This window comes from Centruroides vittatus, unplaced genomic scaffold (assembly GCF_030686945.1).
Source record: "Centruroides vittatus isolate TY-2023 unplaced genomic scaffold, ASM3068694v2 contig_355, whole genome shotgun sequence".
NCBI lineage: Eukaryota > Metazoa > Arthropoda > Arachnida > Scorpiones > Buthidae > Centruroides > Centruroides vittatus.
In genome coordinates this window covers 1,627,119-1,679,009 of record NW_027122178.1, presented here as the reverse complement: position 1 = coordinate 1,679,009, position 51,891 = coordinate 1,627,119, and the positions used below count along the sequence as shown (strand labels likewise).

Below are 51,891 nucleotides of genomic sequence, written 5' to 3'. Positions count from 1 at the left end.
TCCCTATTTTTGTTTGCAATTTATTTAGAAACTGTAATTTAACTAATGGCGGAATGTTTTCCATAAAATGCAAATAAAGTTTTTCTTAATTAAAAATTAGTTTCGAAAATCACCGCCAGAAGGAAATTTGGCATTATGAATGACAGAGATCAATTTATCGTTATTAATTTAAATGGATGCAATGCAAGACAAATAAGCTTATATTTCTGTTGGCCAACATACAAAGAATAGATAAAGAAAATCATGAACAGAAAGATGATAGAAAGAAAATATGCTTGGTAAGCAACGCGGGAATGATGGAGGCATTTGTTAGATTGAATCATCCTTCACGGCTACAAATGAAGAATATTATTAGAACAGACATTGGCTTTCAGTAGCCTATAACTAAAAATTGCTAGACAACAGATATTTCTGTTGAGAATAAACCTAACCTGCCAAAACATAATGCTATATTTCTCTGGTAGTGATGAGATCTTATCTGGAAATTCAATCGTGCATATTCATATATTTACAAAAGTTATAATTGATATTAAATATTACGTCCCATTATAACATTTTTATGTGACATTACTCTAATAATGCTATATTATATTATATATAAAGTTATTAAGTTATATGAGACGTATAGTTTCGAAAATGGCCGTTTTTCTGGATTGAAACATAATGTGCCCGATTTTCATCCACCCTTTCATCCTCTCTTTCGGTTTTGTGGCTAGTTTAAAAAGTTTATAACAATTATCATTGAAAAGAGCATAAAAATACATTTAATTAGCTAATTTAAAAAAAAAAATGGACAACCGTTTTGAAACTACATACCTCATATATAGAAAATTTATAATGCCATTCACTCTGAGTCACAGCAAGTAGTTCACTCATAATAGTAAATTGCTTGCTATGGTCCTATTAGTGAATGACATTTGCAAACAATGAATGATAACTGTGGCAAGTAATTCATTCTTATGAGTGAAATTGAGATTTAATTTAAAGCGTAATTAAGATGTGATGTTTGTTTATATAGGCTTAGTATTTTGGTAACTCATTATTTTAATTTATGAAAAACCAAAGCAAGATTTTAAGGTGAGGAATCTATCTTTCATATTCCTGCATTATAATTAACTATATAATACAAGAGTGTGAAATAATGTCTTTAATTATAAAAATTTGCAGCTAGCTACGCCTGAAATTGCATCCCCATAAAAACGATACATAATATGCTGTTATATATTATAAAATTACTGATATTAAAATCACTTCATAAAAACAATAATTTAATAATTTTTTTGATAAGTTGTATTCTATTCCGGGAACGTTCCTGCATACTAACTTCCGGTCTAGACAGAAAGTCACGTAATTTCAATTCAAAAATTTCTCCCTGAACGGAGTTACATAGATCAACATTCTTCAACCTTTTCACATCAGCGAACCGGCAAAAATAGGAATAATATTTCGCAGACCGACAGGAAATTTCTTCTGACTGGTAACTGTCCGCGGATCCTTGAAAAACACTGACATAGATGATCGGCATGACTCTGTAGTTATCAGGAAAAGTATGATGTACAGGACAAGACACTACTAATTTCAGATCGAGAGCATAAGATATATTTTAAATTAAATAAATTAAACATATGATTAAAACTTGCAGCCCGGCGTTGTGACGTTGTCACAACAACTTTTGCTCGTGAATTTCTGCACTTATTTATATTTATAAAGTTTTGGGACGGGAATCGAATCTCCTAAAGCATCATTGCAATGCATTGACTTTGGTTTATCCTCAAAGTTGTGGCCTTCTATCTTAATTAGAAGCGAAGAAATTTGAACTGCAAGATTTGAAGACACGATACAAAGCAAGTTAAATAAAAGTGTTTAAAAAGAAAATAAAACCTGAAAAAATAGCTTACACCAAAAAATGGGAAAAGATTGAACTTGTCATCAGTTGATTGTGAGAAAATTATCGAATACCCAATAGAGGACTGACATTTTTAGAATGTCATTTAGGATTTTCTTTAGACACAATAATCTAAAAGCGTATTGTAATGTACTCACCAGAGAGACCAGGCACTCCAATCGCCTTTATTTTTATAACTGGCAATAAACTTTACTGTTTACAGTATATATTGTGACTCCAAGAATATATATACTATGTAATTTGATGTTTTATTATTATTACAGTAGAACCCTAGTTTTATGCTTTTAATTATTTCCTAGAAAAGTTTTCGTTAAGCGTGTCTATCGTAAATTGAGTTTATGTTTTCAAAAATATAGTTTTAATTTACTTAGAAACACGTAAAATGCGACATGCCATGTAATCCTAACAGAAAATTTCGTTGTAAAGCAACCCGCTTTACAACGAAATTTTCTGTTAGGATTACATGTTGGAAACCGGAAGTTTATTGTAACTTATTGTTTCAACAATCATAAAATGTTCACCGAAATTGGATATTTTATTAAGAAAATAAGATTAAAAAAATAATAATAAAATTGTTCTTTATAAATATATAAGATAAAAGCGGTGAATTTTCAAATCCATATTATACAGACTTCCATCTGTTGATGATGATGAATTACATATTTCTATATATCTTGATTTAATGCAATATAGAATAATCATTATGTGAAAATCTAAAGAAATTCATATTTTGTATTAAAAAAAATCTAAACTTTATTTTTATTAACTAATGAATTTGTTTAATAAAAAAATATTTGCAAGAAAATATGTTGAACTTGTACGCGATTCTTAAGAAAAGATCTGGTTATGGGGAAGCCTCTCTGGGTGACTCTTTATGAGAAGCTGGTTCATATTTAGGTATTAGACACGTGAAAACACCCGGTCAGGCGCGACCCACGACCAGTATTTAGTGGCCACTGGTGGATATGTGATCTACAAGGATTTCTTCTTATTCACCGCGAAGCGGGTGCAAACATTGTTTCTTTCCGATCTCTTCCATTTTGCATAATTTTCAGCGTTTCTCTTTTTCTTTTATAGTAATTTTCATTCTCTTTAAGATCAAGCTATAGCATTTTCTTTTCTCTTCTATATTTATCTCTATTTTAACTTTTAATAATTTCCTCTCGAAGTAAGCCCAATAACATTCTAATTTCTTTTCTCAATGCCTTTTAAAAGACATCTTTCTTCATTCACTTTTCTTAATACTTCTTTCAATTTAGCTCATTCTCTCCATTTTCTTTCATAACTACATTTGAAAAATTTTCAAATATTTTTCTCTCTTATCTTTTTAAAGTCCTGGTTTCTGTATTCTTATAATATTGTACTTCAGATAATTCTGTTCTTCAGATTTGCATCCATTTAACTTTTAATGATTTCCTTTCGTACTTTCAAAAGGATCTAAGAAAACTTAAAAATTTAAAAATGCAGTATAGCATCGATTAACCGACTTATCGGTTAACCGACCGCGTTCTAGTCGGCAAATTCAAATGTCCGCTAGTGATGTGGCGCTACAATATTTGGTTATATTTTGGCTACTTTAATATTATTTTTGTTAAATTTTTGCATGTTTTAGCTGGCAGCACTGGCTCGACCGTGAAAGGGAGGCTAGTATTTAAACCAGGCCTAATACACTATGCTAATAATATATTTTTTTATACTTTTCGGTTATCCGACTTTTCAGTTATCCGACCAACTCCAGTCCCCAATTAAGTCGGATAATCGATGCTCTACTGTATACATAAAAATTAAAATTAAAAATTTCATATTAAGCTGAGCTAAATAGACTAAATATTCTGAAAATTTTAAATTAAAAAGCATAAATTAATTTTTCCATAAAAATCTATATCTAAAAATATTTATATCCTGTGGCGTACTTACTTATGGGTGGTGGCGTGGGTGTTGGACCGCCTGAAAGGTTTAGGAATAAAATTTGAACTAAAAATAAAGTTCAAACAAGTCTAAAATTACATTTAATTAATTAAAAATTCAATATCAATCAAGTATTTCATTTATTATTACAATAAAAAAGAAAAAAAAGCTTTTTACATCATCCTAGCAGATCACCCTGGGAGCAAACTCTTAGTTACTACACTGCTTTACTTGCATATTTAAATAGAAGTACGTACTTGCGATCATTCGGTACTATAATAATCTTTTTTTCGCCTCTTTCGGCTGTTTTGACTTTCTGAATAAGAAATTTTTTTGGTCTAAATCTTATTTAAATTGGATATTATATATATATATACATATTGAATATTTCATAGAAATTTATTACTCCGTGTACTATTCATGAAATCACGAAATTAACGCTATATTATTTATACCACTGTTGCTAACTTGGGGGTTTCTCCTAGATAAAGTCACTAGTGAAGTAAGATTATGTGCAATATTATCATTTTTTTAAAAAAATTGTTTGTAAAACTATTTAAACCTTTTACAGTTTTTTTTATAATTATTATTATTAAAACAGGGTTAAGAAATGATGTGTTAATTACGAGTATTACTTAATGTATCAATAGCGAGGTTACGACCGACGTTTTCAACGCGAAAACGTGAACGTCGGACATTTAGCGCCGCTTTCCTCTAAGTCTAGAAGTTTGACAATGGCGTTTGGAAATGGCTCGACGTTCCAAACGCCATTGTCAAACTTCTAGACTTAGAGGAAGGCGGCGCTGAATGTCCGACGTTCACGTTTTCGCGTTGAAAACGTCGGCCGCAACCTCGCTATTAATTAAAATATCAAGAAAGAAAAGATAGGTAATCGTAAATCAAAACAGTTTTTATTTTTTGTTCTTATAAAAATTTAAAACGCAACAAAAAAGTAATTTTGGGATGATTTTAGGGGATTTTGGGTGGTAATTCGAGGAATATGATATACAGGATGACTCACTGATGGCGTTCAGTAGTTTTTCTCAAAAAAACGTTGGAGATAGGAATATGGAACTAATTACCAAGTTTATAGAGCAGACAGGAGGACAATTTTGATGACCTCGGATGACCTTGAAAATCAGCCGATTTTGAGAGTACTCGATAGGTTTTATTTTTTTAATTGTAAAGGGTGCTTTTGAGTCATTATATGGATTACAGGCGACTAAATAAACACCTTTCGTAATATGTCACATTTTCTTAAACCTAGCAGATATCTGCTAGTTTCTGCTAAAAATCGGATTTTTCTTCTTCCTGAAAGTTTCTATGTTGGGAAAGAAGTTTATCAGTTTTCATTCTTCATATCATCGTATCAGATAATTGATCAAAATTGCATTCTAACAAAATTATTCACAAGCTGTAAATCTTTGTCAGTAGTTATGGAAACGAATGAAGGAAATGGCTTACTTTCAGTGTCCTTTTAATAAAAACATGAAAATCAGAGTTACGGAAATTTTTCGTAAGTTTAATAGATATGAATTACAAAATGTATTAAATGCCTTTCCTAGAAAAATAAATGCTTTTAAAGAAAGTAGACATTCTTAGCATATAATTTAAATAAATTTTGAAATGTACTTTCATTTCTATCACGTAAAACTTTTTGATAATTGAACTGATAAATTTAGTTTCCAGCATAGAAACTTTCGTGAAAAAAGAAAAATCAGATTTTTAACAGAAATTGGCCGATATCTTGAAAATGGTTATGTTTAAGAAAATATAACCTATTACAAAAGATGTTTATTTTTTCACATACAATCCATATAACGGCTCAAAAGCACTCCTTATAATTAAAAAAAAAAACCTAGATCATCCAAGGTAATCTGTCTGCTCTATAAACTTGGTAATTAGTCCCATCTTCCTGTCTCTAACGATTTTCAAAAAAAGAAAAAAAAACTACTGAACTTCACCAGTGAATCACCCAGTATATGATGGCAACATTGTGTACAAGAAACTTGCTATACAGAGTCCTTAGCATGCAGGAAATGAATACTTCCATTGTGAAGGTGTAAAATGCGACATTGTGTTCAATGAATTGTGTTCAATAACCGAACATAATTGATCCTCTGTGACGTTTCTCACGTAGAGTCTGATACAGTATTTTCTTTTAAATCTACCTAATTTGCAGCACGTTCTCGATAAATCACACATTTAAAGTTTCTCATAACCAAAAATCACGTAGAGTAAGATAACATGACATAATTATTAAATAAATGTATAAAATTATAAACCGTGAAGTATATAATTCATAATACACACGAGTATACACTTAAAGTAAAAAGCAAAAGAGCGTGCCAACCTATTAAGATTTTAGAATGAAATATTATAAGTTGAAAATTCAGTTTTATTTACTAGCTACTGTATTTTCTAGAATAATAATAGCCGATGTACTGAATCGTAAATGTGTATAATCCGCTGCCGTAGCTAAGCAACAAAAATTCTTCGAAATGTGACATGGTGTGACGCATTGGTATTTTTATAATTTCAAATTTCTTGCAAAAATGTCGGAAATCAAATAAATTATAACATTTTCATCATGTAATTTTCTAATATATATTCTGATGTAGTGAACGTAAAACTATTATTCCTCGTGTATGTAGACTAAAGGAAATCGGCTCCATTCTTATTCCGGGAAAGACTATACTTTATATAATTTTATCTATTGTAGTGACATTATTATAGGGAATTTTTCAATAAATTTCCTTAATTTGAGAGAATTTTTAAGCTACTTTGGAGATAATTAACTCTTTCTATCCGGAAATCTGACACTGACTAATGATCCTAAGGTAGATACTCTCCACTTATATCACGAACGTGTTCAGAATATCATCTAATAAGCTATCATTGAATCCGTGTGATACCTTTAAAACGTTCGTATTGCTACTTTCATAACTAGAGACTAGACTCGCGGCATGGGAGGGTCTTGTCCAAAATTGGCAAGAAAATTATTGAATTTTAAAAGGTATGCGAATAATAAATAATTACGTTTAATTACAAGTAGTTCTTAGAGTAACTTTTATGAAAAGCTTCTGGCATCAGTGAGCACAATTCTCGTTCCCCACTTTTATGTCAATTCTTAAGGAATGATCTGTCTTGTCTCTGTTCATGACATCCAGCATGGACGAGAAGTAGGAAACTATGCCCCAGCGTTAATTGAAAGAATTTCGCAAACTTAAATTGTAACATATTTTCTTAATTAATAAGAATAAAATAACAATTTTTATTTAAGAAAACATAAATTTTATTATCAATTAAATCTACATAAATCAATTAAAATTTTACAACTCTTTCATAAACTCTTTCTTCTTCTTTCGTATTATATATTAAGGAGGCACTTCATGTTACGTATTCAAAATAACAGCATCATTTATAACATTTCTCCATTTTGATTAAAAGCTCACTTTTGATATAATTTACCTTTTATTTATATATATATATTTTTAAATTTACGTTTGAAAAAATGATTTTTCTTAAAAATATTCCATTCAAATTCTCTCGGAAATAATCTACATTTTTTAATATTTTATCTCACATATTATATTAATATTTTTCTTCTTTCTAAGAGCATCAAACTGAAAGTGAAACTGAACGTATAGTCCTTCTAACATAAGTTTGCAGTTGTCAAACTAGACTAAATCACTTTTAAACCATTCACAGAAAAGAAGGGGTTACCCAATGACCCAGGGCTGCAATAAACAATCAATTATTTACAACTAATAAAGCAGTCTCTCCCTATAACTGATTAAAAATGGTTTTGTTTGATTTTACAACTGTCAACTTGCATTGGAAGGACTACCGGTATATATCTAATTATACACTTAAGACTTTTATGTATCAATAGTTACGAAGAATATCTACGTTTACCTTCATGTAAAATTAACTAACGATAATTTTTCAATTTATTAAACGTTTTTTAAATTCTTTTTGGGTGAATTTTTGGACAGAATAAGAATTACGTGCGAACCACTTTGACTAGATTGAGTCGATCCACTTATCAAACTACTTCTGGTACCTGAAACGGAAGTTCTAAATTTTTGGCTCACCGTATGGCTTAAATGTCTTTTCACTTTCCACCCAATTAATCTAAGAAACGATTCTCTAAATTTCGATGATATAACATTGTATAAGATAGGATTTAAAGCAGAATTTGTGTACAACATCAATCTGCAGAAATACAGTAAACAATAATAAGCTTCCATACCTAATGACTGTAACTGCTCTGATGATGTTAACATGACATAAATGATAAAAATTCTGAAAGGCAGAAGGCAAAAGAAAAAGCTTAAAACAACTGCAATCAGCATAAAAACCACTTGAGTTCTGGCTCTCATTTGAAGTCTTTCAGAAGAGGAAGACAGTTCACTCGTATCCATCATTAAATGCCTAGCAATGTATGTATAAACTATTAGAAGTATAAATAAAGGTATTGCAAAAAATGTGAAAACGATGATGAAGAAATAAATTCTTTGCCAGAATGTCTGAACTAGAGTTAAGCAAACTGGAACCATACTTCCGTCTAAATAGCTTTCGAAGTCGTATTCGGTAAAAATCAGTACTGGACTAGTTACCGTTAATGCTACCATCCATATTGTAAGTATTATAATCATTGCTCGTACTTTTGTACACGTGTAACCAGCTTTTAATGGTTGGCATATGGCATAATAACGTTCGAAACTTATCGCCAGTATTGTTAAAACAGAACCGTGAGCGGCAGACATCTCGACGTATGGAACTATTTTACCTATAAAAAAAGAAGAAAAAGGCTATATTATGTTTCAATTTATTAATTTTAGTGTAAATTTCTATAGAATTTTTATTATAAATATAAATTAAGATTTATAGAATAAATCATACAACAATAGTACAATAGTAAATACAATATATACAGTATTGTATTCAGGCCTGGATTTGCAATAAGCTAAACAAATTGTAGTTAATTATTTTCTTAAATACAGTAATTAAGGTTCTATAAAGTATATGTTATGAAAAAATCATTATAGAAAGTCCAAAACAATAAATATAGATACAATTGAACATCCAATAACGGCCATCTCCAAACAACGACCACTTTCTTGTTCAAAAGGACAAAAATGCAATAAAATAACCTCCAAACAATAGTCAATTTTTATGTTTCCGTCAGTGGCCGTTGTTTAGAGGTTTGACTGCATTTTAGAAGGCAACTGAAGTAGTTTCTACTGATATAAGGCAATTACAAAATATTCAAGCTGTTTCTAATAGAGAAACAATCAAAATAGTACAGTAAAAAGTATAAATAAGTAACAATTATATAAAATAAAACGAAAATACCATATACTAATGATAATATTATTTTTCCCCAACAGCATTACGTTTCCTCAACCAGTGGCTCGTAAACTAACCGAGTAAAGAAAACTTCATATTAAAAGATTAGCAAAAGCTGATGTAACTGAAATAAGAGTTTGCTTTAGGTATAATTATAAGAATATAAAAATATTGCTGATACAAAAACTAACTCCCTTTGATCCCTTTCAGCATCCATATCGATTGTTGATAAATCATACTTCTTTCATCTCCCAGTTGGCATCTTTAATTTACTTGGCTAAAATAGGAAATTGGGGTAATGTTTCTGGTAAGCTCAAATGCTACTATAAGATTTAAAAAATAAGATAAAATAAAAATAACGTTACTCGAAACAAAGGGAAAAGTTATAATTTCGAACTTTAAATGCAATTTTTCTATTGTTACTTATTTTGTATAGTTTAAAAGTTTACGTGATTAAATTTTGCAAGATTAAACTTTTTATACTACTACTTGATTACAACTTAAATGCTTAAATTTGAAAAATAATTAGCATAAATATAAGAATGTTATATCCAGCTAATATCTTAACTAGAGAGGGCCCAGAGGATGCGGGCCTCCTTATCTTTGTGAATAAATAAATAAAGGAAAAATCTGTCAAAGGAAATGCCTCTCTGCAGGACTTTCTTTGGGAAATTGGTCCCTATTTAGGTGTTTCACACGTAAAGAAAACTCGGAAAACCCCGTTTGAATTGTCTGTTAGTGAAGTGCGAATTTTTTTTTATGCACTATTGCAGTGTTTTTATCCACTTGGCAAATGATGAGCACACAAACGCACTTTTTTTATGCACATGTGTAAACAATAAGTTTACTCTTCATTTACTTTATTGGTTAATCCACAGCGATAAAGGATTGAATGTAGGTTTGTATGTTCTAATTCTGGCCTTTCTAGTATCAGCTCTAGTTATGCCACTATATCTAGCAATAATAATTTGGAATGGCAGTTATTACTTTATTATTATACTAGTCATTTATTCTGTTATGACGTATACCTATGCTCTGTATCTAATTTTCAATTAGAATAATTCCAAAAACTAAATTATAATTCCAGTTTAGACGGTTGTAAATTTGATTTAGGTGTTCATTTAGAAAATGTCGTACTAGTTTATATTCCGGTGCTGTGATGTATAGTTAGATTTACAGATTTCCATATGATGTGGGCAGATGTAACGAATTATTATTCAGCAAGAATTGTAAGTAGCATTCACATAAAACGAGACAATCGACAGGAAAAGAATTTATGGTAGACCATAAAATGTTAACTTTATTTATTAGGAAATGAAAATAAAATCTAATAAATGGGTCCTACCGAAATGTATTTTTGATGAGAACCAGTAAAACTACTCAAATGCATTATAAACTTTAATTTTTTTAACTAATATAAAAATATATATTTAAAAATTTAAAGTGCAATTTTCTTAAAAAGATAAAGTAGGAGGAAAGAAATCAAGTGGTTTCAATGGATTAAGAAAATAAGAATAAATTATAAATAAATAGCGAATTTTTAAAATAATCATTACTATAAAGAAAATAATTTATTATTAAAAATAATTCCGCCATAAAATTATGAAATAAAATTACATTTAGAATTATATTTATCAACGAACCATCTGATCTTTCAGGCTATTTTATAAAATTATTTAAATATTTTTTAAATAATTTGTTATAGTAGTCATTAATAACGACGACATAACTTTCTCATAATTTAATTTAATTGCATTGCCTAATTAAGGCAAGATAATTAAATTAAATTCAATATGTTCTCGGTGGTTATATACCATTAAATTCCATTTGTTAAAATATATTGAATTTAATTTAGTTATTTTGCCTGTAAATAGTTTTCAGTTTACTGGGCAGATGGGAGGCACCCTTTAGTCTTATATTATTGGTTTGACGAGGTTAAATGTTAATATATTTATATTTTACTATACTTAAGTACTGTATGTGCATGTTTTTAAGAGTCCTTTTGAGGTTTTATGAATGAAAATTAGAATAAAATATTTATTTTGTTAATATTTATTACAATTAGAACATGTCTATCGACTTTTTTTTCTTTTTTTCTTTTTGAAGAATTGCCAAAAATTTAAACCATTTGTTGCTTTCACAATAAAGTTTTTTCTTCACTCTTTCAATTTATAATGGTTGTTTATGTAACACTGACAACACTCATTTGCAACTCAATTTTCAATATAATAAATGAAACTAATAAATCATAGAATAACATTTATTACGAGAAAGATTTATTAGAATTATATTTTAAGATAATAATTTTAAACGTTCTTTTATTAGTTTAAAATAATTAATTTATAAAATTCTTCTCGTAGAAAAATATGCGAAATTATAAACAGTTTTGGAAAATACCATGTTAAGAAATTTTTAAAATCTACTGTAAAATTAAACTAAAAAGTAAATGTAATTAAATGTATATCTGACATTTAAGTGAAATTTAAAGTTAAAAAATAAAGAAAAAATTGTGTAATACATATTCAAGTAATTTTCGACATTTTTACCTTTCTCCTTCCCAGAAAATAATGTTAATATAAAAAAAGGTAAAGTCCTGCCACTCTGAGGGTTTGGGTTCGAATCCGAGTCAGGAACGTCGAAAATTTCGGATTCACCTAGTTAGATCTCATGGCTATCCTCATTATGGACTTGGCGAAACCCTTAAAAGGTATGATTAAAAAGCCCTATTAGGTCCATTAGTGATAAAGTGGATAAAACCACTGAACTATAGTTGTCACAGGTTCTCGCCTGATCAGCGGTCACGTGGAGTTAGTTGTCTGGGTTTCTTCACTTGAATGACACCTAAATAGGGGCCAGTTTCCCATAAAAAGCCCTCGGGACAAATTTATTCCTCGGTAGATTATCCATGTTCTGCGTTGACGTAGCTCATCAAAATCAAACCAAAGAATGTAATATAATTTTCCAAAAAGGGGAAAAATACAACATGAAATGACTCATCAAAGATTGTTTGTGACGCAAAAGGAACAATAAACCAAAATGTCAATATCTTCATTTCTGTTGAATCGTTCCTGAAATCGGTAAATGTAATCAATGTGATGTTTAGTCACATGAATATGACAAATTTTTGATCTCGAAATAGTTTTATTACTATTTTTTAGGTATATTGTTCGATACATTTGTGATCGATACATCTAGTAAACAATCAAATCATGTTAGAAATACCTCAAAATTGAAAATCAATCAAAATCTCGATATCGATTTTTCCGTGAAAATAGTTCCGTGAAAATAATTCCGTTTCCTTTTATTATAAGTTTTAACTATATTTTACAAAAAATAAAAAAATAAAACCTGAAGAAATTTTTCATCGAATTACTATTATAAAGCTAGTTGTTCATCAAGAATTTTAACTTTCAACAATGAAAGGAAGCCATTTTTCATAATATAAACGTATAACTTCAACATGCCAGCCTTCATAAATCCTTATTATTATGTTTATAATGAGAATTACATCTTAATATAATAAACTTTATTTTGTACATTTAAATGAAAATATTTAATACTTAATTTATAATAATTTGTAGAAAAATTATAAATGTTCTGACAGTTTTCTAACCACTTCCTTAGATAATTAATAACAGTTACGTTTGACGTTTTTAATATAATAATAATAATAAATATTAATGTAAAAAATTTTACATTGTACAGAATTTAATTAAACTTTAATTAATTTAATTGATAAATTAACATTTTACTTAATTAGTAAATTAAAAATCAATATTTTAAGATTACTTCTTAAAAGATTTTTTTCGATTTTTATTATTTTCTGCATTCCTTCATTAATAAAATTATTATTTAAAAAATTAATTATATTTTAGTATCAATCAAGAACACGGACATTTATCGCTATTTTTATAATTGTTCACTTCCAATAATGGTTTAAAATGCTGATAAAAAAAAGTAGAACTCAGAACAATTATTTTGTGTCATTGGTGTCTTAAAACTAGTGACACAAAAGTAACAGATATGAGCAATTATGGTCTATCTAGTTAAAAAAAAAAAAGATTTAAATAAGCATTTTCTCATCCTATCTTAAAACTATTGACACAAAATTAATTACTACTTGTGTCTTCAATGAAAATAATTCATATTGTTTGTACTACCGCATCCCCACCACTCGGCCAGGCCCACAATGGGGCGGCCGGGTGATAGGAACGGACGCGATATATCCGGATGGACCATCCCCGAAAAATTCCTGGGAGTTTTTTCACCCGTCTGAATTCGATCCCGGGTCCTCCAAAGCGGTAGATTCCACCTTGACTGCTCTTGACCGATTGTACTACTACTCGAATTATTGTTCATTATCTTTTCTACTGGAACGAAAATTGGAGTGTTGAATATGAACAATTATTAATTTTCTTCTTCACTGCTTGCTTAGCCTTGGAGAGCTTAAAGGTGTTAGAATCTTCGAAGCTTAAAGGATTTTCAAATAGAAAAAGTGTGTAAATGGACAGAAATTCAGGAGACTTCCAAAATTAATTGTGGACTAGAACTTCCAGATGTGTTAATCTACCATTCATCTTCACTATTTTCAAACTGTCATCTAACTAATCATCGTCATTGTGATTTATTCGCATCAATATGTATGCTAAAAGAAAATGTGAAAATTTTCTTTTAAAATAAAGAAATCAAATAGAATAAATTACAGTTAGATGAATTCTGTTCAAAGGTATTTCTCTATTGTTAGCTACCCTAAATAACCGTTTGTGATGAAAGTTCCTAGGAAGTATTGTTGCACCATTATTTACTGTCCAAGTTCTTGATAAAAAAAAAGTGAAAAAAAATCCAGTAACGGGTTACGTAACTTTCCCGAGGAAAATACTTATGCTTAAGAAAAAACACTAATTTGTAAGACACGAAATTAAAATTGTGCGTGGCGCCATCTATTACGAAACGTTATTTTAAAAAATAACTTTTATATTATTAATTATTTTAAAACGTCAAAAAAGGCTTAATTTTGAGGATAAAGTCGAGTTTCTAAACAATTTCATAACTTAAAGGTTTGTGAGATATGATTCCCGCCCCCTTAATATCTTCGGAACCAATGGTCAGATTTTCCTTAAGGTTTCTAGAAACATTTCTTCCTATTACACAACCTTCTGCAAAATTTCAAAAAGTTTCGACAAAAGACATAGGAGTTATCTTCTAACTGGGTGAAAAAAATCATGCCCCCCCACACACACTAACATCTAAAAACCCCCGAATATTTTTGCATTTCTCGACATTTTAAAGTCCCCTATTCAAAAATGTAAAATCTCGGGGGTAATCATTTTTGGCCGATCGCTATACCTTCCTTCTGTTATATAACAGCTGGAAAAGTAATAAGAAATGAGAATAATGCTCTGATTCAAATTACTTATAAAAATTATAAGAATTCAGAATAGTCTTAAACTAAAATTTAGTAGAAATTAGATTATTATTATTATTATTATTTATTTATTTTATTTTATTAGTCGTATTTTCTCATACATTCCCTGTACCTGCCTGTGGCACAACCAGGGAGAGAAAGAACAATGGGATGAGATTTACAGTATGTTACATACATGACTTCAATTGTAGTCAAAGAGTGGATGAATACAAAAACAATTAAGAGAAAACTTATGTACATAATTCCGCGCTTTACTTGTAGCCCGGAAGAAAGCACAAAGGAAATACATTGCATATTTGACAGTACTTGTGCCAGCAAGAAGGGTCCCCCCAACAGGATGATGAGGGGAAGAAGGGTGATGAGAGCCTCACTCAGGCACACATGGAAGAACCAAAGACCCCTTTAAGAGTGTCGTGGGGAGAGCAAGGGCTAGTGGCCCTCACACAGAACCCATAAAGTGAGCCAGTGAGCCCCTCAGTAGAAATTAGATTGATGGAATAAGGCAACTTAGCACATGAGCAATCTCCCAAATGGTGTGTTTCTCAGGAGGACTTTCTGTGAAAATATGAAAAACTGCCCCCTATTTAGACGTTAGAAAACACGTGAATAAAACTCAAAAATACACATGGTCAACCTTTGGGGTCGTTTTATCTACTCGGCCATCTGATGGTCGAAATAACAGAGACATACTGTTTAGTCTAACGTTCAGTCGGGATTAAAATGTATCATAATTAGAGCTAGGGCATCTAGGCACTAAATTTCATATAAATATTAATAGTTACAGAAATCGTAACTTACATGACTTTTTATTGCCTTGATGTCCTACGATGTGAATTTGAAAAAATCATTAAAAAATATTTTTAAAAAATTTGCGTAAAATTATAAAAATTAGAGTTTAGTTTTGAAAATTATTTATAATAAATAACAAACTTTAAAATGTTATTTTATTTTTCTGTTAATATTTTTAAAGATTTCCCTAATAATTGATGAAGTCAGCTATTGTATTATTATTTTTTTTTTTTTTTGTAGATTTGACTTCCGTCTATCGAAGTGACTGGATCATTCTAATCCAGACAATTTAAAAATTTTAAAACTAGAAAGTTGAATAAATGATATCGAACCTTCTGTTTACTTTAAATCTCTGTAGAATCTTGTAAACTTAATATAAAAATTTACGATTCTGATTTATGACTTATTGACTGATTTACCTAACAGATGTGCTTTTACATTTAAATATATAAAAGTTATAAAACAGTATATAAAAGTTTAAAATTTTTCGAACAGTTTTGAGCAAACAGCGAGGATAACTTCTTGACTTTTTTTTTATCTTCAAGAAGAGAAAACAAAGAAAAAATCGGATTTGTTGCAGGAAACGGGTTTTTATAGATCGCAACCATTTATATAAAATCAATTTTTATCTTCAATTTTCCTTTGACATATGTTCGGTTTGGACAGTTATTGTTCTTATACAATACCTTTTATTAACAAAATAATCAAAACCTGAACAACTACTTCCTAAAAGCAGTAAGAAAATGCTTTAAATTTCATTTTCTAAAAGATATTCTTTATATTCTTTATTTATTTATTTATTTATTTATTTATTTATTCAATATTCATATCCAAGAAATATTCTTTAATGTTTTCATTATTTATTTAATAAATATTCTTTACACGTTTTTCGTAATTCATTCATTATTCTTTGCCTATTTCTGTTATTTATTCACTTTTCATTTCTAAAAACTGAAAATTTTATGGATTTCTCTTTCTATGGATCTTATGGATAAATTGAAAAATGCAGATTTACAAAGCAATATGTTTCTTATCATAAACTTAAAATGTGTAATAAACAATAAATGAAACTGCAAATAAAATTTTTATAAAGTTATAATAATTTTTAAAATATTATTACAGTTAATAAATTTTATGAAATATCTTTAATAAAAACTTTTATAATCTTTGATATGATTATTAAATAACATTTAACTCCTTTTATGTGCAATTTTTCATTATTTATTTTTGTCTTTATTCGCATTTTATCTGATGATGTCGCTTGATTTATGATTAGTATTTTTCGCTCTGATTGTTTTCTAGTTTAAAGAAACTCCGAAACTCATCCCATTTTATCTATTGTTGTTCTTTTTTCCACCCCCTTAAACGTCTTCTTTCTCATATCAAACTATGAATAGAAAAATTCTTTGGCATTCATCTCAACTTTTACATATTTTTAATTCTTTAAAACTTTTTAATTCTTCTCTACACTTGACATTGAAAGACATATAACACCGATAATTTATTTTACTTTCTAAAAAAACAAAGAAATTTCATTAAAGAATGTAACAATAGAAATTAAATTTAAATGAAACTTCATTAAAAATAAATAGAACGATTTAAAAAAATTTATCTCTGTCCATTTTAATGACGTTTTTATATTTTGTTTACTTGATAATAAACTATTTTAAAATATATTTATTAAGTTTATTAATGTTTAAAAACTTTTTTAAAAAATTAAAAATATAAGGAAAGTTTTATATAAACTTAGAAACCATCTTGTCCTTTTTCTATACAAGTATGTCGCACCATAATTTATCTGCGGTTATCTACGGGTTTAAAAGTCAATAGATACTGATTATTCGCAAAATTATGTTTTTGTTCTGCAAGTTTGTTGCAGGATATACGTCAGTGCGGATTGTATGAACAAAATTACAGTGGTTTAGTAAGTCTAAATCTTAATGTTATCGTTTATCATCTTAAAAATGGGTTGTATGATATTTGATTCGAGCGAGCTCATAGAATCTATTTATTTATTATTGAAAATACTTTTGTTGAAAACAGTTTCATATTTGCTGATAAGATTTCTAAACAGTTTGCTCTTGCAAATTCGTTCTGAATTGTATCTGTCGTTACTCTTGACAGATTTCTATCAAAAATGACAAGTAAATATTACCCCCAAAAAAGCAATATTTTTTTGAATTATCTATCAATCATAAATGTCTTTAAAAAAAAAAACAATGTTTCCTTCCTTTTCTCATTTCATAAAACAGGAAAAATTTATTTTTGCTATTTTACTTACATGTTTAAATTCAACGAAACAAAACTTTAAAAAAGAAATGTTATCGAAATAATTATTTTAAAGTATAATGTTGAACTTTCTAGAGCAAAGAAGAAAGTTAAACGAACTCGAAGTAGAACAGCATTTGCTTAATATTATTGAAGTAAATTCAAAGAAAATTTAAAGAAAAACATGAATGAAATAAGCTGATAATGACGGCTTTTCAAGAAGTTTATATTTATCATTACATCTGGTTTTTTTCAATCGAGTAAATGGAGAAACTGTTTATGACAATTTTTTTATCTACTTTTTTGGATCGTTTATCAAAAAATTCGAAAGAAAAAATAAAATATTTAACTTTTAAGAGTAATTTGTCACAAAAATAAAATTTATAAATGATTAAAAACTCATTAGATACGTATAAAAAATTAATGTAAAAAATACTCTAACTGATGAGTAATTACACTAAATTTTCACATATTTAGAACTTTATTTTAATTAATTAGAAATCATATTTTAAGATAAGTTCGTTTATTCATTTTCACAAAACTTGGCATATTTATAAGATTATTATCACTAATTAATTTTTTCCATATGAAAACTAAGAGGACTTTCTTCATGTACAGTACATCATTGGTTTGGCCAATCCAACAAAGGTGGCGAAAAAAATCCGAAATAGACCACTCCCAAAAATACATGGAATTTTTCGACTTTCTGGACTCGAACCCGGATCCTCCAGACCATTACACTGACGTCTACAGCCGTCATTATAGGATTATTATTGAAGATAACTTAAGAATGTATGTTTATTATTCATATATTCATTTATCCTAAAAATTAATATTTCCATTATTAAATTTATAATTAAAAATCATGTAGTATTAATATTTTAAGATTATTATTCATATATTCTAAAATATCTAGATTTTTATCATTAGGATTATTATTAAGAACAATTTAGGATCCCGTTTCTTCCTCTAAAAACTTTTATTACATTGTAAATTAGTAATTATACTAATAATGATTACAGAATTATAATTAACAAGTTAATAAATATTTTCTATAATTTAAATTAGGTATGAAAGTAATTTTATATTTAAAAAATCGCAGAAACGAATTAACTAGATAAGAAAACCACCCCTGTACTTATTTAATTACGAATTCATTGAAGCTTTTAAACTTTAGAAAGTTCAAAATAAAAATTCAAAGTTGTATACAGGAGTCCATTATTTTCTAAATTATAAATAAAATTTATGTCGAAAAATTTTATTATTCGAATAGAAAAATAATGCCCGGAGCCAATACACAGTTTAACATTGAAGACAAACTTATTTAAATGTGACTGTTCCATTTGAGGAGTGAGAAACAAGGAAGACAGTTTCCATAACTACAGAGTATTATATTTTACTGTATATATCTTTTGGTTAGAAAGAACTGGAGTATTTTTAGCTCCAGGCCATTGAATGTGTTGTGTCAAATAACAGCTCCATCGAGAATTTGAACTTTTTTACAATGTTTGACAATATTTAGTTGAAACATTGTGAAGCGTGACCAAATTCGAAAAAAAAAATAAACTCCTCTAGATGAACTTTCTATTAAAAAACATTGAATTGGTTTCTTTTGTACTTTTATTGGCATATTTACTGATTATGGGAAAATTTCAAGGGATTTCTTGTGTTGGATGAATATAATCAATACAATAGATATTGTAAAGGATTCATTCTTTCAACAGAAAAGTTTATTATTAGTCTTCGGATTGCTTAAAAATTTTAAATACTTATCAGCTGTGACAAATTTTAATTTAAAACGACTGTAAAGAATTGATTTTTTTCATAAAATACAGTAGGAATTACTCTAAAAATTGTAGTAAATGCTCGTTTTTATAAATGACAATGAGCGTAAAGTCAAAAAATTAATTGAAAAGTTTGCTTTTTTCCATAAAATGCAAGATCAGCTTTAAAAATTAATGAAAACTTGTTTTTACTATAAAATTTCGCGATCTTAAACTCTAAAAAGTAATGTTTTTGCTTTTTTTTGGATAAAATGCAATAAATAATAAAGTAATTAATTGTAATAATAATAATTATTATTTTTTATTGGTGTTATAATCAACAGCGCTTTAACAATAGCACATTAATACTAGAAACAGTAACAATACCGTAACTGACAAATGGATTATTGTTTATAGGGAAGTCAACCATCATAGAACAATTATGAGAGTGAAGATAAGCTGAAGTAAACTATCGTTTGCGGGTATGTCAGAAGATAAACGAGGTATAAAAAATAATAATAATAATAATTTGAGAAATACTGTAATTGGATTCCATTTATTTTTATAAATGTATTAATTAAATTTCTCTATAGGATATTAATTTGTATGTGTTAGTATTTTAAATGAATTATTTCATCAATTAAATAAATGAATTAATTGATTAAGATGATGCCATTTAATGCGTAAGACAATAGAAAAAGTAAAGGAAATATTGCAGTAAAGAAAATATCGGTAATGTTTATTGCTTCTTTTGTAACAAAGACAATCTCTTTTCTTCGATGATAAGGAAACTGATGTATTATGTAATGATTTTTCTACTTTTACTGTAATGAACCTAGCGTACTGTTTCTAGTAAATGTATAGAACGTATTGTAAATCTCTATCGAAGTATCTCTCAATTGGAAAAACAAAACCTGTACTTTAAAAAAAAAAAATTGAAGAAAATTGGGAAATAGAACATTATTCTGTAATAGTTTTTATTGTAACTCTAAGTCTACATAATCATTTGCTACACGCAAGAAAACTAAGACTATTACCTGTAAAAAGCTCAATTTTGAACGTTTTTTATTCGAATTAACAGCATCTTTAAATTATTATATAATTAAAATGACCTAAATCATGTATATATTTGTCTTAATTATAGTCAAACCTTGATATAACGCTTTCTTCAGTAGTGCCACTGTCATTTAATAAATACTTGTAAACGGATCTACCCTATAAATACTAAATAGACAACCTTATAGTATCTATGACAAATTAGCTGACTTTCCGTCGTCTTGTTTAAGACATTTCAGCATAGCTCCACACTCAATTTACTGCTAGTTGAGGCGAACAAACAATGGCAAATTTTGACTACAGTTAATTTTAATTGTAATTATAAATCGTAATTTTTAAATTATCATTATGCTATAATAATAATTTAACTGATAAGGCATTGTCTAAGTGAAAAATATAAATAATAAAAATAAAATATCTTAGTCACTGAAGGTATATTTAAACAGGATGAATATACTTTTTCATGACAAGATTCCCACGAGAATGATAGTATTTTCAAAGTCAATTTTTCAAAAGATGTCAAAGATGATGCCGATTTTGTTGCAATGAGCGGTTTATAATATTTTTAAAAAATTCTATAAAATAAAACGTTTTAAAAACTACCCTTTTGAGATACTATTACAAATATTTCCCGTCTTGCAACGTGAAATTTTAACATTTTTCTAGCGAAACAATTGATTTTTGTTGCTACGAGAAGCGTTAAGCATCGTTCTATCCGCCTACTCTAATCGTTTAAAATTCTTTCAGAATCTTTTCCAAGTCTTACAGCGATTTGTCTTTAGATGCCTCGTAGGGTTACTATTATATATTTTCTTATAAAAGTATTGAACTGTAGAAAATTGCTTTTTTTAAAAAACACTTTCTTAATTTCTTTTTACAATTACTCTGAAGACAAATGAATATTAAAAACTGTCATATTTCATTTTAATTTAATAATTTTATGCTATAAATTGTCATGTGTAAAAATAAATTTATTAATAAAATATACAGGATGGACTAAAAGTCCGTTAATCGTGTTTTGTGTATTCAAATACGTTCATTAATACGAATTGTTAATATTTTTTACAAAACTGGTAAAAACATGATAAAAATATAATTAAGTATTTGAAAAAAGACAGCAATTTAAGCTTTAAAATGGTTAACTATTTTTTGGGCCATCCTGTACACTAAAAACACTTCTATTAAAAAAAATCCTAGTTTATAATATAACTTTAACGTACAACAGGAAAAGTATTACAGTCAAATCTTCAATAACGACCACTTCAAAATTATGGCCATTTTTATAAAGCTTTTTTTTAAACAAAAATGCATACAAATAACCTCCTAACAACGGCCATTTCTTTATGTTCCTATCAGTGGCCATTGTTTAGAGGTTTGACAATAATATTTTAATATTTCTGTAATTAATTTATATCATTTCGTCATATTTTTTTATAACAAATGATGTTTAGAAAATTAATTTTAATTAATAATTTCGTTTCAAAAGCCCAGAAAAATAAAATATATAATATTTCCATGTAAATATTTTAAATTGTGGAATATATTTTACCATTTAAATGAATTAAAACCGATCTTCTGGAATCGATATCGCGTCGATCTTCGTTCTTTTACAATTTCGTTTGTATGTAGAACTGTCCGTTAATACGATTGCTAGGCAATTTGAGAGTAATTATTGCCAATTTAGAAGTATCTAGATGAATAACGATGCGCAATTAACTTTTTAATTGCATGTTTCCAGTAAAAGTAAGTGAAAAATCGATAAGAATTTTTATTAAATTGTGAAAATTGTCGTTAATATTATTTTCTTTTAATAAATATAGTTCTATCGTAAATTATATATTTTATCCACCCATACGCTACATCGTTCATATTTTTTTTTTATATCACGATCTCACAGATTATTATAGGAAATAAGTGCGAAAAATAAAATAAATAATTATCTAAAACTATAATAATATGAATAATTATATATAATCTATCATCACCAAAGCATGAAAATCATTAGGCAAATAGAATAATAACTAGATACGTTTTGAATTAAATTGACCATTTCAAGCTTAGAAAAGTCAATATTTCACTTTAAAAAATTAATTTAAATGTTAAAAAACTTACCATTTTTAAAATAATAAGCATAAAATAGAAATTTTTAGTGTTTAAATCAATTTTATCGATTTATACTAATTTTTTTTTTTTAATTTATAATCCTTATCATTTTATCCTTGCATCCGCATCTTCTGATTTTTAAACATTTATTTTTCGAATTAATACGTTAAATTTGTGTTTTACAACAAACTAATTATTGCTTATTAAATTATCTTCTAGTGGTTTAATTTAATTTCATGCATGAAGTTTGGTTTCCTTTTTTAAATTAACAAATAGATTAATCGAAGCTTTATAAAGAGAGTTGGCATGCTACTATCGTAATTAATTTAATCGTGTTTCAATAGAACTAACGTTAAAATTAAATCTAAAAATATAATTTATTCAAAAAAAAAAATACAGTTAAAAATAAGTTTCAAACCATTAATTTGTAGTTTCTGAAATTAAGTTTGGGATTTCTTTTAATATATTTAAATTAATTTATAAAACTTTTAAAATATATGTTACTTTAAATAAAATTTAGCTGATACATAAAGACTAGAAACAACCATGTAGAACGTAAGGACTACCAATAAATATCTAATACCAAAGGACCAACAAAAATTATCTAACAAATGAAGACTACCAATAAATTTAGAATTCTCTCATTATTTAATCCTTTATGTACTGTACATAAAGGATTTCGAACCAACGATACTCCTCAGTGTGTTTAAGTCGCTTACATATATAAATATTAATTACAAATAAACATGATATACTGTAACTGCTTCAATCCTTAAATGGTTTTATTTTGACATTAAGTCAGATAACATAATAAAAAAAATAATATATATATATATATATATATATATATATATAAATAACATTATTTTCAAGCAAACATTTCAAGTAAATTCAGAAAACGATCATTCGATTTGTATATATAAATATTAAAACTAAAAACACCAACATATTTTATGATAAACAATAATATATATAAAAATAATTTTAAAATAATATATATATATATTTTAATATTAACCAAATGTTTTTTGGATATAACCTAGTTACATGCGTATCATACATGGTATATAATGTAAGTGAACGTGAATTAAATTAGTGACGTGTTATTGTATAGTCATTGCTCCCCGAAAGAAATATCATATCTATAATGAGTGTGTAGAGTTTAATAATATGTATAATGAGATTTTTACGAGTGTAGTTCACAGGCGCTGCAAGAATTAATAATGAGTTAATATATTCTATCACGACAATAAAATGTCCAGATAACAGTAGTACATGTAAAATATTCACTTTTAATTTGTGCAGATTTAATTGCGATTTTGTTCTTTTTAACAAAATAAATTTAATATAACATTTAATAAAATTAATATATTATGCAAATTCTTTTATTAGTTTCTAAAAATAAAAACATGTTTAAAATGTTTAAAAGTATAAAATGCTTTCTTATTTAAATGAAGGTTCTAAAAATAATTTTATAAACTTAATAGTCTTCAAAAAATAACATTAATAGATTAAAATTACAAATTTATAATAATTAATAAATGTGATTATTAATAGTGATGTAACTTGAGATCGTTACATTCAAGTTTAGAATTTCCTTTGAAACTAAAGTTGCATAATGATTTCGAGATTGATTTCGTTATTAGTAAATGTATTGTACCGATATGTGTAAATTCACTACTAATAAGTACAGATGCATTAACAATAAATGTAAATTCATTATCAGCAAGTGTAAATTCATTGTTAATAAATGTAAGCTCAATGTTAATATGTGTAACCCTGTATATACAGTGACAGCCTATATACAGGGTGTCTATAATTAAACACTTTAGATCATCCTGGACACAAAACTATTAGAGATACATCGAAAAAATTCTGTAGGCACGTTTATCTATGGGAAAATTTTCAAAAATAGTTACAACTTTCGCCTCTAAGTGTTTATAACGGTGCCATTATCGTATCAGCATCGCTATAAAGACATTCTGCAAACTTTTTCATCCCAAACTACAGCAAGGAAGATGTTTGAATAACATTGCGTTTATGCAAGGTTGCAATATATATCTGAGAGTAGCGGAATGCATATTGAACAGTTTTTTCGTGCTGCTAGAATGTGGCGCTTTATATAATCCTAGCAGCGAAAATTGTAACTATTGAAACTGTGACCATAGTTTTCCCATGCCGCGATATACGTGTCTACAAAATTTAATCGATCTACCTGTAACAGTTTTGTCTTCAGAGTTGTCTAAAATAGTACACTTTAATTATAAACATCTTGTATACAGACCGAGATTGAAAACGACTACCAGAGCCATTTCGCCTGGTTCCTGGGCATACAGAGACCCAAAATTTAGTTCCCCCTCTTAATGTACAAAAATAATATAAATTAAAGTTTTTCTGTGAAAAATGGCAAAAAAGTCTAGGTTTATTCGTATATTTTTATGGTTTTCGGAGAGAGTTGAAGGTTGTGCATATGTAAATAGCATGCCCCTTATCTCACCTCTTTCAAGTCCTGAGTGTATATAAATTCGTACCGAATGCATATTTATCGTACGTAAAATCCATTCAACATCAAGAAAACATTTTATTTCTTTGCACTCGTTTTTGTCAATTCTTTTTCAATATTTTTGCTCATCTTTCACAATTCGTAATTGCTGTAGCTTGAAACCACATAAAAGTTAATAGGAACAGGACGTACAAAGAATATTCTATTTAATATGCGCAGATTTATAAACAGAAAAAAATATTTAAAAAATAATCAAAAATGATGCAAAATTAAATTGAAAATACTCACTTTACATCACTAGATAATATTGGCTTTTATTTGTGTTGAAATCAATATTCATGAACATTCGTAACCTATTTATTTTATTGTTCGATAATTAATATAATAATAAAGTTAACCTATCACAAATAGAATATTGATTATTTTATTTCTAAAAATAAAATCTTTCTCTAGATTTATGTAAATCAATAGATAGATCTTATATTTATATCCCATTGATCGCATTAAAATTTTAATGAATAAATGCTTTAATTGTTTAATAAATTTTTAAAAATACATGTGAAAATTAATAAAAGAGTTGATTTTTAAATTTAAAAAATATGTATTATTATTTGTTAATTATTAAGATATTTATTTTTAATGTATTTATATATTTAAATTTATTTACATTAATTTTTCCATCTATTTAACTCTCTCTTGAACTGAAATTTATGTAATAAAATATTCATTTATCTTCTCATTCCTATCAGTTTTATTTATTTTACAACTTGAATTTCTATTAAAATAATGTAAAATTAATCGTTATTATAAATTAAATAAACTAGCAACAAGTTGCTCAACTTTCCCGGCAACATTTAAAATTTAGGTGGCGTCATCTGTTGTCATATTTTATTAAAAACTTTTTTTATACTTTTAACTATTAAAAATTGCAAAAGGTTTAATTTGGGGTAGCAATGAGTTTTATAAAAAAATTAAATTCTAATAACGAGCAAAATCGTCATTAAGTCCGACCCTACACGTACCCCATTATCTCCTCACCCCTCAACCTTTAACCATTAAAATTTAATAGCATCAATTCTCCTAATACGCAAACCTTCGTGCAAAATTTCAGAAATTATCGATAAAAAGCACAGGAGTTATTAAGCTTCAAACAGAGTGAACAAAATCATGCCTCCCAAACACATACACACACTAACATCCATACATCCCCCGAATTTTTTGCATTTCTCGACGTTTCAAGGTGTCCCAAGTCCAAAAACATAAAAATCTTAGGGGATCATCTTTTGATCGATTGCCATACTATCCTTCTTTTATATATAACGGCCGGGAAAGCAATACAAAAAATTCTAGCGAATAATATACACTAAAATTTCAAAATTATAATTTATGGAAATTTTATAAATGAACAATTAGATTCATAATTAAATTTCATTAGTTTATCTCATCATTATAAATAATCGTTGTATTTAAATTAAATAAGTACTTAATTACTTAGCGATTAGTATATATACGAACCTCTAACAACATCTACCTGTAAACAGCAGGCAATTTTCATAGAACAATAATGCATACAATACGAACAAAAATTATTCTGACATCGTCACAACGCCGGTCTTCAATTTTTAATTTATTTCATTTAAAAGATATCTTATGCTCAGATTGCCCCTGTATATCGTGCTTTTCCTTTCAACACTAGATTCGTGCCAGTCATTTATCTAACTTTGTTCAGGGGAACATTTTTGAATTGAAATCACTTGATTTCCGGTCTAAACCATAAGTTTGTGAGCTATAAGTTAATCGGGCCTCCTGCCCCTAATCTTTCCATGTTTGGTCTCAACATTCATCTATCTAACACCGTTCTCGAGATTAAGGAAAGACAGTCAGACAGTGAAAATTTGTCTACAGTTTTTCAAATTGCAGCTTAATTATGAACTTTGGACAAAAATGTAAATATCAATATTTTGTAAAGTTATTGATGTCACTGGTATTTGAATAGCCCCTGATGATTTAGAGCAATAGATTCTTACTGCTACATAATTGGTTTATATTGCAATTCTTTTACACGAATTAAAGGAATTGCAATATAATATCTAATTTGTTTATCTAAAGAATTGTTTGAAATTCTTCATATCTAAAAGTTGAGAAGAGTAGAGGTTATTTATCTCTCTTCCAGAATCAATATAAAAAATTTAACCCCTTTTAATATATTTAAATTAAATATAGTATTATGTATATGTATATATAAACATTTACATAATACTTTATTAATAGAGATAATAATAGAGATAAAGGTGCAATATATTACTATTATATTAACATATATATAATAGTAATATACTGCACCTTTATCTCTCTATTGTTTACAAACATGTTTACAGATTAAATGATAGGATGATTAATTATAATTATTTTAGATATGAATATTACAATTACAATTATTGATAATTGTATATTTAGTTATAATTAATTATGGTTATTTATTTTCAATATGATATTATTAAATTTATTAATATAATAAAATTACTAACCGGATTTGAAAAATATTCTTGCACAATGTATAATGATTATTATAATTATAATTTAATACAAATTCCTTTAAGTTTAATTAAATTATATATTTTTGATGTGTCTAAAATTCATTTTTAGTAATATTTAACTCTAATTAAAATCTATAAATTTCTATACTATAGTTAATTTCTGTATATACAGTATTATGTAAGAGAAACCCAGGAGTTTGTCCTGTTTAACATGTATACATATGTGTTTATCGGTGTTGAATAGGTAAATACAGGAACTTACGTAGCCCAGTGGTGATATTCAGCGGGTTGGCACAGGTTCGGCCGAACCCGTTGTTAAAATTTTCAGTTTTTCCGAACCTTGTTAAACACACGGAACATTTCTCAGTGGTTTTGTTTCTTTTAAAAAATATATTAAAATATACGTATTATACTCTGTAACACTACTAAACTAGAGCCTTATATCCCGTTCGCACCGAGCATTTCAATCTAGATTGTGAGCAAGGTCGGGAACAATGTCTTGGTGCGATCTCTCTCGACCGTTTCAATCTCGACCGAAACGAGGTTTAATCACGATCGATTCAAGAGAGTTCTTGAAACTAGGTCCAGTTATAAGAGAGATCCCACAATCTCACGCGCGCGAGATAATACAAGATGGCTGCGGAACACGTGTCAGGCTATGGACAGCGAGATAAAAAGGATATTGTATTTCGAGAGATGATGACATCTGTCTATTATCAGCAGTGCCATTCGGGGTAAAAAATTTCTATGCCTTAAAAAAAAAAAAAAAAAAAAGGTCGACAGCACTAATATACTATTGTTACCCGGTCTTCGCCCAGGGCTCGTTACGTTCCAAATACGCCACTGATTATTAGATATATCGCAAGAAAAAATATTGTATTTATTTCTAGCCAAAACTTCCATTTCGTTTGTCGGTGATTATTAGGGAAAAATTTTCTGCTAGCGAACCCTTTGTTAACTATTTCGAATATCACCACTGCGTAGGCCTACAGACAGTTTACATATAAATATATAAATTTGCATATATGCAAGTTTATTTAGAAAATCTGGTGTACATACGTTTGTACTTTTTGAAGATGGCCCACCTGTAGACCAATGGACACGAGTTTTACTTTTCCGAGGTTTCTTTGCGTATCCTGAATAAGAGTCAGTTTACATAAACAGTCTTCCCGGAAACACTCTTTCGTGGCAGATGGCCCATGTGTTGCGTTGCCCTATTTCATCAATCCCATAATCCTTTTAGATGTCAGCTATGACATTACACGATCTACGAATGAAATGCAATGGCTAAGTGGATAAAGTTACTGAACACTGGTGGGCCAGTTGATGGGTTTTGAGTTCGCGCTCCACCAAAGGGTTACGTAGTTTACCGGGTTTTCTTCACGTTAGTAACACTAAAATAGGTTACATAATTATCCCAAACTACCAATTTGAGAAAATATACAAAGTTTGTGAAACTGTATTGGGACGTTAGAAAATCGAGATCACAACAATAAAAGACTAATTCATTTTAGTCTTCACTAGACCCTCTTCAGCCACTATTACATAAATACTGATACCTGCAACAATTGCAAAACCTTATTTTTAATATCAAACTTTAACTTAATACATAAAAAATTACAAAAAAATAATAATAATAAACCTGCAATATTTTAACTTAATTACTAAAAATTACATTAACTTAAAATATTGTAGATATGTTGTTTCTTTTGTAATTTTTTTATCTATTAAAGTTCAAGTTGAATATTAGGGTTTTCTAATTTTTGTAGGTATCAGTATTTTGTATGCTAACAGCAGTCGGAGAGAGTTTAATGAAGACCGAAATGCATCCACGAATAAAATTAGTCTTTTATTAATGTGATTACGAATTTCTAACGCTCCAATACAGTTTGATAAGTCTCATATATCTCCACCAATTGGTAATTTGGAATAATTATGTAATTAATTAGAGGCAAGAAGCTTATAGCTATAATCTAAATAGGTGTTAGTTCACATAGTAAATCATCCCCTTGGCAAATCTCCCACATGTTGCATTGCCTTGCATCAATCCCTATTGCCTTGCATTGCCCTATTACTAAAATGAAATAATACCATAAAATACAATTCAGCATGAAATTTTCAAAAAAAAAAAAAAAAAATCTAAAAACTTCAGTTTCGATGCCTCTTTTAGTTTACAAGAATTTTTTTTTAAATCAAATTTTAAATACTAAAACAGTATACCTTATGAAATTCTAGTACTGTATTACAGAATTTGCAAGGTTAAACTTCTATTGTAATCATTCTATACCAAGAACTAATCTACATAACTCTAATTAAAAGTTTTACGAAATTCGAGTAATACGTACATAAATTTCACAAAATTATTCACGAAATGAACAATATAATTGAGCAATCAAAATACTTTCTTTTACAAATATCTTATAAATGATTTTTCTACTGAAAATTGCCTTAATAAAATCATAAAAACCAATAAATATATTCAGAAAATGGTAAATATAAATTATAATTCTGTTTGTACTATTTTCATTTGAAATATATTCTAATAAATAATTTTTCTACGCAATGACGAAAATTTTATTATAGAACTCGTCGTTCGGAATCCGGGTTCGAGGTCCAGTTGTGGATTCTGCATGGTAAACAACTTATCTTCATCTTACTGTATAATGAATTATAGTGAATTTTTGCAACGAATTTGATTATTCGCATGATTTTGAGCTAAATATTTATCATTGCAAATTCTTCCATGTTAAATGTATTTAACATAATTTTATTGTTAAAAATCACTTCGAATCATTTCAAGTCTCATTATTTATCATGCAAGAAGAAATTAAAATAAAAAGATAAAATAGAATATTCGATCATTACAGAACGAAATTTATTCAGCAACAATTGAAATAGAATTACTTTCTTTTGAAAATAAGAAAAATAATTTGCTAGTAAAAATAATATAAAATTTTCTAAACAACAAACTATTTCTTTAACTTTACGTATATATTTGCGATAGATCGATGCGATGTGTGATAATATAATCTTTCTTTTATTATTATTATTTTCAATTTTTTTATTAAACAACTAAATTTGATAGTTGAAAAAATTCTTTGAAAATATATTTTATTCAACAAACAGTTAAAAATATTACACATTATTAAGAAAATTGGAAACATTTTCATCACTTTTTCAAGTTCGATCGCTAGAAGAACCTGTTTTTTTCAATCTACTTGCATGTTTTTCTGTAAAAGTGAATCTTTTAAACTTTAAATTTGAAACAATTTAGATAGAAAGTATCCCTTTTCACTAAAAAATTCTGATTTTAAATTGGATATTGTTAAAGAAATTATTAATACCAAAGAAAACAATAATAAAATATAAAAATAAAAGTAAATTTCAAAGAAATATTTATTTATTTCTTTTCTAACTTCATCAAATATCACAATATTCTAAAAATAATATTTCAACTGGTAAGATTCTATTCTTATTTTGCTTATTTCTGTAGCTGTTAAATCGTTTTATATTTTACTTTACTAGCATTTTCTTCTGTTTTATTTTAAAGATAACAAAGAAAAATACACATAAACACTAGCAATGAAAATAATAAACGCTTAAAACCTAGGGAAAACTTAGGCCCGTAGAGGTTCCTACCGTTTTAAATTAATGTTATTTTTACTAACAAAAAATAAAAATTTTAAGATTGCCTTTTATTAATATTCACTGTCTATCGTTACTCGGTGAAATATATTTTCTTAAACCTGAAATTTCTCCAAAGTATAGAGAAACTTAGGATATTAATTTTAAAAAGGTTTATATTGACGCCAAAAACAGAAAAATATGATAATTATGAAAATACTTAAATATAGAAATGATTAATTTTTGTTTAGGCAGAATCTTTATCTATCTAAAATGATTGATAAAACTATTATTTGTTCCTTCGATACATTATTGTAGGAAAAGAAAACCCGTAATGTACTGTTCTGTACATATGCACACAATGGCTGCCATTTTTAAGATCTTGTATGATTTCTTACCATTTCATAATTATGTAATTTGCATTAATTGGATCAATAAATTGTTCTGAACGTATTTACTTATTAACATACATACTTATATATAAAATTTAGTACAGAATAAAATATTTAAATTGTTGGTTCTATAACTTTGTATGAACATAGTAAAATTATGTTAAAAATCTTATAGTTTTTAAATAACTTTACTGGCGATTCACCTATCGAGTTTCACTTTAAATTCATATTTAATTTAAATTTATCGACTTAATATGATATGTTAAAGATAAGAAAAGTTTATTACGTTATTCAAATACAATCTCTTAGAGAAATCAACAGTTTAATTACACAGGAAATTGTTGAATAGGTCTATGCCAAACTTCTAAAGTCGAAGAATTTCAACAATAACTCTTTCGACGTTGATTTTGAAGCATTTTAAACAGGTTTGCAATAGTTAAAATTTACACGATTTTAAGAACTGCAACGCTGATTAAAAGTATTATTTTTCTTATAACTTAACTTAAATATAATTTTTACTTTCCTGGCTGTTATATATATATATATATATAGCACGGGAAAGTATTGTAATCGTGTCAAATTTGACCTTTTGGATTTTTTGCAAATCTCGACGTTTTGACACCCTTGAACCAAAAAAAGTAAAAAGAAAATGGAAAAACTTCATGGCTATGTGTTTGTATGTGTTTCGTTTAATATCTCAGAATGGGGTAAAGATTAAGAAACGAAATTTGACATAGAAGCGTGTTTAAGGACATCAATGCTATTAAAATTTGGTGGTTAAAGGTCGAGAGAGTGGAAAGATAGGGAAGTCACATATCATATCGCGGTAAGGTCGTACTTAATGAAGATTTCACTCGTTATTGGCATTTACAATTTTTTAAATTACTCGTCTAGTATCCTTAAAATTAAGCATTTTACCTTTATAAATGAATTAATAATACGAAAACTATATTTAAATAAAATCTCGTAACAGATGAAGTCACACACAATTTTAACTTTGTGCTCATGTGTCTTAATGTTTGTTAAACGTAAATATTTTTTAGCTAAACAAATTTCTCACAATTCAACAAAATTACAGTCTTAAACTTTGTTATTATTTAAATTTTATATATTGAATATAATACAATTAATAGTACAATTGAAAATTATCGGACTTTTAATGGTCTTTTAATTTTAATATATCTAAAAATTCCGGCAACGACTTGCATAACTTTCCTGGATTTACGGAGAAAATTATGCAACTCGTTGCAAGATTTTTTGAATAGAATTTATCTAAAACTACTTATCTCTCACTCTCTTCAAACATTAGCGAAATAAGAAAAAAGTTACCTTAAAACCAAAATAACCTAAATCTCATGCTTCTTGAGATTATCTTCTTCAACTATTAAGCACAAGATAAATCGTAAGATTAAAACTAACTTACAAAGAAGATAAAAGAACAGCAATGAGAGTTAATGGTACGAGTCGTTTCATAATTAATTCAAAAGCTACTAATTACAATTAAAATGTATCATTATAAATACATTTTTTGTGGATATCATGCTAAATGTTTTGTGAAATTTAATTATATTTTTGGTCATTTTGTCTTAAATAAATTCAACATAAATGATGCGTACAGTTACACCAATTATATAAAACTTGTATAGAAATTTATCAAGACTTACTTAATTTAAATTATTTTCCACTTGAAAAATCTCTTGAATTGTTTGGAAAATATTGAACATTCTTTCTACATTTAAAGATTTTGAAGTAAAGTAAAGAGATCATTGAAAATATAAAAATAATCAAAAGAATGCAGCTGAGAATAGGAAATCCTAGAAAACTATTTGTACAATCTCAACTGAATCCTGGATATAAAAATCATTAGATTATAAACTAAAATAGATTATTTATTGTTGTATTCACTTATTCTCTTTAAAATAATATAATTTTACTGCATAAGACGATAACAATTGATGTTAATATGTGATAATTACAATAAAAGATCAATTGTTCTGTCTGTACACTACACAACTAAATTAACTAAATTCGTACAATTTTAATAGATAAGTAACTTATTTCAAATATAGTCCCTAATTTGTTAAGGACTATTTCTCAATTAAGAGGACATTAGAGGAATTTAGGTCTCTTAATTAAAATATAGTTTGTTAAGAAATATATTATCCTTACAAGAATTTGAGATAGTAAATTATAATTCAATATTCCTATAACATAATTATATAATCATGTTATATTATAGTGATTATAAGATACTATCAATATCATATAATCCCTATAAAGCTGTATAAGTTATATTTTTTTAGGAATTGTAAACTTTAACAGGAGACAATATAGAATGTTTGTTACGTACAACAAATTCAGTACAAAATAAAATTTTGAGAGTAGAAATTAATTATATTAATTAACGTAATATTCGAGATAAAACTTTAATTAATTTTGAGAGTTATAGTAACTCACTGAATCCTTAAGTTTGCCAAAATCGTGTATTAAGGATACGTTTGTGACTATCAGTCGTAAACTGAATTCCGAATAATTGTTTTTTTTGGCAAAATTGGCAGAAAACACAAAAAATGCAATTAAATTAACTTTGATTTCTTTTAGAATTTGATTTAGTTAATTAAAATTTCTTCTTTACAATGATTAACTGGCTTTTGGATCACCCTGTGTATTGTAGAATAGTTCCAATTAAAAATAGACAAAAATTTCATGTTATACTGAATTTAGGTCACTCAAGTTTCCCTTTCTTCAAAAAAGAAAAAAAATTATGTAAGGGATTTCATTTTTCTTAAAGAAGATTCTATAGACATATTTATTGATAGTCCAATGCAGCTGAGTTTGATGCGATACTTTTAACATCGATTGAAAATTATATAATTATTCAAACATAAAAATAGATATTCTCGATTAACTCTTTAATAATTAAGATAAAAGATATACAAAATCAATAGCCATCGATACTAATAATACCAAATTAAAATGTAACGATAGATATGACAGTCTTTAAAATAACAATGACTGATTAAAAAATTAATAATAAACTTTTTTAAATATAAAAAAAATATTAAATTTTCTTTAAAGAAATTTAAAACAGAGCTAAAGATAAGAGTTAATTGAAAATTCCATAAATCCGAGTATCAAATTTGATATAGAAATGCCATTTATTCAGTATGATGTACTATGTAGATTCTGCAAGAAGATTACAAGTAAGAATATTAAGAATGTTGTAATAAAATTCCAGATAGAAGCTCGGTAATCTATTATCGATTATTTGTAAAATACAATACTTTCGTATGACATCGAATTTTACAAATATACAATCAATAACAGATTTGCTGTCTACCTTTCTGGGATTTAGTGTCAATAAATTGTATAATCCCAATAAATCTTTCCGGTATCAGTAATACTTTCTACGGATATCATAACACGAACTTTTACTTACTTAACAACTCAATATCTTCAAAACTCCTTTCAGAAAGGACTACATCCTTTGCACACAAAACGTAGTCCTTCGGTAAATGTTGGGCTCTTTTTTCAAGTGATAGAAAGTGAAAGGAAGAACCTCACGTTTATATTGTCCTTTGCTGAGATTCCTTTGTGAAGGACTTTGTTTCGTGTGTAAAACAAAGGTATTTTCCTGTTTAAAAAGTATGTGAAACTATACTTTAGGAAGCTACTTCAGATGATTCAGGATTACGTTATCATCATGTACAATTACAGATGTTATGTGTAATATATAACTTAAACCATATAAAATATAATTACATAGAACAAATTAATAAATTCTCTTCTTCCGTTCAGTTGTCGCCACTTTGCACGATTGTTCAGAAAGTCGAATTTTTAAAATTAGAACTTTAAAATTAGAGCATTATATGAATATTAGCAAATAAATTCCATTCTAATTTTTCGAATTGATCTAAATGCTTCTAGGTGGTAGATCCTCTTCGAAACCTTATGAGACAATGTATAATAATATAAGAACCATTAAAAATTGATATCTTGAATATATTTTATGAAAACTTCCGTACAAACATACAGACGAACTTCCTATTTCTTACACGTTAATATAAATTATAATTTGAAACACTTTATAATTCGACTTTTTAAAACTAATTTAAATGATTATTTTACATTTTTTCTACACGAAAAATTATGGAAAAATAATTTTTTTTTGTCAGAAAAACAAATTTAAATCAAAGGGGGACATTTAGGAAACGTTTTATTAAAATAAGCATGAAACATGACAAATATCAACATCAAAAAATATCAATAAAGTAGATTTTACTATGTAAAAAATTTAACGCCGAACTCTAAATTGATTGTCCTAGTTCAATTCCCTGAAGACAATGGTTTTTTGAAAATTGTTTAGATCTCGGGGGAGATTTTCATAAAAATCACCCAAACCATCAGTTAAAAGACGTTTCATAATGCCTGATCTTTTCTCATTTTTTAAGATTCGAATTTATAGAATTGAATAGAAAAAATTTGGAAAAATATTTTATTTATAGAATCGATTTTGAATTGTAAATTAAGATTGTGACAATTCAAATTTTATATATTGAAAATAACCATTTAAATAAAGTTTAAGTCGATTTTTTCTCATCAATTTGATAATTTAAAGTGTCAAAGTGATTACAAAACTGTGTAAAGTGATCTTTTCGTATTGGAAATTTGATAAGATTACATTAAAGAATTTTTTATTTGAAAGGAAATTTATTAATTTTATGTTATGAAATTTAATAATAAATTGTTAAAATATTTTCTAGTTATTACTCGTTATAAAGTAAGTCTTATTTTAAATATTAAGAAACGTTTAGATGAACTAAATTATTTTCTCAACCAGTAGTTTGCGATCGCTCAGCTGAAGTCTATTTTTAATGAGAAAATGAAATAACAAAGTAAAGGTTGAAAAGCGCATTAACACTTATAAACATAAATTAATATAAAATAATAGGAATTACAGGTTCTACTTTTATTGGCTTCTATCAATAGATCAGTTGTGACGTTTCTACTACATAAAAATTCTGTTATTATCAAGCAGTTCATATTAAAAGGAAAGATTTTTTAATGTAAGATTCTCAACAAGTAGTTCGCGATCCCTCAGATAAACATTTATATTCTGAAGCAGAATTACAAATGAAAAGTTGAGAAGAGCTGGATTAAATTGTTTATAAACACAAATTAATATAAATTAAGTAATATATTTTCTACTTTACAACTTATGATTTATTTACTTCTACAAAGTTCTGTTATTATCAAAATAATTAATAATAAAACAGAGACTGTTGATACTTTAAAGACATAAGAAACATATTTTTCAGTTAATTAAATTAATTTCTTGAATAACCGAAAAAGAATAAAAAGTAAAGGTTGAGAATCATGCATTACATTAACATAAAATATTTTATATTAATTTTAAATCGAGCTTAGTATAAACTGTCTTATTAAACTATTTAAACTGGATTGGAAATTAAATTATTTTATAAAATAAATTATCGATATTAATTAGTCGAACCTTCCATAGCGGCCACCTCTAAACGGCGGCCAACGTTTCTTTTTGCAATGCGTACAAAATCACTTCCCATCAACGTCCATTTTCTAAATAAATGTACCCATTTGTTCGTAGGTTTGATTGTACTTTGTACTGTACATGTTTAAGTTATAGAACTTATGATATCGTGACTATTTTGCGAGCAACATATCACTTCTAAGAGAAATGTTCAATATACTACTCGAAAAACAACTATTTAATGATTCCCCCTCAATATTTTTTAATGTTTTCTTTTAGATAACATCAAACATACAGAGGAAAAATACATTAGAAAATCTCAAATTCTGTTAAAATATATTGATAAGAACTTTAAAATATATTATAAAACTCATATCTTTATATTAATTTAAAAGTCAAACTTCTGAACAACGGCCATTGACTGGAGTATAAAATGGGGTCGTTGTTCGGAGGTTATTTTGTATGCCTTTTTGTTTAAAAAGTTTCAGAAAAAAAATATAGCTGCCGTTTGAGGTGACCTTTATTGGGAGGTGGACTCTATTGGAGGTTCGACTGTATTATAAAATTAAAATTTTAGTAACAAAATTATATGCTATTACGATAAAGATTTAGTGTGTTATTAATAAATGTGTTAAAATTGTGACTGCTACTCACAATTGTAAATAATAAATGTGATAAATTGTCTCATTGAATATGTATGATAAAGTACGATAATGACGTTCTAATTAATCTTATTTTCTCGTATTTATTACATTTAGATATTAATTAAATTTATTTTTTGTATTTTATTACTAATGATTTTATTGTTATTTTATTAGGTGATTAAAAGAAAATTTCTTAATGACCATGAGCATTCATGATTTTTTAAAATTATTTTTCATTTAAAAATATATTTATATTATTATTTTTTAAATATAAGTAAAAGTTAAACTTATTTATTTATTAAATTACAGGAGTTAGTGTATGTTCAGTGTGGGCGTTTGTGTATTTATACGTGTGGGTGTTTGTATGTGTGTATTTATGTGGGTGTTTGTGTAAATTTATATGAATTTGTACTAAATTAATGTATAAATTAGTGTGTGTGTATTTGTAAATATACTCACACCCTAATTGAAACATTAATTTATGCATACACATACACGTACACAGATATAAATTTATATTTACTAAAATTGCCCAATATAATTTATTATCAATTTATTTCTGTTTATAATTTTAATTTTTCTAGAAATTAATTTAAAATTTTTATATTAATTTAATTATTTATTCATTATGTCATACGTGATTCATTATATTATTTATTTAATGAAGTAATATTCGTATAATTTACAGTTATTTGTTCTAAAACCCATTATCAACCCTGATTAAAATTGATTTGACTAAATACAAATCTCAATTCTTGACAAATATATTAAATACACAGATAATTATAATAATTATACAAGACCTTATATATATCATTTTAGTTATATCATGTGCAATAATTAATCAGTTAATCATTTACAGTCATCTCCATGGTTTATTAGTGTAAAGACCCATAACTAATAGGACATCTTAATAAATTTCAATATATATTTGAATGGTTCATTCGATAATATTTCAGAAAATTTATGAATAATATCTATACACAATTTTAATTTAATTTTAGTAAATGAGAAATTTCCCAACCGGTATGTCGCGATCACCTAAAGATGATTAAAACTTATTCTTGAGTAAAAGGGTTGAAAAGCGCAATTTAACAAATTTGTGACAATTTTAAGGCTAAAATAGAGCTAATTTTAATCAGAATTTTAAGTATTTTAGCTACTGAAGCCATTGATACACATGTAAATATGTCTGTAAACTTATTTTATACCGTATTTGCCAGCATATTAGATACATCTCACTTTCAGATCGTATTTTTCGGGAAAAGTTGTGTCTTACACGCCAGAAAATACGGTATACGTATTTAAATAATATTTTAATTATAAAATGATTATTTAAAATAATCGATTTAATAATTTACGATCTTTTTTCTTCTTTTTAACATTTATTTTTTTTAAATAAGAGGCTTCAAATATATTTTTTATAGAGTTAAAACCTGAAGCATCGTAACTGATGACGTGTAACTCAACTATGTTCTTGGCAAAATATATGCCGTTGGATGATTGAAAGTTCGAAATTTACAATTCTTTGTGGAAATTTATAGTTTACAATACCAATTCCTTTTGAAATGGTCTGTAAAATATATCTCAGGTAGTTTAAAATGGCTCCTGAATACCATTTAAAGTGCGAATCAATGGCAAATCCATTCTTACTTAAAGAACTTCCAGCAATAAACAAACTCTCACTTAACTTCAATAAAACTTTGATTTAAACTTTAATTGTATGTTTAGAAAGTATATTAAGACATTTTTACCTTATTTTTAAATTAAATAATTAAATAAAATTAGTAATTTTTTTCCATTTTTAAACTAATAATTAACGCCATATTTGAAGCTTCTGAGAATTTGCAACAATTGTAACAAAATATTGTTTAAATTAAAATATGCATAGTTAATTTAATATAAAACAACTTTTAAGCTTATTAATCATTCATTATTATTAAGTTTTTAAATGTTTTAACTTATTTTTATTGATTTTGATCTTGTTTTTCAGGTAAATTTCATAAAAGTTTTAAAGATTTAAATTTCAGATTATGTAAATTTATCCAATAAAATTAACAATTAAATTAGGCAATAAAATGATTTTAATTCCAAGCACTAAATATTGTTTACCAATGGAATTAAAAATAAATACAAAACTGACTTTAATTGAATTTAATTCTTATAAATTTTGTACATCAACAAAATTTTTGTTCTTTAACTAATATTAAATTATTTTAAAAATTTCTTTTTTTATAATTTTTAAGAAACTGAAGCACGTTTTTTTATTTTAAGTTAGTTATATGATCTTTATAAAACATATTTTTAAAATAAATCTTTAATAAATTTGTTGTTAAAGTAGGTTAATTAATTACCATAATTTTATTATGATAATTAATTAACTTATTTTAACAACTTTACGATCAAATTAAATAAAATTTGATCATATTATAATTAAAATTAATTTTTTTCTTAAGGTATTTTATTACGTAACTAGAATATAAAGTGCTATTTATTTCAAATTATAAGTTTATAAATTCTAAATTAAGATTTATATAAATTTCTTTACAATTTACGACTGCTATTTTTAAAAAATACAATAAATAACAGAAATTATTATTTTTTTTTTAAATAATTTCTGTCATTGTATCTGTTTTTATCGTTACTTTGGAAGAGTCATCTGTTACTTTTATAGCATTATTCATTGTAAATCAGAATTATAATATTAAAATAAATAAAAAAAATAATAATTTAAAAAACAATATATTTATTATTTTAAATATATTATTATAAAAAATATAAATTAGAAGTAAGTTTAATTCATTAAAAAGGCAATTTTTTAAATATTATCTTTGATTAAAAAAATCACTTAAAGTCAATAAAAATTCGTTTTAATTCACTTAAAAAATTATAATTTTTACAAAATATTTTCTTAACTTGAATTAAATAAACACATTGAACAAAATTTACTATTAAAATCATATTTTTTACGAGTTTTTATTTTAAAATTCAAAATTTGAATCTTGTAATCAATTGTCAACTTTTTTTATTGTTCAAAATGTCACATTTCTCTGTCATGTCTTCAAACTTTATGCTCTGTTATGATAAATTTCATTGTCACAGTTCTTAAAAAATATATAACAGAAAAATATGCATCAGACTTTGTGATCCAGAAAATCGTTAGAAATTTTTTGGTTTTAGTTTTTTAAATAAATGAAGCAAACCTTGTAAATTTTATTTATTTATTTTTTCTTAATATATGTAACACTTAACAATTTTACCAAAAATTATAGGCAAACAGCCAAAATTTACCTCTTGAAATGCTTGAGAGATTAAATCATATCTTTGAAATGTTGAAAATTTTAGTTCTTGGCTAGTTTTCTTCTAAGAAATATACAAATCTTGTCCTTTTGAAACCATCTCATTTTAATAAGCAGGTTTACAGCCTATAACCCTCCATGAACTATAGAATTTATAATATAAATAGTTTTATCTTTTTTATTAAATCCTATAAAACAAAATACTTAGTAAAAATTCCAGAAATTGTTCTTAAAGTAGCACAATAATGCTACTTTAAGAATAATTAAAAGTGGCATGATCTTCTTTCAAATTTCTTTTTTTATTTATTATTGTAATATATTATTTAAAATTCATAGCGTTAAATAAGCTTAAAACATAATGTTTTAGAAGAAATTCATCTAAAAAATCTCACATCTAAAAACTTTTATCGATACTTTTACTATATACAATACGTTCTCTTCGAATACTAACGATCTCTAAATGGACTAAAGGCATTTGAATAACGGATATTGAAGTCTAAGCTCCATTTTGAACAATTTTATCTGATATCCTGTAAAAGAAATCGAGAAAAAAATAAAAAAATAAATTTGTCGATATATCCAATTTCAAAAATTTACCTGACAGTTAGGCCCACATTGACACAGTAAAGTGGTTTCTTCCCCCCCCCTCTCTCTCCCTATTTAAATTCAAATTTTTATTGTAAAAAATTAAAAAGTTTTTTAAAAATAAATCGTTTCAATAAAAAGTTTTAAAGAAGGAAAAAATAATATTTAAATTAAAAAATTTAAAATTCATAAATTTCCACACGTGGCTTGCACGTGAAATTTCTTACTAGTTTGTGTGAGTTAAATATACGTTTGTTTTGCTGAACGAGCAGCGAGTAACGTCACAAATTTCCGAAGTTTTTATTCAAAAATATATAAATATTAATAAGAAAATCAATTTTTAAGTAAGTTCTTTTCATTTTTCCAAAAGCGATTTTATTCTTTTATATAAGTTATACATTTTAACCTTTATCGAACAAATATAAAACAGACTTTAGAAGACGTAACTTTAAAATAATGTTTTAAAAATGTCGTACAATTTGTGTATTTGTTATTCCAATCGATATTTAATTTCATTTGATGAGACTAATTCTTTAGAAGTTATTTTTTTTATTTTATTTTTTATGTTTTTTCCTATGTAAATTGAAATTTACTTAGACATTAAACAAGAACGTTAAATAACTTTAATTTCATTACCTGTCTAAGTACATTTATAAAACGTATTTATTATTAAGTTTTGAAATGATATAATTGTCTTTTTTTGTACATTTTGAAAAATGCAAACGGAATTAAATCATCGATAACGTTGCCTTATATATTTATATAAAGTATTATAATCGATTTAATTAATTATAATTAAATGTAGAGGGTAACTCAGAGGTCCGTTAACCATGTTTCGTATGTATTCTTATTTATTATTTTATTAAATAATTAAAATATTCAATATTATAATTAAAGATTTTACGAACTTAATTGAAATTTATATACTATGAAGTTTATTTAAGGTCAAAGCATTTTTCTTTATGGTGCCTAAGTTAATGCTCTCTATAAATAGAACATACTGCATTTGACAACGCATTTGACATAGGAAGAAGGGACTATTCATTCATAGAATAACTATTGTGTGTTCAATTAATGAATAGTATTTATTCTTCTGTCGTTTATATTAATACACACGACAGAAGAATAAATAAAACTATTGTTAAGTTAATTTCTTGTTGTTTTTTTAATTTGTTAAGCTTATATTTAAAAAAAAAATACTTTTTATTATCTTAGAATTAAAAAGAATAATATAAAAGTTATTTTATATTATTCTATATCTCTACATTAAATTATAGAAAACAATGCTCAAATTGTTTTCATAGATCTTTATCATAAAAAATCCGTGATAATTTACTTATATGTTTTTATAATCGAGAAATCATTTAAAGGAGTTTGAATAAATAAAATATTTAATATATTTTGTTTTTATTCGCGTATGAAACACATAAAAATTGATAAGTACTATTAAATAAGAAAAAAATTTGCCAACTTGATGAATGGTGACGTAATGATCGCAATTCGTTTCAGGCATTACGTAAGTCCTTTAACGAAACATTGACACTCACGTTCTTTCTATAGATCTTTGGGTCTAACACTTCTTCTTAACTCCTCCAAAAGAAGGAAAACTTTAAGAAAAAAAAATGTTTAATTCCAATAAAAATTTCTTTTTTTAATTTTTTTTCGGATGAATCGGGTTCGAGCACAAAAAATTTAACACGGAAGTATCAAATCGATAAAACAAATCGCTTGAACAAGAGAAAACTTGAATTTTTTATATTAATTTCGGAATTTCTTACATTCGGCATACTTAAAAATTAAATTAAGTAATTAAATCAACAATTTTTTTTAATCTTTAATTAATAATTTATAAATGGCAATTTACAAGTAAATGATTTTCAAAATATGTTTTAAAATAATTCACGTGTTAAAAATAATATTTATTAATAAAATTAAAATTATTCATTCTAGAGAAAATCTTAAGTAAACTTAATTAAATCGCTTAAATTCGTTTATAAAATCGAATTTTATCTTCATTTTTTACTTCGACGAATCTCTTAATTCGAATGAAAAATAAATAAAATTAGTTACATTTGTATCTATTGGTTAAAACATTTATTTTGTATTTGAAGAATAGCATCAGCTGTTAGTTCGCAAACTCCAGGTTATAAATGTATAAAATGTATATTAGTTCTCCAATTAATGAATATATTGCTTTGACCTCAAACTGAACTCTATAAACCCTCAAGGGGTTAATGGGGAGGCTGATAAATTATTAGTAGTAGTTTGGGGTCAGTAGACAAATCCACTTTTATTACATTTGAAAATGTTGCACACTTTTGAATTCTCTATTGGAATTGGAATGTTGGAAACTCTCTAAAGCACTATTGGGTTGAAATGTTGGAAACTTGCTGAACCCTTCGTTGGAATTGAAATGTTGGAAACTTCATGAATCCTCTGTTAGAACTACCTGTTGTAAAATATTGGAAACCCCCTGAAAATATGACACCGTATGAAAATGTATAGAGATTTGTAAAGATACAAAAGGTGTTAAATAAGTCTCTCAACTAGTAGATCGCGATTCGCAGCTGGTAAGAAACATCTCTCACTGTATTCCTGAGTAATGTTAGTTATCTTTAATTCATGAAAAAAGAAAAGAAAAGTAGGAAGCAAAAGTTAAGAAAGTTGTAAAATAATACATCACAACAGAAAAATGTATAATTAAAAATAAACAGTTTTACTGCACTTACAATTTTTTCTTTCTTTTTTTAAACAATGAATCAATATTCTAAATTGAATTTCCACGACGATCAAACCATAAATTAATGCTAATTTTTTCGAAAAATTTCATTAACTCTAACGTAACCAATGCAATATGATCTAAACATTAAAAACTAAAATTTTCTGGTAACTGGATCGTTTTTATGCAAATGAATTGTCTTCACGCTTTAAAGTAGAAGTTTAATCATTGAGGATTTTGATAGGGTGTAAAGTTTAAGTTAAATTAACTACTTTAATAATCAGTTCAATTATTATGTTACAGGATCATCACTTAATCTATTGATCATTTCACAATTTGAAAAGTTTACATCTAAAATAAAACAATTATTTTCCAAGTCATCATATATCAATAACGTTATGAATGAAAAGAAAGTTTACGTTGAAAGGAGGGCTGCCTGCAATCACCTAAAGTGATGAACTGAAAGTGAAGAATGTATAGATTTACTGTCTTCTCCTTATGTCTGATATTCTCTACGTGTGATATAACTTATAAATGGTGTTCTATTGAATCTCGTGCTGTTAATAAAAAGTACATAATATTGTTCTCAAAACGTTTGCCAATAATTTTTACTGTTTAAGTCAATAAAGTTAAAATAATTAACTTTTTTCCTAAGTCAATTTATATACTGTGAACAACTTTAATCGATAAAACTGTAATTTTCTCTTATCTAATAAGTGCTAAGAGATATCTAATTTACACTCTATAATTAAATACATTTATATATAGACTTATCTAAAACTATAATTTTCTTAACTATAAGTTTAATTTTTTTTAATATATTTTATATATAAAATTTACATGTATAATCAATACATTAATTTTAATATAATTAATTGTAATGTAATGTATTTATTTATATATTCTATAAGTAATATATTTGCATATTTTCTCTTGTGCAAATCTATCATGAATACCGATACGTCATGTTATATTTATTTAAAAATACAATAAAATATATACTTAAAATACATTTTTAACTTATAAAATTAACAAAAAAGTAAATTTATAATTTATAAAATTAAGAAAATTCATTTCTTTGTAGCCAAAAACAAAACTTTTTCAGGTTATAAAATTAAATTTCGAATAAAAATTGACAAAATATTAAAATATAAAATTAAAATTAAAACAATAAATAAAAATTTTGTTAAGTTATAAATTAATTAACTAATAATTTATATCATTTAAAATTTTAATTATAAATGTTTTAATAAGTACAAGTTTGCATTCCATATTGAGTGAATTATTATAAAAAATAAAGAAAACAACTTAAAAAATTATATTATTTTATTAATAATTAGTTAAATATTTATAAATTAACTATATTTTCTTTTACGAAAAGTTTATATAAAAGTTTATAACAATATACTATAATATATTATATTATTGATGCTAGTATATTACTATACTAGTTTATAATATTTTATAGAATTATTGACAATTATAGTATAATTATTTCGAAAAAATTAAATTAAAAATATATATATATAACCACAACTACTTACACATTCCTTCACCCAAATTCCAAGTTTCTGGTTTTGTATAAAGTTCCACTAAAGTAGGAGGCATGCAAACGATAAGAACTAATAAATCAGCCAAACTTAAATTCATCAGAAACATATTAGTCGAATTCCTAAGTTCTTTAGTCCTATAAATCACTAATGGTACCATAAGATTACCAATAGTACCTAAAAGTAATAAAATTGCACAGAAAACAGTAACGGTGTTACGTATATAAGAAGGAAATTCCAAAACACTAGGGTCTAGAGATACATTTGTGTAATTTGTAGTATCTCCGAAAGAGTTAAATTCTGTACTAGATAATGTTCTATTCAACATATCTACTCACGAACATGTCCATTCGACTTTCATTATTATGAGAATACATCAGAGTGTTACCTACTCGGACTTTTCTCTTTCGGAATTCGATAGCATTTGACGTCTATCCACGTGCCAATGAAAGTTACCCTAAAAGCGCATGCTCCGATTATAGTATAATACTTTGACCTATCGTTAGATAGGTAAGGCTAGTCATTATTATTATTATTATTATTGTAATTATTATTAATATATTCATGTTTTTCCCCTCAATAATTACCTCCAACTTTATTATTAACATTAACACGAAACTTTGCCACTTTAGCTTAAATTTCTTTATTAATATATAATTTTACAACAGAATTAATTAAAGTTTAGATAATTTTTTAAGTGTAATTAATAAAGTGCATAAGCTTTTTTAAGTCACTTTTGTTGTTAAAAATTATCTTTTGGGACAATTTGGATATATTGTAACTAATTTCTCTTGTGATAAGATTTTTAATTAAATTAACTTGATAAAAACATTTTTTTAATTTAAAAAAAACTTTCAATTATTTAGTATTTTAAACAGAATTTAGTAAATTATTTTTGTTACCGATTTAGATAAATATTAAGTGGTTTTTTTTCTGTTTGCTTACTTCACTGTTTATAATTAAGAAAATAGAAGTTAATGGAGATTAATTTGGGTGTGCATATATATATATAATAAAAATAATAATAAAAGTTAAAACTTAAAAAAAGCTCTTTTCTAAGAAACGTAAATCGTTAACGTATTTCTTTCTTCTGTCTGAAAGAAATCTAATGAAATTCGATTAAATAACTGAAGCGGTTGGTTTTATTTTGATTGGAGTTAAAACATTAAACGGTATAAACTTTGCAGTTATTTTGATTTTTATTTAAAAAAAGGAAATAAAATAAAATAAAACTCCTTTTCATTTTAAAACTTTTTAAAATTCTTAATTTCTTAATTGCGAATGTAATTTGTTCTTCTTCAATGTTATATTTTTCATGTCTTTTATTTCATTGTTTTCTTTATTATCTTCTTCAGAGCCTTGTTCTTCTGATGTTTCTTCTTTAGTCTTCTTTTGATGTTTCGTTCTTCAATGTTTTTCAGGGTCTTCTTCAGTATTGTTATTCAATGTTTTTTTCAATGTCATATTGTTCAGTAACTTTACTTCAGTGTCTTATTGGAACTAACACTGCAAACAACAAATAAGTTTCTAGCTAATTTATTAGTGTTTTTATAAACAAACTTATTAAAAGCATTATCAAAGAAATATACTCGTTCGGTTTGTGTTACATAACACTTTAACCAAAGCAATTCTAGTAAATTAATACTCTACATAAAACTATATTATTAACTGCAATCATCTGAGGATAGTCATTCATTATAACGAATATATTAAGACTAATCAATAAATAATGAGCCTAATATATTCATATTCGTTTGATTGATTTACTGTCTAATATTTATATATATGTATTCCTAGTATAAAGAAAATATTTGATAAGTTTTTCTTACTAACAATTTGGCAGACTTTTCCATATTCAGAAATTGTTAGATCAATTCAGAAATGGTCATTAATCGCAGAAAATGTGAATGACTTTTGAAGGGGGGAAGAATGGAGTCTCCTTTAACATTATTTTTATGCAAAATTTGGTTGTCGTGTAAGATATATTTTTTTAGATTATTATAATTTAACGTCTACCCTTCGATGAAAATTTTAGGAGCATTCTTGGCGTACATTGAACTTAATTCTCTTCCTTTTTTTTCTATTTTTACTTAAAGATGGGCGAGAACAAAGACGTTGAATAAATGATAATTGCTGGAAACTAAACTTTTAAACTTTCTATTTACTTTAGGTTGTCCACAGAATACTTAGTGGAAAAATAATTACTAATATTTTTCTGTTCATATCGATCCAATGCTTATATTTTAATTTAGAAGTTTAATCTATTTTATATTAATGCAATGTAAATTTAATATATTTATTTATAATTTAAGAAATTTACTTTTAATTTCTTTTTCTATTTTTATTCATTTCTATAATTATATAAATAATTATCAAACGTTTAAATTCGGTTTTGAGATAGAAATGTTCCTGTCTTCAGATTAATAGAAAACTTTATAATAATTCAGAGAGGCATATTTACAGATTTCTAAAAATATTATATGTGAGTATCCACAAATGGATTCTAAGAATTTAATTTAATTTTTAAAAGAAGTTAAATTATATTTTTCGAATTGTATATCTGTACTTTATCCACAAATAACAGTTATGTTAGCAGTTACCTATGAAGTATATTATCAACAAAGTATTCTTTAAAGAGTTTTGGGATCGAAACACTTCCTAGGTAAGAACAGAACTGATATGTGGACTCTAAACATTCAAGACTCGCCCAACATGACAAGTGGATAAAACCACTAAACACCTAGTAATCGGTCGCCGGTTCGCTCCTGACCAACGGACTGCCCACGTGGAATTTTCCGTGATTTCTTCACGTGTACAAGTTTCCGAAAGAAAATCCTCTCTAGAGGCATCCCGTTGTCAGATCGCTCTTATTCTATCAATCCAAACTAATCCATTTAAGACTCGTGGATCCGTGCATAACAGATACTTACTTTCTAAGAATTTAATTATTATTATACGATGATAAAATTATTATTTTAAGAATGAAAAGTCAACGCGTTAGAGACCTTCTTTATTTTTGAGTCCTACATAGATATATAGTTTGCATAATTGCCCTGCTTCTGCGTTTAGTAAAGGGAATTGTTATTGGTTAGATATACATAAAACATAAGAAAATAGTACCTTAGAGTGTAAATAATGAACAAAAGCTGCTTATCCTTCTATTTGTACGCACATAACCATTTCCTGATAAATAAAACTTATATAAGATATAAATTCCTCGAAACATCATCATTTTATCTGATATTTTCCAATGTTTATCTAACTCCAAAACTAAAATAATCGTTCAACTTAAATCATTATTGTTTCTGTTTGCTCATTTTTCCCCATAAATTTTAAATTGAATTTTTATTTTTATACATATTTTAAAGAAAGATAACTTTAGATTTTTAATTTAGAATAATTGCTTATTATATAAAATATTTTAAAATTAATTTATAAAATCTCATTTATTCAATGTATGTAATTGTTGTAGAATGGTGCGTGCATTAATATTTTATAGAATGTAATTCAAAAAACATATTTCATTTTTTAAAATTATTTTTGATATTATTAGAACGATTATTCTTTATACTTTCTTAAATTTAATTATTCTAAATTTAATTTTTTAAATATTTATACTTAATGAACTACCTCAAATTGCTTTAAAAATACTGTATTTAATATAAAAGAACACTCCTAAATTTAATTATTTTTTATAAAATTACTTTAAAATGTATTAAATTAAATAATAATTAAAATATCATTAGAATAGTAGAATATACCGATAAATTTGTTAATAAAGATTTAATTGTTCTACTTTATATAATTTCTAGTAAATTATAATTTTTAACATTAATTTAATGATTTTATAATAATGAACGGCGATATTTTATATAAATTATTTGAAAATATCTTAATAAACAAAAGTTCTAATTTTAATTTAGAATATCTAAATTAAAATTAGAACTTTTGTTTATTAAGATATTTTCAAATAATTTATGAATAATTAATTTTATAAATAAATGAATAACGTTAACTGTTGTATTTATACTTAACAATATAGAGCCACTCGAATGAAAAGCTAAGACCAGACAGAAAAAAATGCTTGGTCAGATGAGATCATTGAACCCACGTCTTTTGTTTACGAAAGATATGAGTTCGAACCATTATATAGGATTCTCTATATAGGATTTGAACTCACTACTTCGAACACTCAAACGTCAAAACTACACTTGGAAACCTTATTTTCATAAATATACTGTTTAAAACTTGTACAGTTTCGTCCGTTCTTCTGGTATCATCATCAAAAGGAGTAATTCCTGTTTAGATCTTCATTAAACTATTTTAAGATTTTAACTCAAGATATTCTTAATCTATCTAGCATAATATCCATTAATTACGTGTATAGTTTTCGAGCCAGTTTTGATCCCTACTTCCTTCATGCGTACAATGAAGTACTATCTTTTTGTAAAACCCCTTCTCTTTAATTACGTGTAAAATACAATAGTTCATGGACTCCCTGACTTTGAAAAAAACTACTTTAAAAAGTTCAGAAAATAGTTTATACATGTGATAAGGTAAGCTTATAAGAACAAATTCGTATACCACTAATAGGACTAAAAAAGTTCACATAGACAATTCCTCGACCCCCTTCTCCCTCCATCGTGTTATACTGCAAGTGCAATGTTATACTTTTTCCAACCATTTAATTGAAATTAATAACGTGTAATGTTGAGGGAGACAAAAATTAAATCATTGTACACGATGGAGAGGAAGGGGGCGAGGCGTCTAATTTTGGATGATGGTGATATTGATGATAAAGAGAATGCGCAATTTTATGCCATTTTATTATTCTTGTTCTGAAAGAAATCATGTTCTAATTATCGATAGCATAAAATAAAAACAATTGTTATGACCCTTTATAACGATTTTCCATCAAAAAGGAGCACAATGCACAATGCTCCAAGCAATGAAGAAATCAAACATTATGTTAAATTTCTTCAAGCTTTAGGATATCTTGACCATGTAAAAATAATACTCGTATTTAAATTTATATCCTTTCCCAAAGTAAAGCATATATTTACGTGACTCGCATAATTAATCTTATTGATTTTATTAAGTCTCACGGAAGTAGTTCTTCTGTTAGACTCTATTATAAAAGTTGACTCCAGTAAAATTAATGCTAAATATTTTCTGTAAATATTACACCAACTATAATTAAATTTTTAATTTAACATATAAATTAATAAAAATGAAATATATATTATAGTTGAACCCTGCAATAAAGGCCATCTCTAAATATCGTCTCTTTTGTCAAAAACTTTTTTTTAAAACAAAAATTCACACAAAATAACCACAAAACAAAAATCATTTTTATGTTCCCTTCAGTGGCCGTTGTTGACAGGTTGGACCGTAATAGCAGTTTAAAGGCATTGCTTTAAAAACAAACATTTTGCACTCGATTTATAGAAAATCAGGTTAATGTTACCTATGGTTCCAAAATGGCGGCTCGTCTCTGATTCCAGCAAATAGAAGAAAGGAAACAGTGGGGACGCACGTTCTAACCTAACCTAACCTATTCTAATAATTTTGTTGGTAATAATTATGGTAATTTATTAGAATAGGTTAGGTTAGGTTAGAACGTGCGTCCCCATTGTTTCCTTTCTTCTATTTGCTGGAATCAGAGACGAGCCGCCAGTTTGGAACCATAAATAACATTAACCGAAAATTAATTTAAAAAATAAGATTTTACAGCTACATCTATTTAAAATTATATATATATATATATTTCCATTTTGAAAAGTAAAATAATAATGTAAAATTATTTCAATATTGTTATAAGTATCGATTCATTCAGGAATATTTTATCAATTACCAAGAAATAAAGTGCGAATATTTTACAGTTTTGAAACAAATTTAATTTAGTAAAATAAAATTTTATCGAATAAAAGTTTTTTTTTTTTTTTTAAACCTTGAAATT

The 51,891-nt window shown here is 26.4% G+C and overlaps 1 protein-coding gene across 1 annotated transcript; it reads right to left on the bottom strand.

The window, feature by feature from the left end:
• Nucleotides 1-7,737: 7,737 nt before the first annotated feature.
• LOC136974723 (growth hormone secretagogue receptor type 1-like) lies at nt 7,738-46,329 on the bottom strand. Its single transcript, XM_067269664.1, has 2 exons — nt 45,927-46,329; nt 7,738-8,609 (listed from the first exon to the last, which is right to left on the bottom strand). Exons 1-2 carry the CDS (start codon nt 46,258-46,260, stop codon nt 7,771-7,773), a joined length of 1,173 nt encoding a protein of 390 aa, XP_067125765.1. The 5' UTR covers nt 46,261-46,329; the 3' UTR covers nt 7,738-7,770.
• Nucleotides 46,330-51,891: the final 5,562 nt, after the last annotated feature.

What these genes read in the sequence shown, in the direction of transcription:
- LOC136974723 (XM_067269664.1), bottom strand. Translation starts at nt 46,260, where the DNA reads ATGTTGAATAGAACATTATCTAGTACAGAATTTAACTCTTTCGGAGAT. An exon ending in GAATTTGGGTGAAGGAATGT is followed by an intron (nt 8,610 to 45,926) that starts GTAAGTAGTTGT and finishes CTTTTTTTATAG; the next exon opens with GTAAAATAGTTCCATACGTC.